The 71,679-nt window shown below is 36.9% G+C and overlaps 5 protein-coding genes across 5 annotated transcripts in view; 2 read left to right on the top strand and 3 right to left on the bottom strand.

Annotated features, from left to right (window-relative positions):
• LOC144650862 (mucosa-associated lymphoid tissue lymphoma translocation protein 1-like) overlaps positions 1-14,363 on the bottom strand; it is a 16,757-nt gene extending 2,394 nt beyond the window's left edge. Inside the window, exons 1-14 of the mRNA XM_078510625.1 lie at positions 14,035-14,363; positions 11,282-11,386; positions 10,497-10,592; positions 9,619-9,711; positions 9,364-9,393; positions 7,945-8,034; positions 5,436-5,563; positions 5,120-5,189; positions 4,692-4,884; positions 4,244-4,318; positions 3,409-3,530; positions 2,696-2,848; positions 2,169-2,326; positions 1,020-1,124 (exon numbers count right to left, since the gene is read on the bottom strand). Coding sequence (XP_078366751.1) covers positions 1,020-1,124; positions 2,169-2,326; positions 2,696-2,848; positions 3,409-3,530; positions 4,244-4,318; positions 4,692-4,884; positions 5,120-5,189; positions 5,436-5,563; positions 7,945-8,034; positions 9,364-9,393; positions 9,619-9,711; positions 10,497-10,592; positions 11,282-11,386; positions 14,035-14,359 — 1,743 coding nt within the window. The 5' untranslated portion in view covers positions 14,360-14,363. The remainder of the gene's footprint in view (positions 1-1,019; positions 1,125-2,168; positions 2,327-2,695; positions 2,849-3,408; positions 3,531-4,243; positions 4,319-4,691; positions 4,885-5,119; positions 5,190-5,435; positions 5,564-7,944; positions 8,035-9,363; positions 9,394-9,618; positions 9,712-10,496; positions 10,593-11,281; positions 11,387-14,034) is intronic.
• Positions 14,364-34,239: 19,876 nt separating this feature from the next.
• On the bottom strand, positions 34,240-47,857 carry LOC144650867 (DNA-binding protein SMUBP-2-like). The gene is made up of 11 exons (XM_078510631.1): positions 47,603-47,857; positions 46,533-46,728; positions 42,697-42,985; positions 41,733-41,804; positions 41,279-41,407; positions 40,129-40,397; positions 38,478-38,624; positions 37,640-37,943; positions 36,930-37,053; positions 35,611-36,342; positions 34,240-35,017 (listed from the first exon to the last, which is right to left on the bottom strand). The coding sequence occupies exons 1-11, from the start codon at positions 47,853-47,855 to the stop codon at positions 34,467-34,469; spliced, it is 3,066 nt and encodes a 1,021-aa protein (XP_078366757.1). The 5' UTR covers positions 47,856-47,857; the 3' UTR covers positions 34,240-34,466.
• A 2,298-nt stretch (positions 47,858-50,155) lies between these two features.
• Positions 50,156-58,835, top strand: LOC144650848 (serine/threonine-protein kinase PLK1-like). The gene is made up of 11 exons (XM_078510612.1): positions 50,156-50,565; positions 50,700-50,807; positions 50,920-51,060; positions 52,604-52,821; positions 53,336-53,431; positions 53,672-54,153; positions 54,784-54,876; positions 55,041-55,194; positions 55,659-55,791; positions 56,303-56,422; positions 57,492-58,835. The coding sequence occupies exons 1-11, from the start codon at positions 50,446-50,448 to the stop codon at positions 57,717-57,719; spliced, it is 1,893 nt and encodes a 630-aa protein (XP_078366738.1). The 5' UTR covers positions 50,156-50,445; the 3' UTR covers positions 57,720-58,835.
• Positions 58,836-66,214: 7,379 nt separating this feature from the next.
• On the bottom strand, positions 66,215-69,584 carry LOC144650843 (U1 small nuclear ribonucleoprotein C-like). Its single transcript, XM_078510604.1, has 4 exons — positions 69,540-69,584; positions 69,359-69,401; positions 67,509-67,617; positions 66,215-66,930 (listed from the first exon to the last, which is right to left on the bottom strand). Exons 1-4 carry the CDS (start codon positions 69,545-69,547, stop codon positions 66,653-66,655), a joined length of 438 nt encoding a protein of 145 aa, XP_078366730.1. The 5' UTR covers positions 69,548-69,584; the 3' UTR covers positions 66,215-66,652.
• A 60-nt stretch (positions 69,585-69,644) lies between these two features.
• The window catches only part of LOC144650841 (uncharacterized), an 11,265-nt gene continuing 9,230 nt past the window's right edge, over positions 69,645-71,679 (top strand). The window contains exon 1 of the mRNA XM_078510603.1: positions 69,645-69,746. Within this exon, the coding sequence (XP_078366729.1) occupies positions 69,674-69,746 (73 nt within the window). The 5' untranslated portion in view covers positions 69,645-69,673. The remainder of the gene's footprint in view (positions 69,747-71,679) is intronic.

Below are 71,679 nucleotides of genomic sequence, written 5' to 3'. Positions count from 1 at the left end.
GCCCAAGAGCACAACACAGTGACCCAGGCCAGGGCTACAACCTGAACCGCTTAATCCCAGGGGGGTACTCCGGGATCAAAGTGACGGGGATGATCGATGGAGGCAACTCAGGACCCAAAAATCCCTGGACCAAAAAACGCCCAAAAACCTAGTCAAATCCTTAATGCGGCGCGCGGCCTTAGTTTGATTTACCCCAAAAAATCCCCTATTTAAATCAGTCACCCAAAAACTCATTTTCCTACCCAAAAAATCCCGGAATCGAAAATTCCAATCCCTCGCACTCCCTCACTTGGATCCCGAGTACCCCCCTGGGCGCTTAATCCGGAGTCCAGCACGCTTACCATTAGGCTACTGTGCTTCCCATACTGTTAATAAAAGAGGTACAATCTATCGACACTTTACATTACCTACAGTTCTAGTTTGGAGAACTTGATTTATATCACGGTTATTTTGTTGCGTTGATCTTTCTTTTAATTTGTGACCTAAGGGACGGACCATTGTTTTCTTGGAAGGGGGTATGAAACATTTTCCTCTGCAAACTTTTGTTTCTTCCCCTTTTCAAAAATTTTTTTCGTAAAGCAAACTATATTTTGTTATACATTTCGCGTTTATAAACAATTTATTGTGTCTTTCTAGGCCCTGCAAACATTTTTCAATATTTTTCATACCTCCCCCCCCCCCCCACCCCCCTCCAAAAAAAGTAATGGTCCGTCCCTGAACGGATATCTGCCCGCCTTATGTGTGCTACTTTTTACTGAGTAACTGCCCTATTGAGAGGCCCTGTGGTTGTGTACTAGACCCTGGATTGAGCAGTCCTGGTTTGAGCCCTGGCTTGGTTCACTGTGTTTTGTTCTTGGGCAAGACACTTCACTCTCTTCGCCTAGGTGTAGAAATGGCTACTGGCGAATTTAATGCTGGGGGTAGACCCTACGATGGATTAGCATCCCATCCAAGCCCTAGATGGGTGTCCATTACAAAAAACTCACTGTATGAACAACAAACTGGAATGTGATACATACTAATAGTTTTTGCAGCTGGGATAATTGCACCACTTGTTTCAACATCGCCTTTCCATTAGCAGGAAGAACTTCACCGGAAAGAAGACGAACCTTGGCTTTGACAGGCTATGAAAAAATAATATTTTCAGTATCATAAGTCACAAAAATACTTGCAGTATATCTGGAGATAAAATAGACTGTCCACAGCCTCTCGATTTTTCAACGCAAAAACAAACGAAGCGAGCGCGAGGGGGGAGGGGGCGGGAAGCGAGCGAAGGAAAAATGAAATGCCTCTATTTTTCGCTCTCCGCCCCTCACCCCTGCTTCTTCCGTTTTGCGCTGGCGTCCAGTTCTTTCCCATCTCACCGCGCGCTCATCGTCGAAAAAACACGAAAAATGAGGGCTGTGGACAGTCTAGAGATAAAAAAAAAAACATTTGAATCTTAAGAGAAGTGCGCTCTTGGGAGAGGTTAATTTTGCAGTGTTTGTGTGTGGCTAGGTCCATGACTGAGCTGTTCATTGAGAAGATACAATCCCAATTTCTTGAACCTTCAGGAATATTGAAAATTATGTTGAGAAATTGGGAGGAAGGGGAAGGAAGGGGATACGAAAGGGGGAACGAGGGGAAGGAATAAGGGGAACGAAAATTGTTTAAAAAAAGATAATTTCAAGAAACCAAAGGGTTTGAGAAGTCAGGATTCTACTGTATGATCCAACTATGTTAGCTGAGAGGCCTGAATGGGTTAAAATGGGAACTGACATTTGGGCAAATTTTTACTGGGTAAATGGGATTTGGGTCACTGGGACTGTAACCTGTTGCAGGCTTTTGGTAGTTATGGGAGAGCGAATAGCGTGGGTGAGCGAGGAAAAAGTAACTACCGAGAGCCTGGAACGAGCTACTGGGACTGGGAATCACAAACAAGTAAACAGTGTAACTGCGACTGGTATTTGGAAAATTGGGAAAACAATAGGCTGGCAAATGGGATTTGAGCAAGATTTGGGTTGGGAAATGGGATATAATACCCCCCCCCCCCCACCCACCTCAACGGACTGTCCCCAAACTGTAGATATTTGTATTCCAACAAGACCACAGAGCAGCTATTTAAAAAAGACATGAAATGCCTTTAATAAACTCAGTTAAGCAACAACAAAATATGACCACTAACTTACATGAGGTACTTCCAAGTCCATGACAACTTGATGCAGTGGAATGGGATTAGCATTGAGAGCAGTGATCTTAATCTCCATTACATTAGAGAACACCGGCCTGCACTCAAATGAAATAATCACTCCATCTTTATTGATTGGCGGAATTTGATCTGGAAGATCTGTAAAAATTGTAAAGGAATGGGTCTTATATTAAAACATTAAAACTAAATATTACCATATTAATTTTTTTTTTTTTATTAATGTTTTTTTTTTTAATAAAAAAAAAAAAAATAATATTAAAACTGCAAAACAAATTGTTCAAAAAGGAAGAGGGGTTTGGGGTGAAGGATCAAATTAAAGAGCCTTTGCAATGAACTTTTGTTAAAGAAGCGCAGGCATTCTCTCCCACAATAACTTGCATTTTTCCTCACTTGCCATTTCTCTGACACTTCCCCAGCTAACCAAATGCCTCAGTGGAAGAGGTCTTTTATGCTTTTAGTATCTTTTCTTGTATATTTGTTTGTTTTTCAATACTTGGCCATACTCACAGTGAGCCTGGGTCCACAGTTGCATACGTTCCTCAGACTCGTCTGTGCGAGCAGTTGGATCGATAGGATCCGTCAAGCGACAATCCACAACTGAGTCACTTTCATGGCAGGGTCTTTGGTTAAGACTTCTACTTCTGTTAGCATTACTGACATCTGTGGAATAGAAACAGTACAGTAGAATCCCGATTTCTCGAACTCTAGGGGAAATGAAAATAGCTTTGAGAAATTGAGGAGGTTTAAGAAATCCCCAGGGGGGGTACTCCGGCTTGTAAATGACGGGGATGATCGAAGGATTTTTTTGGGTTTGAAATTTTCGATTCCAGAATTTTTTTGGGTTGGAAAATTTGGCAAGTATTTTTTTGGGTGACATAATTCAAATAGGGGATTTTTTTGGATATTAAAAACGAACTAAAGTGCCTTGGCGCGGCCTTGGCGTATTTATGGTATGATGAATAATCAAACTCGAGCGTTATTGCTCCTCCTGGCAATTTAGGGGTAATTTGACAAGGTATTTTTAGTCCAGGGATTAAATTTGGGTAATGTTGGAAGACTAAGGGATTTTTTTGGGTCCTCAGTTTTGCCATCATTCGATCATCCCCGTCATTTACAAGCTGGAGTACCCCCCTGGGGAGAAATCGCAGGTAAAATTACAGAAGTACTGTCCAAGGGAAACAAAAATTGGTTTGAGAAATCTAGAAATTGATGTCACGTACCCCGAGCGACATCCATGAGGATGAGCTCAATTCTTTCATTTCTTCTAAGATGTCTCAGCAGATGAAGGGCGTAAAGACCATTTGGTTGCTCTGGTTCTTCATATGCCTCCTGCTGAGAGCAACTACAACAAAGGTACAATGATCAGCTCTCCTAACTGCCTCACATAAAAAATCTCAAATTTATAGAGAGGCTGTTGTCTCATCCAGCTCAACTCAAGATTCTGTTCCCTGCAAAGTGTAGTTCAATAAATTATCCATAACTCCCCAAGGAAGGGATTTTTCCTAAGACCCTCCCCCCCCCCCACCCCTCTGGATATTCCAGACATAGACATCAGACATAATTTATTTGTTTATGTTGTCTCATCCAGCTCAACTCAAGATTCTGTTCCCCCACCCCTCTGGATATTCCAATTAAGCTTCAGACATTTCCTTAAAGTTATTGGCCTTACGAACCATCCCACCCACAGGAATTTACAATCTTTTCCGTGGGGGAGTACGGTCATTTTCTGCAACCACACAATACATGTATATGCAAAAACCCTGCCGTGCTTCAAGGATTAGGTAACATACAATCACACATGAATGCAAAATCCAAAGATAACCATGTCTTTTCACCCATTGAAAAAAGAAGGGGAAATTTCATCACTTTAATATTGTCACTGTGCATATGCACATGCTAATCAATGTCCGAAGTAACCATTTACAGCTCCATCTTCAACCATTTTAATTACCATTACCATTTTCAGTAACTATTTACAACTTTACACCAATTTACAGTAACTATTTTAAAACACTAACACAAATTAATTTTACAAAGGTGTCTCCCAATACTTACCAAGAGTATGCAAAAATGTTGTTTCCTTTTGGTCCTCTTTTACAATACTGCACTGTACCACTTTTGTTTGGCAACCTGTTTTCAGGGATAAGATTTTTTAAATTTATAAACTGAATACCAAGTATCTCAATGCTGCACTGTTTTCAAAAAAAGCAATAAAATACCCTGGGGGTGGGATGGAACTCCCATCTAACAGGGAGGAAAGATTTCCCTACCTCTCAGGGATCAAAATTTGTCCCGTTGGCTCCTGCATGGCATCATTAAGAAGCCAGCCTAGCTGCTAGGCTTCATGGTTTATTAAAATTTGTTTTCTGTTTGAATAAATTTGATTTCTTCGTTTGCCTCCCCTTTTGTTGTTCTTTATTGTAGAAGTTTATGGTTAATGAATGTGAGACAAAAAAGAAAAGAAAAATTTACATTTTAAACGATTTTATTATTTTCTTCTTACCTTATTCGACAGGAATCGATGATCAACAAATTCAGTGTGGTGTCACATGCTTGCATGGTTTCAAGAATCTCTTGAGCGCGCAGACTATCTTGCCTGTTATACTTTAAATTTGCATCAACAGGGAGGAGGAAATTTTCGCCACCATCCTCATATCCATGACCAGCATAGTACAGGACTCCATAAACACCCTTTCCTAATGACATAAATACCAAACAAATTAAAAGACATGCATTATTCGTATTCTTCGTACTGGACTGGAACTAGCTTGAAATGGAGGCTAATGCCCATATTGTACCAGGGCTCTGTTTAAACTAGCATCAGTTTTAATTTTTAGCTAAACCAGTCATTGAAACATCATTTGAATTTAATATCACTGATTATGAGCAAATATTAATAATTATTAAGGTTTGACTGTTATATTATCTCACCTAGCATCCTACAAAATGAAAGCACTGCAATTCGCATCTCACTGAGAGTTAAGTTTACCAATGCCACGACCTTAAAATAAATAAGACAGAAGTTAACTCTATGTTTAAATTAAGTACATAAAATTGTATACTTTGGAATTTAATCCTTAAGAGTTTCTAGTAAAACAATTATTAGACTACACGCCCTCATTTTCCAAGAGCTAAAGTCAACTAGGCTGCACCTCGTTGACTATTCCGTCATAGAAAATTTGGGTTTGTAGTCCAATTGTTAATTATGTATAATCAGAACTCATATTACAGTAATCTTAGTCCTGACCTTAAATCCAAGTGTGTAAAGTGCTTGGGCGACATCATAAGCGTCTTTTTCAGAATAGAACAGGCCCTTTAACTTGTCGCACTCATATTGTTGATTTCCAATAACAAGAGCAACTTTGTCTGATACAACTGTAAATTGAAAATCACAGTTATCAGCAAAATGTGAATGAGAACCCTGGTTATCAAACATTGTGATCTGTTCTTGAGCACTCATTGGTTGAATGTTATAATGGTTAATGAGAGTGAAGACTACGAAAATGGTGTAACCTGTATGTAACGTAATGTAAGGCAAATATTAGAACTTATTATTTAAGAAATTGCCCTGACTTTTCCATAAACATTAAGAACAGAAGTTATCCATCTGATTTTAGTTCAAAAAGCACAATCTTGTGAGACCAGCTATCTGTTATAATAATAATTTGTTTTGTATCTGATCTTAAAATCGGTTGGTAAAAAACGTATAAAACTGAATTTTTCGGTAACCTTCGTCAGAGTTAAAATTGGTTCAGTTTTTGCATAATAAGTTTTTATACACCGCCGGTCTCTAGGGATGTTCCCAATGTTAAATAAACTTGTGGGAATTGCACATGCTCATTCACACAGTTAATGTCCTGGATAGAATGTATAGTCCGGCGGCTTAGCTAGAAATTTTAGTTGAATTGTGCACTTTTTGATACAAGCATGAAACTTGGCACAATGAAAGTGGTCACCAACAGAAATGTTTTCAGATATAGTGCCAAGCCCGAAAACACAGTTTCCATGGAAACCTTAATTTATTAACCCTATTCAGACCGGGCTTTTTGGATCTTTTCAGACCTCCGTAACTTCCAGAATATTTAAGCAATCACAATGAAACTTAGGGAATATATAGTATGTCCAAACACCTATCTTTTGGTATACGTCACATGACGTGACAATTACATCATAATGTCAAAAAAGCCGCCATCTTGGATCCGCCATCTTGGATTTCGAATTTTTTTCCAAAACGTCATAAAACCGCCCAAAATTACTGCAAAGTACTTAAAATCAATAAAACTGTGCTTAAAAACCGTAAAAGGATGAAAATAATTGCATTAAAATTATTTTTTCATTAATAGAAACACGAAAATTACAAAATTGGGAAAACATGCCTGTCAAAATGCCGTTGCCATGGTGACGTCAAGTTCCTGACACAACAACTTACCCTACCAAATTATTTCCAGATAAATTTTAGATAAACTCGCAAAGTTTGGTAGCGTTTGGTTGAATCTTGAAAAAGTTATAAGCGTTTAAAGTCAGCGCGGGCACTTTCCGCCCCTCCCGGTCTGGATAGGGTTAAAATCAATGAAATTTCGTGAAATATTTGTTTGTCCTGGTTTATAGACAAATACTATTATTCCAGGTAGTGATACTAAGTCGCACGTACAAAATTTAGAATGAAATGCTGTAATTTAGACTGTTCACAGCCCTATATTTTCCTATTTTTCTTCTGTTAGCGAACGGTTCACCGATAGCGAGAGACCTGGACGCTAGCGCAAAACGAAAGACGCGAGGGAGCAGAGGGCGGGGATCGAAAAATCTTTTCCCATGCAAAAATTTCCTATTAAATTATTAATATCAAACAGATGGTAAAAAATAACAATTGTAAGCCTAATCAAAAGCATTCATATCTGTATTTATGAATAAAAATTAACAATAAAAGGTTTATAAAAGTACAAGAAGAAATACTTTGTGGGGAAGGGGCAGGGGGGCCTCTCGGCTGAAAATTTCATTGCTGTTTACTAGCTGAAAATAGGAAATTGGCGTTGGCACTATATCAAGAATTGATTAGTATGCGAATGCTTGTAATCCTGCAAAGTTTGGTGCTTGTATCAAAAATCGCACAATTTAGGAGCTAAGCCGCCGGACTAGTAGCGCTTCTAGGAATAGACGTTCACATTTCTTTCTAAAATTTTTACATAATCCGGATAAATGTCATGGTCTGTTGTTTCCGCGTGAAATCTTATTGCGCTTTAGTTTCGGCTTGTGCTCTGCGCCGCGCGACTTCCACAATCTTTTGCTCTCTCCCACATAGGCAAAATCACATGTTTTGCATTTGACTTTGTACACAATTCCCTTGATCTGATTTGTGGCGGGGCGGTCTTTTGGTTTCTTAAACATTATTTAACATTGAGAACATCTTTAGAGACCGCCGTTGTATAAAAACTTATTATGCAAAAACTGAACCAATTTTAACTCTGATGAAGGTAACAGAGAGTTACCGAAAATTCAGATTTATACGTTTTTTACCAACCGATTTTAAGATCAGATACAAACCAAATTTTTATTATGTCAAATACTGATCGCCCTAATAACATCAGCTATCTGTTGTTTCATGACACCATTGGAAGAGCAAGACACCAACTTGAACGCCATAAACACTCAGAAATTTGGGATTTTCTTGGAAATTTGCTACATATAAACATTGCTAACAATTATGTAGAACTGCAAATGAAATATATACAAAATAATATATCAAAAAACTTATTTACCTGGCCGTTCTGGAATTTCTGGAACAACATTGGGTTGTCTGTGAGCGGTAGGTTGTAATACAACATTTGGTGCTTCACCATGGTCTGATCCTATAAGCAGGAATGCAATTACTGTATTCATAACAATAAATGACTCAGATCTTGAAAAAGTGCTATGACCACATGCAATACCAAATAATTGTTAAACCAGGGCCATAACTAGCAAGAGGCAAGATGAGGCACTAGATTTTTACCCAAAATTAAAAACAAAATATGTTTTGTTGGGAAAATAATCCCCAATTGAACAAGATTGATTATTCTCAAGAAATACCTCATGAAAAATGTCTTTGAAAGAGCTTTAGAGCTTCTAGATTTCAAAATTTTCTGGAAGGCATGCCCCCTGAGCCCCCTAGCAAGATCTTGCCTCCTCTTTGGCAAAGGTCTGGTTATACAGCCCTGTAAATTGCATATTGGAGTAAATGTATTACTTGCATATGGTACATTGTACAAGCTGATTACACTTGTAATGGAGTTTAGAGTTGGGGTCATAATCAGAAGCAAAGAGTGCTAGCTACAAACTAGTGAAAACCAAACTGATGGAGTCGTAAGCAGGTTGTTTGGTTCCAATTATGATTTCAATCCAGTGAAAATTAATTTGTCCAAGTCACAAGCAGAAAGGAGTACTCAGAGAGCCCAAAAGCTAGCATTGTGATTGGTTTCAAAATTGTTCTTCTGCTTCTGTTTGAGACCCTGACAATCTGGTTTTCACTGGATCAAAACTGACAGAGTCGTAAGCAGAACTGAAAGAAAATGGAAATGTTTTTATTCATGACTCTGCTAAAGACTTTTCAATTTTCACTAGGTTGTAAACACTTGTCTGTATGACTCTAATTACAACTCCAACTAGGACTCCATTGCAAGTGAAAACCAGACATAAAGGACCCCAGTCAGCCACACCTTTTTTTGTTTACATATGAGAATTTTGGTATAATTATATTTTTCGCGGAGCGTATGGTTCTAAAGGAGAGAGATCACTGTGAAACTGCTAATCAGAAAGTAATAAAACAGACTTATTTCTATTTATAAAACAGACAGATTTCTCTTTGCCATACAGTTTTCATAATTTTGATGGCATTCAAAATCATATCAAGATCCTTTAAGCTCAACTGATAAATTTCACTGCAAACAAACAAAAAAATTTAAAGAATAACTACAATAAGCACCAATAATTTTAAAAGCATTTGTGGCAGATAAAGACCTCAGTAAAGCAAATGCACAAGGATGGACGAGGATTTCTTTTTGACATGCAAAATGTCTGAATTTAGATGGCAGAGAAAATGGCAGAGGCTGACTAGGATCCTTTAAGTCTTCATTTTTTTGTTCAACTTATTTAATCTGGTACTGCATGTACTGGTAATAGCTATTCAACTTTTTACTTACCATTTTGCTGGTCTGTTGCAGGATGTCGGACTGCATCAAACAACATAGAAAATGAAAAAAACAGCACTTGAAATCTTTATGTTAACAATTTATTCACAGTTAAACATTCGAGCAGCAGCACTTATTTAGTTAATACATGAATGAGTTGTCAGTGTTACGTGCATCGAAAGATGGAGGTCGAAAGATTGTCGCTATGCACGTTACACTGAAAGCGGGTGTAAACATAATGAAAAATTATATTTTGACATTACATACCTTGCGGTCTTGGTTCTAAAGCCAGCGGTGAGCCATAATCATAAAACATGGTGTGCTGAACATTTGCCAAGATTTCTTGGTAAGGACGGGACCCTTAAAAGAGGTTATTATTTAACTTGTTATTCCATTAATAAAATCATCATCATGCAATGTTTAAAAGTGATTCACAAAATAAAAGTCTAATACTTTTTACATTTTACATAACATGGTTGCCACAGATTAGTTTTCAGAGTTCCTTGACTTTCCGGTTGGCATCGGTTCAACATTGGACTGATGCTGTTCTAAATTGTGAACAGTAGCTTTCATGTGGGGGTGCAGACTTTTTCCTGCACGCAATTGTAATTATTTAATCACGAGGCTTGTTGCCTTTACACTACTAGTCTTGCGACATCTTATTCAGGATCCATTGGTCGAATATTTACGTAAGTAGCATGCTGTAAAATTACGGTAGCCCAGTCAAGTATAACAGGCTAGCATAGTATCCTAGTTTGCATGTGCTCATTACATTTCGCATCAGTTCGCAGTATAGCAACATTGATTTTATTAGCGTTTATCTTTACATTTGCATTTCCCTGACCAAATAAATACAATTATGTGTCAGATATGGTAGCAACTTCCTTCCTCCACTTGCAAAAAAAATGCCAAAATCACACTGACCTGAAAATTATGTTTCTTCCAACTTCATTAATTAGTGTTCAATCTCTGTGGTGTTATAATTTCAATTTCCCCTGACTTTTCTCCAAATTGTCAATTTTTCCTGACCCAAAACAAAATTCCCTGACCTTTAAAAATGTTTCCCCTGACCATTTTTTGACATGTGGCAGCCCTAACTAGCTTTTAACAAACTATAGTGTAGCACACAAATTGATCTAACTTACTTCCATCAGCTCCATCATAGTACATTTGTCCTGTAGGTGTCAGGTTGTTATTGTAGAGATACTCGTTTTCTTGAGGTGGACGTGTTTCTTTTAAATCTAAAAAGCACAAGGTTGCATTGTAAGCATGGACAAATCACATAATTCCCACCGAGACTGTGGGTTACTTAGTACTTTTAAGGACTTACTTTAATCCGACAACCTCAAGTACCTATTAATTGACTATCAACTAAATAAAAACTAATGCTTATTTATTTAGCGACTTCACACAATGTATTGAACCAGCTAGTTTAATTTTTGCATCATCAACTTCATTTACTTTTCAGTCTCCCTGCCACTTTTTCCTTGAAAGGTTTTTAAAATTTATTTCAAGATTGTATACTTTCTTTGTAATTTTTTTTTGTGGCAAATAAAATAAAATTAATTGCCGGTATCATTGCGGTTTTCAGTGAAATGAGAACTCTTAAATTCAATCCTCAACCAAAGGTTTACGCTTTTTGCTGCCGTCAATCATCTTTACAGACAGTCTCGGGAAACAGAAGTTCACTTCAATCGGGTCAAATGGTCAAGTCTTTCAGGTGTGATTGCTAGATTTTGATCCATTTTGTTTGTTTCTGTTTTTCATGGTCAGTAAGCTGTCGCCATAGTTATGACTGACGGCAGCAAAAAACGCAATAATAATTATTTATTGTTTGTTGGATTTTGAATTTCAGTGTTCGCGTTTCACTGAAAACTGCAATTATAAGTAAGCAAGAAAACACTGGCCAGCCAGCCCACAAGCAACAAACCTCCTGTAGAGTATGCTCCAAATAAGTTACCAACAGGAGGCTGTGGCATCTGATGGGGTCTGTGTGTTTGATGGATGTCTACTCTTGGTGGTTGTTGTGGTATATCTGTTATAAAGAGCAAAGAAATATCAACAGTTTTACACTGAACAAACCTTGAAGTTGACCTACAGACATTGACCTTGGCCTACAGACAATAAGTATCCCTGGATGTCGGATGTACTAGAACTGTGGGCAAACCTGGTGGGATCAAACTGATCATTTATTACAGTGCGGCTACTGTAACCGGGGTCACCCAGACAAAGTTAACCAATCACAAAGCAGAACTGAAACAAAAGATTTCCACATTTTTAGCTTCAGCCAATGAAATGTCGAGTACAGAACAAAGAAATTTCAACTTCTTCGTTCGCCACGAAAACAGATCGATACAAACTTTGGCCGTATGGCGGCGCTGAATTTTCAGTTAATTTCAATTTCATCCGTTTTGAACTTGAGTGGTTGTGACAGCAACATTTGGAAGGTAAATATTAGCGATGTTTATGTAAGAGAAGTTCAAAACTGTGTAAAAACGGGGAAAGAAACGACCGTATCGTCTGTGTCAATGGTGCGTGGCGGAGTTCGCTCGTGACAATTTCAAGTTTTCTCTACGGCATCATAACGCGACGGTCATAGGTTAGGCAAAGTGCGTGGCGTATTTGCAACCAGCGTGATAAATTTAGTTTTCTGCGATGTCCGAGCGTTGAGTTCCACCGAAAGCGTATCGGCCGTATACATCCGAAAGTTTCGGCAATTCAGCTAGCTTGAATAAACACGCAAAAACATAAGCTTCACGAGTGAACAAATTGAAATTTTATTTTTATTTACTCAAACGACAAAAAAATGTTGGCATCGCCACTTTCACTGGTACGTTATACAGCGCAGAATGTCTTCCTTCGCTAGCATCACGTGTATTTATTTTCCAAATGGTACAGCTACCAAAACTCCAGTTGATGCCGTAGAGAAAACTTGAAATTGTCACGAGCGAACTCCGCCACGCACCATTGACACAGACGATACGGTCGTTTCTTTCCCCGTTTTTACACAGTTTCGAACTTCTCTTACATAAACATGGCTAATATTTACCTTCCAAATGTTGCTGTCACAACCACTCAAGTTCAAAACGGATGCAATTGAAATTAATTGAAAATTCAGCGCCGTCATACAGCCAAAGTTTGTATCGATCTGTTTTCGTGGCGAACAAAGAAGTTGAAATTTCTTTGTTCTGTATTCGACATTTCATTGGCTGAAGCTAACTTTGTCTGGGTGACCCCGGTTACAGTAGCCGCACTGTAAGGTAGCTAAAAAAGATCAGCTTTCGAGGTGCACGTTCATAGCTCAGTTGGTTTGAAACCCATTGAAGCCCTGAATTTTAAAATTTAGGCTCTCATTTTTTTCTTTCAGCTTCCAAAAAGCTGCCCTCAAACCCTGGTGGGGGGGGGGACTCCCTTATAAGGGCTTAACAGGGATGTGCGGTCCGATAGGGTATGGTTTTTAGGCTTTTGTGTCTTGAACAGGGTATATATTTCACCCCTTTTTCTCGGGGGTATCTACCCATGGACCAATGTCAAACAGGATAGGCTTATATGTCAGCACAGGTGTAAATTTATACAAACTTAGCCACAAGCCTACTTTTCACAAATTGTTCCGTATTGCTGACTTAAGTTGTTTTCAGCATTGATACTTAGCTTAATTTACGATTTCAACAAAGTAAGCGAGGTTCTTGTTTACCGTATGTCTGAGATGGGGTATCAAAAATTGGCATTCTGTCTTAAACAGGGTAGGAAAATCAGAGGTTCGTGTCTTAAACAGGGTCAGGGTTTAGGAGGCCGGGCCGCACCTCCCTACCTGAGGTTATGTCGATTTCCCCCCCCCCCCCCCCGCCTCCTCGCAGGCCTCAAACACAAACCTTTACTCTCTTTTTCCACAAGCAGTTTGCTTTTGTTTATAAAAAAAACCCAGAACACTTCTTCTTAATTTTATAACACTTCCATGGCAACATCAAATTTGAGGCTCCCCCAGGGGTTTCAGGGAACATGGCCATTAACTTTTTGAGAACAAGGGAACAAAAGGAAAATAAACCTGGGAACACGGGAACAAGAGGCTATTTTTGGAACAGGGAACACCAAAAAATGAAAAAAATCCTTTTAAGGAACACAGGGGGAATTTTGCTGGGAACAAGGGGACATGCACCCCCTGGGAGGCCCTCAAATTTGGTCAGATTTTATTTTCACGCAAACTGTACGGCATCAGAGATCGTGTCTTTTAATAATAGCAAATCTTTCGTTCTTTAACTGTCTGCATGGAAGAACCATTCTGTGGCCTGGATGAAGTCAATCAATGAAAAATTGTTAAAGCTTAATGTATACCAGCAACAATAGGAAGGCAAGTCAAACAAACTTATCCAGTTTGCAAAAACGTCAAATTCCACAGCAGTATAAAACATTGTTTGTACTCGTCACGAAACCTTAAAAAAAACTATTTCACTTTTTGTTGAAATAGCTCAGCCTACGAATAATAGCAATACTTAACCACAAACGGGCAAACATTGGTAATCACCAACATAGCAACAAATCACTTTGATGAAGCAGCTATCGATCCCAAATCTGCGTGCCCTAACACATCACGGAGGTAACAAATAATTTATATGAGATCGAACTGAGTATACTATTAAACTGCCCGTCAATTTACCTTAAGATCTGCTCTACTACAGAATTTACCTGTAAATTCCACAGGCCTAAGTAGTTCAACTGCATCATCTCTTCTCATTCCCTTGAGAAGCTCGATCAAATCTGTCACTGTTTTTGCTTCTCCTTGATCGGCGCCCGACATCATCCATTCGCCCAACAACGCAACTGTCGGGTTTTTCTGATACTCTAAGTTCCTCACGCGTTCGTAGGTATAGCCCATTTTTCCAGCAAGATATCTAAAGTCTTTTAGAGGATGTCTTGGATTAAGTTTCATGCTAAGCTTTTCGAGTATGTCCATGCTTAAACTTGTCATAAGTGTTGGAACACGAACGAAATCTGTCTTGTTGGCCGCCATGTTGTCTTCTGTCACTTTTGGTTCCAGGGGAGGGTGGAGGGTATTCTTGTCGCACTCATTACGTCATCTTACCGGAAATTTTTAAAATGCTGCAAGAATGTTCCCTCAGCCGCTCAATCCAAAACAATGTTGGATTAAAAAGCTTGATCGTTTAGCCGGAGCCCCCCCGGGGGGGGGGGTACTCCCATAAATTTCGGATAGGGGTGTGCCGCCAAGGTTCTTAAACCCTGACCCGATAAAAAAAGCGAAAATTGATACCCTTTTAAAGGCCCAAAACCGAAAAATGACACCCTATTCAAGGGGAAGAGAAGCGTTCCATGACGACCCAAATAACGGCTAACCGCGCACGGCAAGACACAAATCTCTATAAAATCGCTTTACTAATAACTGAACAGAAAATTCAGTTTTAAAATACCTTTTTTGGTTTAGCTGGGCGTTTATTTTAGCTTATAGAATTTAGGTACCCTATCTAAGGATCACACCGGGAACTTATTGCCAAAAGGAGCAAAAATGATACCCTATTTAAGGACCGAGAACCTCAAAAACCATACCCTATCGGGCGCCACATACCTATATAGGCCACAGATGGGAGTACCCCCCCCCCCCGGGGCCGGAGCTTAAACGAGGCTCGAAACCAACCGATTATTCCTAAGCATAAGAAGTAGCTCGTAAACAATGAAAAGCAACACAAACGTGATTTTATGAGACAAGTTCGTCAGATTTTTGGTTCAAAAGGTTTGCCACAGAAGCAAGAATAATTATTCTGAAGTAAATTCACCCCTTCCATATTTTTTCGTTATATCGTGGTGTAAACATGGCCCTGCTAAATGCAGTGTTTCGGAGGATGGTCAACAATATTTATACCATAACTGAGAGAATTCTCGCGCGTTGATTGGTCTAAAGTTATGGTCGATGAGAGTGTAGACCAAAATGTGGTCGATTTGTTAATCATACCGGGAGGCTCGGTTCCGGGGTCTAAACTTTTCCATTTTTGACAGAAATGTAGCCTCTTTCACGTGCCTACAGTATAAACACTGCATACCATTTCTATAACCTATATAATACTTTGATGCATTAGCCTTAAGTTGCATCTAAGGTATTTTGAAGGAGAAGTTTTATCAATGACAATTTTCCCTACCCTTTTTCATACTTCAACTCGTGAAATCCCTACCCTTCATATACCACCAGCCTGAAAAAAGCCCCTGTCGGTCGGAGCATCCTCCCATAGTCCACTCACACCCCTCTGCGGACGATTGAATCAAAAAAAGCCGAATCCAATCAATTTTAAATAACTATATTTACCAGGAGACTGTATCTACAAATTGTGTACTAAGGTCAGACTTAACAAAGATTTAGCCAATCCTAAAAGTGGCTCTTCTCAGTTATTTATTTCTTGAGAGCGGTGGTAAATACTTTCGCACGTATCGAGTCCGCCTGCGTGTTTAGTGCTGGTTTTCTCTCGCGAATTAAGGCGGACTCGATACGTGCGAAAGTATTTACCTAATTAAATACCGCACGCACTAACACTGTGAACGCTATTGACCGCGAAACACTGCTTTTAAAATATTCTAATATACTCTATCACCTCTATTTGCATTTAAACTTAACTCGACCGTTATTTTTCTCATATCTACTTGAGTAGTATAGGAGTTGGGGGTACGAGATCATAAAAATTTTTATAATCTCTTACATCCCCAACTCCTATACTACTGCACAGCACTGGATCCAAAAAATAGAATCAAAAATAGAATCAAAAAATAGAATCAAACATGGAATCAAAAATGAAATCAAAAATAGAATCAAAAATGGATTCAAATATTGGAATCAAATATTAGAATCAAAAACTGAAATTCAAACCCTAGAAAACCAAGCCTGTAAAACCAAGCCTGAAAAACCAACCCTAACTCAACCCTAGGTTCAAAATAAAAAAAATCTCTTATAGTGTTTTTTAAAATCTTGGATTCAAGTGCGTTTAAAACAAACTGAATCCCTTGAATAATTATAACAAATCGAACGATGGCCTCTCAGCATTGGAAATCAAAACAATTGACCAATGGCAATCGTTCGATTTGCATTTCTTAAAATTGCATTAGTACTTATATCTTTATTAGTAGATAATGTTAAGATGACATGAACCATCGTCCCTTTAGAATTATTAGAAGAAACGAAAGCATATGGTCCGTTTTTTATTGAAACGATTTCAGCATCATATAATTGGGTATTTGAGTGTAATTTACATATGAAACCCGAGGTTATGATATTTGGGATATCATAAAATAAAAATCGTCCTTGAATCATATTATCATTTGGTTGGATCAGTGTGGTCTTTCGAGATATTATAGGGATGGTGTTAATAGCTTCAATTAATGAATAGTTAACTAATTGATTGCCATATCTCTCAAATATATTTTCGCCTAGTAAGGCTGATATCGGAACAAATTTTACATGTTTAAACCGATACTTCTTAATTCTTTTACTAAAATCGGCAACAAGTTTATCATATATTGATTTATTCCAATCAATTGTATCAATTTTATTAATAGCTATAACTAATGAATCAATGCCCATGGCTTTGGCTAAAAGAGCATGCTCGATGCTTTGGCCAAGAAGTCCGCTGTTGTACTCTTTCGATCTGATAGAAATTACTAGAATGGCGATATCTGCCAAACTTGTCCCCAAAATCATTTCTGAAACTAGTTCTTTATGCCCAGGAACATCTATGATTTCAAATTTTTTACCTTGGTACTCAAATTGAGCTTTATTCATGGAATAAGTCTTGCATCTCATCCTTTCATTATCATCAGTATCTAATAAATGAGACAGCTTGAACTCATCAGACTTTTTTTTTATCTTATCAATCACCTGCCCATCGATAGTTTTTGATCCAACCAACAAACGGCCCGCTAATGTGCTTTTTCCGTGATTTACGCTACCAATCAATACAAATTTCATAATTATATTACTATTATTACAAATACTTTATATATTTTTTTGTTTTATAGTGTGTTTATATATGTTGTAGATCCTTCATTGGTATCCAACTATTAAAATCATCATTATATCCCTTCCATTTGACAAGAGCCTGTTTCTTTTTGTAGTCTCTACGGATCACTTTATCAATTCTGAATACATCCTGTTTTGCTTTTAATAATTCAGGTTCATAAAAGCTTCCTTGTATGTCTTCATTATTGAGATCTTTCAATTTGTATGTAATGGGATTAGTATGTTGGATCTTAGTAATTACGAACATTTCTTCACTCCAATTCGGTGTATAACCCTTATCGAAAACAATTCGTTTATACTTAGATATTCGAACCTTGTCACCAACCTTAAATTTGGGTTTAGCTGATAATGGCTCCATATCACCGTATAGGTTAAAGTAAACAGTTCCTTCATTCTTTTTCTTTGAAGCTTCTATGGGTGTCATTTTGATAGAGCTATGTTTTGTATTATTATATTCTTTTACTATTTTTGGTAGCATTTCAAGATACTGTGTATTACCTTGAATAGTAAACTGTTTGTACATTTTATTTTTCAAAGTTCTATTAAATCTCTCAATAACAACAGCTTTACCTTCATTAAAAGTGGAATATATGTTAATATCATTTTGCTTTAGCCATTCCTTGAATGTTTTGTTATAAAATTCAGATCCCTTATCGACCCAGAGATATTCAGGTTTACGCTTGTCATTAATGATAATATTGTTGAAAGCGCTAGTTATTGATGCACCTTTCTTATCTTTCAATTGTATAGCCCAAGCGAATTTACTGAATACGTCAATTATAGTCAATAGATATTTATAACCTTTATTCCATTTTGAAAGTTTATCCATAAAAACTAAATCAGCAGACCATATGTCGTCAATTCCATTTGATATTACTCTTCTAGTTTTAAATTTTCGTCTGATTGGTTTATGTAACTCATCGGCTAATTGTTGAGACCAATCATTTTTACTCAACGCCGTTTTCCGTTTTTTGGCTTCCTTTTCTGTTTAACACCAAGTCCGATTGTCTTTTTTCCTTTAATTAAAGCTTGAACTGCTGTAGTGCCCCATGGACGATCTTTGAATGCTATTTTTGATATTTTCTTAAGCATAAGATCATCTGCCTTATGTTTATCAGCTAGTGATTTTGAATTACTGTAATCAATATCATGCTGTTGGCATATGCTATCAAGATTGTTTATTGGATCTCTATATTTAGGATCATTAGAAGCCAATCGTTCTTTTAATTTAGTACCAGGACCACAATAATTATACTTTTTGCCTGTAGGTGTTCTCATGTGTAGTTCTCCAAGTTTTGATAAGTGTTTTTGAATATCAAGACCCTTACCCTTTTTATAGTAATCAACATTGTCTTTTACACCTTTGAGAGCTTGCCCTGCTAAAAGTCTTGCCATTGAAGCAAAGCTAGGTGATGGAGTTACGAAATTTGATGCTACATAGGCTATTTTATCAACAGTAGAAGGGCCTTTATAACGTGCAAGAGCCCCACCTTTTATGAATTTACTCTTCTTTTTACCGCAAATATAACAATTTGATTTTTCCATAAGACGGCCATTCTTTGCTTTGACCTTTTTAGAATTCATTGACTCAGTATTCTTTTTACATGAAACACAGTATGACTTACACACACATATATATATATATATATATATATATATATATATATATATATACATTAGATATTTAATCACAGTATGTGTTTCGCCATTTTTTAGATTTCTTATCCCAAATAGTACCAGAGCATGAAGGATCTTGGTGTTCACTTGGAGATGTCCAGAATTTCTTTGAGAATAAACCATTCTTCTTATTAAAAGCCCCTTTAGCGATATTGCCCGACCAGTAACGTTTAAGCAAATCTTTATCGCCTCCGGTAGCACCCATGATAGCCGATGCTAAGTCTTGAGCCTGTTGAAACCCTGGAATCTTTTCGCCGACCTTTTTGTTAATCGTTTCACCAACTCCTCGCCCCTTTGTCTTTTTATTATCGCTTACAAAACGGGTTTTAGTGATCCCGCATTCGGCGCATGTGCATTTCATCATAGTTCGACCATTTTTGGTTTTAACAAATCGTGCACTTCCTGAAACGCATTCAGTCTGTTTCTTTTGTTTCACGCAATACGACTTCATATATAATATGTTTACATATTTTTAAAATAATTGTTTCTAAAACGTTCATTGTACATTGTGTCAGTCATTGATAATTGCATTAATATATCATGATACTTTCTATCATAAACCAATGCTTGATGCAAGAAATAAATACAATAATAGCCACAAAGTACTGATTTGATATTCTGATATTGTGTGTTATTATACAAAACTTGTTTTATCCCATCTTTCTCAGCTCTCATTTTAAATTCATTTGGGTATGGCATTCCGAAGCTATCAAAGTACCACAATATGTCTTTTTTAACACTAGGAACACAGGCAACCCAGTGGCTACCAACACCTTCATAGCTGTCTAAATTAATGATACATGGGCTATGTTTTTTAGGCATGTGTTCATCTCTGCTGTATATCCCTGTGATATTAATATTTAAATACTTACACCATCTCATTAGATCATTGTTACTTAGAGCTTTTTTGATAAATGTAGGTTTTTTTACTTTTTTTTTGGTTTCAAGATCTTTTTTTTGGAAGCACCAATCCACCTGTTCTAAGAAATTTATCATATTCACCCCAAGAACCGATGAATGGTGGCGGTCTGTAAGATAATGCATTTCTCTTATTTGGTAGTTTAATTTTGCCACCGTTTTTTTGATCTTTGTTTCCTAATGATTTGTGGTGAATAATAAGGGTATTCTATTTGCATTCCTGTCCCTCCTTGAGGGGGAGTGACTTGAATTCCTTTTCCAATCACCTTTCGCATTTTACTTATTTGTGTTTTAGATAAACTCAATGTAATGCCTTTACCCTCACTTTTTACTTTATTATGCCGTGTTATTTGTCTTTTTGTAAGGTATAACTCAGTATTACCCTTCTTTTTGATCTGATGCTTATCAATCAATAAACTCACTTCACTTGAATTTTTGATTGCTCTGGCTAGCTTTTTCATTTGGCCTTCTGTTAAAGGAATATATGTTGAAATATATTTTGTGCTCATAGTCTTGCTCTATATATAATAGTGTTAGATTAAATATTACATAAAAATAAGTTCATTCCCAATTTTGTCAATTACAATTTTTTCTTCATAAAGAACTACAGCGTATATCATATAATCGTCAGTAGCTTGTACATTCAATCTGTAATGAAACAATAACTGTTTTGGATCATCAGTAACCGATTCCTTATGATTTCTTAAATCGAAATAGATAACAGGAAATAATTCAGAATAATTTTGTAAATTTAACTGAGTTCCTGTATTGTAGTCGTTGGTTCTGAATGCATATTCTTGAATGTCATTATATAATCTTGGTTTAAAATCACAATCATACTCTAGTTCTGGAGTAAAATATGAATTCCCAAGTTGCAATCGACAGGTAGATAGTGTACATGCATTATCACCCGCATTTATTTTAAAAGTATCAAAAATAAAGGGATTTTCTAATTCATTATTTGACTTGTTTCTTTGCAGATATACAAAAACATGTTTTGCATTTTTAATAGCTGGTGTAATTTGATATATCCCAGAAATAGCAGTTGTTGGTGATGAATGTTTAATAAATTCTCTTAAATATGTCCATTTTGTTGCTGTTAAAAAACTACTATTCACTAATTTTTGTCCTGCTGATGTAAAGTTCAAACGTGGTAACCATAACTGAAAATCTAGAACCACATATCGTGTTTCAGCACCCCCAACTCTGTAAATAAATTCTCTATCATCATTTAGTGTTATGTTTAGTTCGATTTGCATAGGTGGTATCATTTTATCTCGTAGTTCTTGAAAAATGGAAAACCTATTCAACGGAATACACGCATATACGTCTTTTGATTGTGCGCACAATTCACCTCTTTTAATTGCTCCTACTTTTGGGGCTGTTGTCAAATTGCCCACTAATACAGCTCTATCGTCAAGATACCAATTAAAATTGGTAGCTACTGTACGGCTATAGTCATCAGAAAATTCAAGCAATGCTTTTATGAAACAGATTTTATGCAGGTCATTACCATCGTAAGGTTTTTTACCTCCTGAAGTTATCATAATGTGTTTTATAATACTGGAACTATCATTTATCGTTGACGTTAGCACAGGTTTTTCTAGAGCATTGGCATCGATAGCTGTACCATCAGCCTTTTTTTGAAGTTTGTATTTGACGATAAAGTATCCGTTATACCAATCGAACCAAGAAGAACGATCAGTCATATTGAATATATACCCTGTTTTTTCCTGATATAAGCCATTTGCCGGCTGAATAATGGGTGTTTGCAGATTGAATCTGAGATAATCAACTTTTTCAACATTTTCTATGCTTCTGAAACTCATTTATATTATTAGATTAGATAATTTACTTCAATTGTGCTAATCGTTTCAAAATAAGATCCCCAGCTTTTTCACTTCTATTTAACACGGTTTTTAAACTTTTCTTTTGTGCTTTGATTATTGGTGATTTATTGATATCTTTTATCATTTTTTTAGAATATTGTCCGATATTTGATAAATCATTAGTTATTAAACCTGATCCTTTATGGCGATATTGATATAAACCTTTTTTAGGGTTATAAAATTTTGTCCATTCATATACTCGATTCATTTTATATTATTAGTTTAGATTAATTAACCTCTTTGATAATAACATGAAACGCAGTATCGATTTCATTAAGATCAATGGGTCGGTTATAAGAATCTGTAATATATATTCTAATTGAATCAATGCTATTTTTATTAATTGGCGAAAATTTCAATCTTCTCGGTTCAAGAGTGAAAGGAAATGACCTACGAATTCCCTGTGCTATAATACTAAAACAAAATAAAACGTCTCTTGATTCATCTGTCAAGGATCTGTTAGTCAAATCGCAATGAATACATATCATATCAACGCTCCTTGTTAAATCAGGTATTTTGTCACTTATATTACTCCCCGAAGTTAAAATTTTCTTTTCAAAACCCAGAATCAAATTAAAGTCTGATACAGATAGATCTAATTCATATTTTGGCTGTATGGTTATTATTGTTCTAAATAATGATAAATCAAACGTAACTGAAAATGGATAATCATCACCATCTTTACCAGTTGTATTTTTTAAAATAGTATCAATGTCTGTATATGAATACATTCCATTAGGGAATTCAACATTTTTAAAATTTGTATCACTACCTGTTGTTTTTCGATATCTTAATTTATTGTTACCGAATGATGCTGTCACGTTATACCAGCTATACGTCATACTGATTATTTCATCCAACGCCATTTCATAATTTTTGTTTGGATCTAGGAATAAAGGCTGGTCAAGATAAATTGTAAAATCATGTGCTTTCTGATTATAATTATTGGCTTGTCTTTTCGCCCTGAATGAACTAAGTATCAAATGTTTTTCCATTATATATTTAATTTAGATAAAATAGTTGTTATAAATTTTTTCATATAGACGCTTTGTAATTCTTTTCACTCTTAACAGTTCATCCAATATTGTAATACCTTGGTTTTTTAATTCATAACTCGTATTTCCAGCGGATATGCTTCCACAAATTATATCCAATTTTTCAATAAGTTTTTCAGGGTCTCTGTAATAAATAGCCTTATAATTATGGGCTAGACCACTGCCTTCCCACTCATCTTCTTCTCTATCAGAATCAGGCGCTGTCTCCCTCCTAATACCCTCTATCTTATCAAATAATGATTTTTCTATAGCTGGTTTTTTCTTATATTCAGTTTTACGGGGGGTCTTTTTTAATTTTTTTGATTTTTCCTGTAAATCCGAAGCTGAGAAAGGAGCTTTTTTGTATTCCATTCTTTGCTTTTTTTGTCTAGTCAGTAACAGCTGATCTTCGATTCTATCAATTTTTTTTGTAAAATCTTCGGATAGTCCCGACAGCTCATCATATGACTTTCCTTCATATTTACCTGATTTGATAAAATTTTCACCACTTTTTGAGAGCTTCCCTAATAAAACGTTGACGCGACGTCTTTCTTCAGCTAGATATTTGCGTTCATTATCTAATTTCTTTTGATCAGCCTTTTTGAAAGAGCTAGGTGTCCATTCTTTTCTCTTTCGTGTTGTTGATGGCTCAAAATCAGACATTTCACCTTCATCTTCTGTTTCATCTTCATCAATTGGTGGTGGTGGTTCAAAATTGGGCATTTCATCTTCATCAATTGGTGGTGGTGGTTCAAAATTGGGCATTTCATCTTCATCAATTGGTGGTGGTGGTTCAAAATTGGGCATTTCATCTTCATCAATTGGTGGTGGTGGTTCGAAATTGGGCATTTCATCACCCCCATCTTCTGGTTCAATTGGATATTCTGGAAGAGGATCACCCTCTCTTACCCCTTTATTTTCCAACTTTTTAGTTGCTTCAATTTGTGTGTCGAGACGAGATGTTACTGGTTTAAACATTTTTATGAATTTGATTTGTCCTAATTCATCTTGCAATTTTGAAGACATTATTTGATTATTAATATTCTTGATTTGATTCTCAACTTCCTCTTTTTGGTCAGCAATTTTTTGCCAAGCTAATAGACTCATTTATATATATATTAGTGTAGATTATTATCGGTCTTCCAGAAGTCTTTCATCAGTCTTTCATTAGTCTTCCAGAAGTCTTTCATCAGTCTTTCATCAGTCTTTCATTAGTCTTTCAGGCGTCTTTCATTAGTCTTTCAGGCGTCTTTCATATTATATAACTGATATATATAATATGAAAATACCAAATTATGACACTGAAGACGATATAGTCTCGAACTTTAAACAAGTATACGATTTCATGCCAAATCAATGTTTTCGTATGCTACTTTGCGCTCCGAGTAATATGGGAAAGACTAATACTTTAATGCATATGATTTACAATTTATTATATTTCGATAAAATATATTTATATGCAAAAAATTTAGACCAGTCTAAATACCAGAATCTTATCAATGTGTTCCAACCAATAAGCGATGAAGCTGGTTATAACATTATTGAAGCTAGTAACGACCAAATAATTCCTGTTTCTAAACTAAATGATGATAATCAAAAGCTCGTGATATTTGACGATTATGTTTGTGATAAAAATCAAAAACCATTAATTGATTATTTTATACAAGGGAGACATAAAAACTGTAGCGTGATATATTTGTCTCAAAGCTATTTTAAAACGAAAAAAGACATAAGACTTAACTGTTCGCATTTCTGTATTTACGAATTCCCAAGTGCTAATGAGAGGGCACTGATATGCCGTGAAAACAGTATTCCAAAAGAGCTATACGAGCAAGCAACTAAAGACCCATTCAGCTTTTTATATATTGATAAACCACGTAAATTCATAACAAAAAATTTCGATGAGAAGATTTAATCTAACATATTAACAGAAAATGGGGTACATTAATGACGAAAATGATTTTATGCATACCAAATATTCTCAAAGTACAAAACCTGCAATTGGTTTTAAACAACTGGGAGCTGATTTCGATATGGATAACAAAAAGATATTCAGGTTAAATACACAAGCTGATGTAGCTATCGATGCTGATTACGATTCGTATGCTCTTGATTTGTCTTCAGGTGTCAACAAAGGATATCTTAAATTGAATTGTTTGACAAAAGATGATGCAGGGAACAATTTTGATGCTAATCAATCAGTGATACACAACACAGAACCGTATTATGATGGATTGTACCAAAAAACAAGTCTAGTATCGAAAGAATACGTTGATTTAATGGATACCAACCTTGAACAAAAAATAGATAGTAAAATACAAAATAAAGCTGATCTAGATACCCACGATGAACAAACGTTTAACAGCATAATAAATGTTCCGAATTTTGATCAAGGATACAGCAATATGTCAAACGTAATGAATAAAGAATATATTGACTCCAGAGACGCGCTTAAAGCTGATAAAACATATACCGACAATACTTTTCTAACGAAGAAAACAGGTGCTATTTTGGCTAATACCCTTCAGAGCAAGGCTTCCAAAATATATACCGACAGTACTTTTTTAACGAAGGCTGTTGGTAATGGCTTAGCTCAGAGCATACAAAATAGGCTCAATATTCACGGTAGTAACATGATGCAGGCAAATCTCCATATGAACGATAATCGCATAACAAATCTAAGCAAACCAATATATGGATCCGATGGTGTAAATAAATTGTATGTTGACAGTTCACATATTACCTCTATTGATAAAGGAAACGTTTTCAATAATATAATGATTGACAGTGATAATCAACTTAGTGAAGAGAATGATATCGAGCTTGGAGATTTAATTCATCATCCAAATCCTGTTCATCAAATCAATAAAAAGGTAATAGGTACAAAATTACTTCTCGATAGTTCGAAAAATTACTACTCAAGCAGATTAGGTATCAACATGTACCCTATACCAATTAATTATTATACAATGGCATTTGAACTCTATTTTCTAGTTGAAATAGATGAGAATAGTGTTGATATCAGTGTTGTGTCATTGATTGATACTGTTAATAAAGTAACTACACGAGTTTATAACGGTTATAGTCGAACAATAGCTCAAGTTCATAAGTATCAACAACATAACAACAACTATCTCTATGTCGATATCGTTTTAAAAATGAAGTCAGGACACTCGTATGTACCAAAACTGCAAACTTATATTATAATATATGGGATTAAGAATTATGAAAGTAATGTTGAACCCAGTATATACGATCAGCTATATTATGTTGAAAATGATAGAATAGCTTTCAATGCATCAATTGATATGAAAACACAGGCCATTCATGGTATTGCAGAAGGTACTACTGATGATCAAGCTGTTAATTATAAACAGTTGGTAAGTCAAATCAATATTCTCAAAACAACTCTTGAAAATCAGATTAAATTATTACAGTCCAAGAGTTTTTATAGTGAAATATTTGAGTACTATTTCGATCCAACGGATGCCTCTAAATTCATCATGTCAGATAGCAACGGAGCTGTATTGTCTGAATTAAATGATAATCTTGTCTTTAATCCCACAAAATTGTTAGCAGATTTTGATCCAAATATGGGGTTTATGAATGATTTTGAAATTAATTTAAATGAAAATATCACTGAATCCAATGACTGGACTATATATATGGCATTTAAATATGACTATAAGCCCAGTGATAATAAAAGGATTAAAATTGAATTTATCGATGGTGATAGCTTTAGTTTTCCGTGGGTTAAAGTGGAGCATAATAAGCTATTCCTCGATTATGATCTAGATTCATATACAGAGCAAATTAGAGATGGTTATATAGGTAAATATATGAATCTCTGGTATACAAAGATACAGGATCAATTTAGAATCGCTGTTTGCAATAATGTTATGAGTATTGATCAAACATTTTCTGGGTTTAATATCAATACATCTAGCATTAAAATTTCTTCAGATTACTTTGTACAAAGAATCGGTTTTAGTAAAAATACATACCCGATAAATGGGCCCATCTATCATAAAATTCAATTTTTAGATAAAACATACGATGTATTCTTTGAATAAATCGATTTTATCTAATTCACTTATATGAAAACAGTGAAATTGGTTAGCAATATTATTGATTCTATTGAGAGATTAATTCAAAACATTAGGAAGCTGTATTACACAATAAAGAACAAGCGCAATGCTAAAATGACAAAATGATAAAACAAAAAAATCATATATAACTAATATATATGACTAAACATCGAAAATGCATATTTACATGGAACCATATATCAAGCGAACTGACTGAAGAACAAATTATAGAATTGAAAGCTTATTATCAAACATATCATCGAAAATGTTGGGCTTATAAGCAGGCTGTTAAACGTTTCAAAAAATGGAAATTATTAGGGAATTCATTGTCTATTCTCTTTGCATCCGGCTCCCTTGCATCAAGTATTGCTACAGGAGGTATTAGTTTGGTTGCAATTAGTACAATAGCGCTTTTAATACAAGGCTGGATGCATCATCAAAATCTCGATTTAAAAATTCAAAATAGTACATATGCATATCAGAGCTACCAGCATTTACTCAACTCAATTAAAAACACGATGAGATGCGGTGATTACAATCCGTCTAGCGTCATAATTTCAATGAAGAACATTGACGATTATGTGACGGATACCGGTCCGATAATCGACAAGTACCTACGAAAATATGATAAGAAATTTATTGGATGATCCGATTTATTTCGCCAAATTTTAATTCTAAAATCTCATTCCAATACAATTGATAAAAGGCTAACGTTTTCTTGTTTGTGCTAATTTTGATAAATTCACAAGGTAGATTCATCATCAAAAAAAGCTGTTTAATTATGAATTTGGTTGATATGAGTCTTTTTCTACCTTTGTTTACAATAGGAATAGCGGATTCGATAATATTAAACACTTTATAAATCCGATTCCTTTGATCACTAGTCAATTGTACCCTATTTCCATAGCATATACTATTTAGCATATTTTTAATATGATACTTCCGTTGATATACCGATTTTCGGCGTATTTTATACATATTTGCATAAAAATCAATGAACTCATTGTAATAAATAGAACCATGAACCAAACCGCAATTAATACAAACATTTATACCATTTTGATTTGACATATCCTGCTTACTACAGCATAGCTCAGCATCCTTGTCACCTTCTATCAATAGTTGATCGCATAAAGGGCATATAGGTTTTTTTAAAATTTTTAATTCATCGTGGATTTCAGAATTACAAACCATTATATATATATAACACACATAACTTCACGGCACAGCTGTGTTTGGCAGTAAATTTTAGAATAAACTTTTTGAGTAAACTTTTTGAGTAAATTTTACTCAAAAAGTTTATATATAAAAAACTTTTTACTTGTTGAAATATGATTGGTCAATAGAAATCAAACCAGATTAAAATACCTGCTGACGCGTCAGCAGGTTTTTTCGGTCAATGGAAAAAAACATTTAGTCATTAATTATTTATAACTTATGGCTAAAACCGTAAACTGAATAATTATGTATTTAATGTTGATTCTTACGAGGTCTTCCACGTCGTCTTTTCTGGTCTTTAGGTATACACTCTAAACGTACATGATTTTTGTCTTCATTTGATATTTCAGATCTGCTGTTAAGGTCTGAAGATAGCATTTTAATAATACTAATATTAGCGTCAAGGATGCTCTGAATACAATACATTTTATTAATGAAGGCTATATCATTCGAGCTTTTATCAGCTTCTAGTAGGTGTTTGATATTTAATGTTATATAACACATTCTATATATATTAATAAAGAAAATAATTATCTGTTTATATCTACAAACGCACTATAACTGGTATAAGCAGATATTATGTAATGTATACTGTAAAAAATCCACAGTATATATTTTTCGCATATGCTGTTCATTGTTACCATTTGGTAACCAAAAATGAATTCTGTTTCTGGTTATCTTATATGCATTTTTTGTTATGAATATATTTAGTACTGTTCTTCATTTGCTTTTCACATCGTGGACATATATAGATTCTTTGTAGCCAGCTTTTTGCCTGTTCTTTATTAGCTTCTCTCTTTTCCTCAATTGATGTATATTTACTTGGGCGTTCGTTCAAAGACTTGATAATGTTTTCAGGCATATCATCTTTCTTAACATATTCGAATTTGTACGAATGTCCGTCCTTTCTTGAGATCCCCGTTTTGCAATAATTAAGATTTTCAGCTACCATTTTAACGATACCTGCATTAATACCGAGGTGTTGCTGTATTGAATACATACTGTTGTAATATGTTACTTCATTGGTATTTTGATTAATTACTTTAATAAATCTTTTATTCTTATGATTGTCTTTAACAAAACTGTAATCTCGATATTCAGCACTCTTCTTACAGTTCTCTTGCTGTGACATTAGTTGCAGATTGCATAACCGGTTGTCAGTCTTATCGTCATTAATATGGTCAATAACCATCCCATCTGGGATCATATTGTTGAAGCACTCCCAAACAAATCGATGCACCTGATATGATTTATAGCTACTACTACCATGTTTTCGTACACTAAACATCAAATAACCGCGATGAGCCCTGTTTCCCTTATGTGTGTCGCCCCTTTTAAAAATATGTATTATATTTCCATTAACATCGCTGGCATAAAGATCGTATATGGGATGGATATTGTATGATATTCCATTTATATCAGTCGTCATTAGCATGTAATTCTACTTACGTGCCATTCCTTTAAGTGTCAATCACAAAAATATTTTTTTAAAAAGGTACTTAAAGAAATATTTATTTTAATATAATAAATAAAAATGACACAAAAAAATATCTCATATATTAATATGAATGAATTAGATCTAGAAAAATTATCTAAAACTGAACTCATAAAACTAGTATTATCACTAAAAGCAAACCAACCAAGAGTTTACAAACCTAGGCCACCAATCCCAACTCCTCGTAAGAGTGTAAAACAGAGGGTGCAAGATTATGAGGAAAATATCATTCAGCCACCCCCTGAATTCAGGGATGATTACAAGCCTAAACCCATGCCAAGGACTATAAAAAAAGCCCCATTACCAAGGACTAAGATAGAGGAAGTTGCTAAAGCTATGAAAGGCTACACAAAGTCTTTTGAAATTGGTATAAAAAATAATAAAGACCCGTTATTACAGCTTCAAAACACAAGAAAAGCTGTAGAAAATCACATAATAAAAGAGCTATCAGCAATGAAAGGTGTTAAGTTCATTGAAACGCTCAAGGTGAAATTCACTAAAATGTCTGGGGATAGTGTAATATATAAAACCGCTTATTTCAACAGTAAAGCACAGACCATAATTAATAATCTGGAAATCGTTGAATCACTACAAGCATCTAAACAACAGATATTAAATTTCGTAGCTCAATGGATATCTGAAGGCTCAGGATGGACTATTGAATCAGTTGATGGTCATTATATAAATTTAGTTAAATATGAACCAATGAAAGGCGAATCTTATATTCAGCTACCACCAGAACTTAGAAACAGTGCTAAAGGATTAATAAACATGAAAAATGAAGATAATGAATGCTTTCGGTGGTGTCATATCAGATACATAAATCCTCAAGATAAATATCCTCAACGAATTAAAAAATCTGATAAGGCATACATCCAGAGATTAGATTACTCTAAAATTGAATTTCCAGTAACAATAAAACAGTACAATAAAATTGAGAAGCAAAATGAGATTAATATTAATGTTTTCGGTTATGAAAACAAACAACCATATCCCATCTATATATCAAAAGAAAAGTATGACAATCAGATGAATTTATTATTGATAACTGAAAATGAAAACAAGCATTATGTTCTAATAAAGGATTTCAATAAATTCATGTATAACCAAACAAAGCATAAAGAGAGGAAACACTTCTGTATGCACTGTTTGCAATGTTTCAGTTCTGAAAGAGTATTAAACGATCACAAAGATAATTGCATTCAAGTCAATGGGACACAAGCAGTTAAAATGCCTGATAAAGACAATAATATACTAAAATTCAACAACTTTCATAAGCAACAAGCCGTCCCATTTGTGATATATGCTGATTTCGAAGCTATAACCGAAAAGATTTCCGGTTGCAAGCCTAAAGATGATAAATCCTATACTCAAGCTTATCAAAGGCATACAGACTGTGGTTATGGTTATAAAGTAGTTTGTTTTTATGATGATAAATACACTAGGCCGTTACAAATTTACAGAGGTGAAAAAGCTGTTTACAAATTCATGGAAAAGATGCTTGAGGAGGTTAAATATTGTAAAAATACAATGAAAAAACACTTCAACAAACCATTAAAGATGACTAAAGATGATGAAGAAGAATTTCAACAAGCAAAAGTATGTCATATCTGTGATAAAGTGTATAATGATGATGATATACGAGTGAGAGATCATTGCCATATTACTGGTAAATACAGAGGGTCAGCACACCAAGACTGTAATCTTAAATTGAGAATAGAACCAGATAAAATAAAGATACCTGTAATTTTTCACAATCTCAGAGGTTATGACAGTCATTTTATAATGCAAGAGATTGGTGCTATTGTCAAAAATCATACATACAAAAATAAAAAAGGAGAGATTAAAGAGATGAATATCAATGCTATACCCAATACCATTGAAAAATATATGGCATTTATGCTCGGTAATCATTTAACATTTCTTGATAGTTTCCAGTTTATGAGTTCCAGTCTTGATAAATTAGTAAGTAATCTGCCGAGAGAAAAATTAATATATACTTCTAAAATGTTTAAGGGTGATAAGCTTAATCTTATGTCGAGAAAAGGAATATATCCGTATGACTATATGGATAGCTTTGATAAATTTAATGCAGAGCTACCAACTAAAGAAGAATTTTACAGTATATTAAATAATGAGCATATATCAGACAAAGACTATAAGCATGCAGAAAATGTGTGGAAAACGTTTAAGATCAAAAATATGGGTGAGTACCATGATTTATATTTAAAATCAGATGTCTTATTATTAGCAGATGTGTTTGAAAGCTTTGGAAAAACATGCCTAAAATACTATAAACTTGATCCATGTCATTACTTCACAAGCCCAGGTTTATCGTGGGATGCTATGCTTAAAATGACTGATATCAAATTAGAGCTAATGACTGACGTTGATATGTACCAATTCATCGAACTAGGAATGAGGGGAGGTATATCGTATATAGCTCATCGATATGGGATAGCTAATAACAAATATATGAAAAAATATGATGAAAATTCAGCCTCAAAGTATATCATGTATCTTGATGCTAATAATCTCTATGGTTGGGCTATGAGTCAATATTTACCAACAGGTGGATTTAGATGGTTAACACAAAAACAGATAGATGAAACAAACTTAGCTAAGTACAAAGAAGATTCTAATAAGGGTTTAATTTTAGAAGTTGATCTAGAGTATCCTAATGAACTACATAACCTTCATAATTCATACCCACTGGGGCCAGAAAAAGTAAAGGTGACTAAAAATATGCTATCGAATTATTGCAAAAACATTGCTAAAAAATACAATATATCATCAGGTTTAGTATATAAACTGATGCCTACATTAAACAATAAAGAAAAATATGTATTACATCACAGGAATCTTCAGTTGTATTTAGATCTAGGATTAAAGCTCACAAAAGTCTATCGAGTTTTAGAATTTAATCAATCCCCATGGTTGAAGCAATATATCGATTACAATACTGAAAAACGTAAAAATTCTAAAAATGCTTTTGAAAAAGACTTTTTTAAATTGATGAATAATTCAGTATACGGCAAAACCATGGAGAATTTGAGGAAGCGAGTCGACGTTAGGTTAGTGACTAATAAAAATAAATTATCAAAGTTAGCTTCAAAACCAACATATGTCAGTAGCAAAATATTTAATGAAAACTTAGTAGCTGTCCATAAAATCAAAGAAACATTAACCCTCAATCGACCTTCATATGTAGGAATGGTTATATTAGATTTAAGCAAAACACTAATGTATGATTTCCATTATAACTACATAAAAAAGAAGTATGGAAACAAAGCCAAACTACTATTTACAGATACAGACAGTTTAACTTATGAAATTCAGGCTGAAGATGTATATAAAGACTTTTTTAATGATAAAGAGAAATTCGATAACAGTGACTACCCTGAAAAATCACCATTCTTTGATAAAACAAACAAGAAAGTCATTGGTAAATTCAAAGATGAAGCTTCTTTTATTCCTATTTTAGAATTCATCGGTCTGCGATCAAAAATGTATTCTTATATTAAAGACAATCTACAAGTAGGAAAGACTGCCAAAGGAATCAAGAAATCCGTTATCAAAAAAGATATCACACATGAAAACTACAAAGAGACCTTATTCAATAAAACACAGATGCATCATACTATGAAAACCATCAGAAGTCAAGGCCATCAACTTGGAAGCTATGAGATTAATAAAATATCACTGAGCTGTTTTGATGATAAACGGTATATACTTGATGATGGCTTAACAAGTTATGCTTACGGGCATTATAATATAAAGCAATAATTTTCATTATGATTTCTAGTATAAGAGATTTTTAAACGCACCTTGATTTCAAAATTTTAAAAAGAGTATAAGAGATTTTTTTATTTTGATTAAAGGGTTTAGCAAGGGTTGGTTTTTAAGGCTTGGTTTTACAGGCTTGGTTTTCTAGGGTTTGAATTTCAGTTTTGGATCCAATATTTGATTCCAATATTTGAATCCATTTTTGATTCTATTTTTGATTTCATTTTTGATTCCATGTTTGATTCTATTTTTTGATTCTATTTTTGATTCTATTTTTTGGATCCAGTGCTGTGCAGTAGTATAGGAGTTGGGGATGTAAGAGATTATAAAAATTTTTATGATCTCGTACCCCCAACTCCTATACTACTTACTTGATAATGAACTCAAGATGAGTTCGAAACGTCGTGGCTTATTTTCGCTTATTTTTATACTTAATTGTATATCGAAATGTTCTCTCATTAGAATATCTTCCAAACAATGATTTTTTGAAGCGCTAAATTCCTCTGACAAGGCCCTGTCCCCGCTACTGAGTTATCAAGTCGTTCTTTGGGCTTGTTCGGGCGGAAGGGGCCTGGTAAGGAAACTGGAGGGACTGAAAGGTTATGAATGCTGGACTGAGTGTTTTTCAGACATGTCAGAGGGATAAATATAAGGCAAAATCCGATTCCCTGAGAAATTTTTACTTAAGGATTTTTCACTTAAGGTTTCGACCCCTCAGGAGAATTATAAACGAAAAGTTAACTAAAAAATAAAAGAGAATAAATCATGTTAATTCACTAGATAGGAAACTTTTATTTAAATGGAAAAGTGTATTAAATTCTGTTCTTCTTTTGTTTTCTTACATTTGAATTTTTGATGTAGCCTTTGAATGTTAGCTGGGCAGCCAACTGCTTTGTCCTTACCTCTGGAATTTAACGAAACAAAATCCCGACCGAAACCCGGATCTCTAAAGCATAGAGCCTGTGTACAATATTTAATGGCCTAAATCTTTTCAACTCTCTACTCCTTGTCTGTTCCTTTTCGTTTTGTTTTTCTTTGTTCAGACATTTCATCCAGCTTTTTATCGAGCTTTCGATGCAGCTGTCCTTTACGAGTTGCGTCCAAAGCCTTAGGTTTACCGCTCTTTGGTTTGCTGGCAAGTTGCCTGGCTCTCAATTTAGCCGCTTCACCGCAGCCGTGAATTTCGGGGATATGATGCGACAAGCAGTACGTTCTTTCGCAACATTTACACAACTGTCCCAAAGTTCTTATGCTCTGTTTGCACGCATCAAAAGCACACTGTGTGTCGAGCTTGGTGAACGAAGCCAGCAACTTGTCGAAATCTTCCTCTGGTTGCTTCGCGGCCGAGGGTTTGGCTTTGCCTTTGTTTTTCGGCGGTTTGGAGTTTAGTCGAGCGGGCGTTTCACAACTCTGTACCGTTTTACTGGTTTCCCCTATTTTTGATCTCATCATTTGCTCACATCGCAGCGAGTGAAGCTGAAGATTACAGCTTGGAACTCGCTTCTTGCACAAAGGACAAGTACTTACTAGTTCAGAATCGTCTTCGTCATCTATATGCACAAAAGAAAAAAAAAATTATATATTTTTTTTGCCTCGGCAGCATTAAAATAAACCGTGCCTACACCCCCTGCTGCGTTTAAAGGGCTTACGCGTGGGCACGTGTTTAATTAAAAACGAAACAGAACAACAACAAAGCTACGGAGAAGGTGGAAAAAATATCCAAGTAGTATAGGGAGAATACTCTGCTAAGCCAAATCACAACCTTAGTCCCAAAGACCCTGGGGCCGAGATTGCCAAATCGTACTTTTCCCAACACTATCATCAAGTGCAGCCCCAGTAAACAGGCTTTGCGCGCTCAAAATCCCTCTCAAGGGAAGTCCGACATTTGGCCCGAGTGATTTGGCCCGGTTTTGATTGAAATTTTCGCGAGGCGGAAGCAACCACGCTTAATACTGTAGCGCCTCGCTATGAGTATGTTATTTTCATGGTGAAATCTCAGGCGTCCCTTAAGCGGGAGATGAATTATCGTGTTTACTGAGAAGGTTTTGCGTGTTTTCAATTAACATGTCGAGACACCCTTCCTCACTCAGCCGGACTGACCTTTTTTGTAAGTGGAAAGGTATCACAGAGATGTTAAACAAACCTTTTGAGGCTGGTTTCGCTTTCCCAACCACAATATATCTATCTTTTCCCTCTCCTCTGCTTTCATGGCTGAGCGAAAGCTTTTCCGCAATGCTGTGAACATCAAATCTCTGTTGGGAGTTCAAAGAGTTCGGAAAAGAGAGCTCCACCTTTGACGAATCTTGAATAAAGTTCAATATTTCTTTTTCAAGAGTTTCACGGCTGTATCTGGCCGTTGTTGTGCTATTAGTAGTTAATGTTTCATACATCTCTTTCTTGTCAGGCTTTTCAGAAATACCTTCAGGGTTTTCTTCAGTAACAGCGGCAGAGTCAGTAGAACTAGAAGCATATGACGGATCTTGTTTCGAGACTTTCTTTGCAGTGCTAATTTCTTCATGACTATTTCTCGTTTTGTTCTCACTAGTTTTCAAGTCAGCTTTTCCTTTCGAAACCTGTTCTTTAGGATCGCATTTCTTTGCTTCTATACCCTTTTTCTTCTTGTTATCTCTCGTGGTTCTGGTTAATAAAACGTCCTTATGTTCGCAAGTGTAAGAATCAGTCGCAGTTGTGAGTGAATCCTGAAGATACTCGTGCGCAGACCTGACCTCGCCTTCACTGCTCATGTATTCCACCATAGATTTAAGGAAGTCATCATGGCTAACAGTCTCAGAATCAGCTACAACGGCAAGATGGCGGCGAGCTCGGGTGATAGCAACGTTAATACGTCTGTGTTCGGCAAGAAAACCAACTTCTCCTGAAAAAAGAAAGGTGTAGGAACATTATTTTTAACAATATTAACAGCAGTAATGTAAAGGAAGAAGCGTTTAGAAATCTAATGCAAAGAAACACGTAACTTGTAGTGAGCGCTAGCCTGTTCCAGGCTCTCGGTTTGTGGGGAAGAGCGAAAAAAGCGGGCGGGTGGGAAAAGACGAGCGGGGAAGAAGGCCGACTTTTCCGCGCCCGCCCGCTTTTCTCGCTCTTTCACACAAACCGAGAGCCTGGCACAGGCTAGATGAGCACGGAAAAGCACGCAACTTATGTGTCAAACTTGATTTAGGCCCCTCATGGTAATTTTATTTGAGATTTACTGAAAAATTAGAAAGGTATAGAAAGGGGTTGCTGAGATTAGGTAAGACTTTACAGACAAATCCTTCTTATTTTGGGATAAAATAATTTTTGGTGACATTTTCGTGTATATTCAGTGCTGCGGCAATTTTGTTGCCTGTTAATTTTTAGCTCACGTCAACACTTATGTCCTACACGGTCACATGATAGGATCCTGTATCGTTTATGGTGAAGAAGACGACAATAAAAAAAGGCAGTGGAAACATGTTACATTACCTTTTTTGTTTGAACGAACCAAGGATATTACAACAGCTTCCTTTTCTCTTCCCTGAAAACCATCCACGGATTTGATTTCCAGCGCTGGGTACGTTGACGATAAACGCAATCTTAGTAACTCCACCTACAAGGAAAAATTGGTATAGTATTTGTCAATCCAGAAAATTGCCCGGGAGACTAAGCTTTAGTCTTAGGCCCTGTTCACATTAACCCGGGTAAATTTGAAAACGGAGAAATAAAAAACGCCGTATAAAATGTTTTCCGTCCACATTAACCCAGGTATTATTGAAAACGATACGCTTCATCGCACGCAGAGTAACAACGCACGCACAGATCTATTGTTAAGCTAATTAACAAAAAAATACTAAAATCACGGTATCGCCCGTTTTCGCCGTCCGAACTACATCAACTACCCGGCGTTTTCAAATTTACCCACTTTGGAGAGCGTTTTTAAAAAGTACCGTTTTCGGTGACCGGGAACGCCGTTTCAGTGTGGACAGTTGGCCTATCCGGGTAAAAAAAGGGCGTTTTCAAATTTACTCGGGTCAGTGTGGACAGGGCCTTAGGCACTAAGACAGATAATAAAGATGATGATGATGTATCGGATTGTTAACATAACTAGCTATTATTGGTCCATGGTTTCCAAGGCAATTATCCACCAATCATAACTCACGTTGTCTACCTCCAACGTTCTGTTTCCGTTTAATCACCTGCAAGTTATAAGGAGCGATGACAGCGATGTCACCTGGCTGAAGTCCAGCGGTAATAAGTGCCACAACATGCGCAGCTACGATGTCAGCCTCGCCTTCATTTCCTTTAGACACTTCGTCTTCCACCTCCTTCTCTCTTACGTCACATCCGGCGGTGTCAATCAACATAAGCGGAAGTGACGTCTCATCTGTTTCCTGTACTCCGGGAAGATCTTTTAACAGATGAGATTTGACAGAGCTGTGTGCGTTTAGACGACCCTCGTAAAGTTTCTCTGATGACCATTTCATGATCGCCTCATTCATTCTGTGTCAAAAGAAAATTTTACACTGTAATGTTTCAAATATTGCAAACAATATCAAGACTTGTACCTAAGCATAAGAAGCAACCGCTTTGCAAAAAACTGGGCTGGAACACTGTCGTGTACTATGCTCGCTTCCTACCTTATTTTATAAAGGGTGTTTCTCTTGATTTCTTTGTGATTTAGTAGGAATGAGAGGGGATTTTGAGAAAAATACCAAGGACAAGACAGAACTGCTTCCCATCTGTTGTACAAGCAGTCTCCTTCGCAGCTGTTAATTGAGTCCACAGGGTTCCATGATGCAAGCAGTACAAGAAAATTCCAACTTTTCCTTTTTTCCGGGGGGAGGAGAGGGAGTACACTTAACAAAAGTTTTGATAGGATGGTACTCCCGAGGCGTTTAAACCCTGAGTCGGACATTAAGGCCAAATAAGGGAGGGGTTCCTTGCTTTTTTGCGCCAGTCAGACGAGTCAGGCAAATATGCTCTGGACTAAAACATGCTCCCGTGAACACCAAACTTGGTAGTAATTTTACCAACCTATATTGAGTTGTTAACATGCGTACAGCGCCATCTCCCAATAGATTTATAAGTCTCTCCATTAATGTGACTTCTAGACCTTGTTTAGCCGCCTCCTTTGATAAGATTGTAGGAGGTAACTGAAGATGATCACCAGCAAGAACACACCTGTGATAAATGGAAAACAGAAGATAGAGCTTAGTCTGAGTAAATTTAATTCTGTTCTGCATGTACACTCAATTCTTTCCCCGCTAAAAAGTCGAGTGAGATTCCACACTGACGACAAAGCTCTACGGAGATCCATGTAGTGTCTCTGATTGGTTGCTTGTGCGCGAAAAAACAATCAATCAGAGACAACACAAGGATCTTTGTAAAGCGTCGTCGCCAGCATAAAATTTTCGGGTCAAACCTTTGATGACGTCAAAACGTGGTGGTGGGGGGAGGGGGAGATAATTGAATAGTGAAAAGAGAACTCTTTGTGCTCATGATACTTTTGAATCGAGACAGGAAGCACCGGTTTTGGTAAATCCTCATGAAAAATCCAAAAGGTTATGATTCTTGACTTCAAATAATTTTTAGTACCCCATTTTACAGCTTGTCTTACTAGCATGTCGCAAATAGTATGTCGTGTTATTATATGGCTACAATAGTACGCGCGCTCTGATTGGCTGCTGAGCGGGCATTATTTTCTTGTAATGACCGGGCATTATGAAAAATTTTCTCGGCTCGGCGGATTTTATATGGTTTTTTGAGTTGTGAGTAAAAACTACTAGCGCAATTGCGAGAACGACAATAAATACCGACAAAATGTAACTATCTTTTCAACAACTGAAAGAAAAATATTAGCATACCGATACTTCTTTAGTATGAGCGACGAAGAGAGCCACAGAGAGCGAGAGCGAGTTTCACCTCGGTGTTATTTAGATATTTCAATTTAGAATAGCGCTAAAAGGCCATATAATAAATAACTTATTAACCTCGTCCGTTCGGTCATTACAGGCAATCTCAGACCTCGGCCTTGATGTATTGACCTCGCTATCGCTCGGTCAATACATCAAGGCCTCGGTCTGAGATTCCCCTGTAATGACCTCACTCTCGGTTAATAAGTAGTATATATTGTTAACCCAGGGGAACAGACCAAAAAGAAAGAAAAGAGAAATTTTTCTCCTTCGGGTGTTTCATGGTTACCGTAATAGGCATGGGTTAGCTACCTAACAAAAAAAGCGTTAGCGCAGCAAAAATTGGTTCATCACTGAAGATATTCATTCTCGTAATCTTTTCACAAATCGTTTCATCAGGATCGTGCTTGGAGAAATAATAATTATGGTGTAGGACTTTCAACAACGAAACTCCTCTCCCAGAAACGCCACTAGGAGAGGTCCGCTAGCTATTAGGATTGTATTTGACATTGCCTGTTGTATCGGCGACTTTAGAACGTACATTTTTTGCCCTCCGACGACTAAAAAAACTACCAAAAGCACAATGAAGCAGGATCGTCTGATCTGCCTAGTTATGTATGGTCACAAACTGATTATGAACACACCGGACGCTGTTAAGATTACAAAGAGTTAAACTACGCAAAAGACTTTTTGGGAAATATAAGTAAGGCCGGGGGCCCGCCCCCCCCATGTTTCAAAATGCCCTGCTGCCTCTGCCCGTGTTATACACATACCTTGGTGCCCGCAGTAATGGTATCCAGCAGCCAGCCTCAAGTGACTGTGCAGCCTCGTCGATAACAACTAAATCAAAGTGTTCAAGCTTCACAAGTTTAAGGGGGCCATCAGAGGATGCACTAGTATTGGTTGCCAAGACAACATCAGCTTTGGTGAGGATTTCTGTTATGGCTTTGTCTTCTCTCTGTTTTAATTCTCCTCGCAAAGATTTTATTTCTTGTTTAAGATGCTTCTTCTCTGATGGATTTCTTGATTTTCTTACTTTTACCTGATGTAATTCAGAGAGAAGACAAAACTTGTTCAAACAATTTTTTCAAAACGATTTTACATACCTGGGTGGAGAGAGGCGGAAAGTGAAGTATCTTCTCAAGAACACAACACAATGAGCCCAGCCAGGCTCGAGCTAATCCTAGTCCAATGCAACTGCACCTTCAGTAACACTTGAACTCTGAACTTTAGAACTCAAATAACGGTTGAGTTTTACACTATCATCAATCATCTTGGTGATGTCTCAGAAAACAAAAAAGTTTACTTCAACCAGTACAAAATGTCATGCATGCCCATGGGTTGAAATTGGAAGGTTTCAATCAAATGTTTCACTGATCACAGTGTAAACATAATTGCTAATTAGGTTTTTAACTTCAGAGCTCATGTGTTATCATAAGTTGAAGTACCGGGTAACCATTTGGTCACTGTATTTCATTCAGCAAAGTTTGGAAAAATTAGGTTTTGGCACCTTTTGGACAACTTTCTTATGGGTTTAACCAAAATCTAAGATGAGTTTTGTGGAGTTGCTAAACAATTACACAGTAAGTTACACTACATCTGTTTGTCTTGAAGATTTTTACATCCACAACTGAGGAAAAGCACAGTGAAATAGTCCATTTTACAGTTGCCTGCCAAGTGACCTGGCCTTTGAATGGTAGTGAGGCTGAGGGTGACCTTGCATTGATAAAAACCCCTCTGCTTTATCATGTAAATGCAACCTAGTTAGCATCAAAACAACATGATTTACACAACAAAAGCAGTGAGGTCTGTATCAAAACAAGGTCACCTCCAGCCTCACTTCCATTCAGAGGCCAGGTCACTAAGCAGACAACTGTAAAATGGTCTATTGGAGTTACATGTAGGCTAGAACAATGTTCTTACCAGTGTGTCATCAATATCCTTTCTCACATCTCGCACAATGGCTGTACCTTCAGAATTAGACAGCAAAGCATCCAGGGAATGCTCTTGAACAACACTGAGCAGACGAGCAGGGTGACCAAGCCTCACAACCTTATAAATTAAACAGAAATATTTATTGAAGGAGTAAAAATACTCAACAACGTTATTGTACTTTGTACTTCATATACCGTATTTAACAAAACAACTTTTTATCTACATTTTTCATTTTGACGCAAAGTATATAAAATAATTCTTTGCAATTTCTTTAATTGCAATTCACTGCCAGGATCAATTCTTCACTTTACATTTGATATTGTAACAATTTGTATATTTATAGAATATTTAATCATTATAATTTCATTATAAATATCACTTGCAAGTACTTGTGCTTACTTGACAAATAAAAGTAAAAATGTTTTAACTGCTTTAAACTTACCTTAACTTTGCCTTTTACCAACTTCTCGACCATGTTATCAACAGCAACATTTGAAGGTGCACAAGCTAGGACCTGCAACAAGATCACATCAAAGATTGCTCGACGGACCTATCAAGACCTATCAAGAGATTTAAATGTCTAACAGGTAAGACAGGTGTTCCTTTGATATTGAGTGCCACAATTTAAATGTGCCTACTCTACAGACTGATGTGTCTTCAGTACTCATCACGTTATGACAGATGATTCTAAACTAGTCCAATCTCTTCTACCTTATTGTTACTTATTTTTGCGGGCACTTAATTTCGCGAAAATGAAACGCCAATATTTCGCGGGACTTAAATTTCGTGATTTGGCCAAAAAAATAAGATTACGGGAACTTAATTTCGCGAAAAGTGTCAAAATACTGGTCTACATTAACAAACAGTAAGTCTCAAAATTGGTCCAACTGATTTTATTTTTCCACTGTGCACAACAATTTACAATGACATTGAACAAAACCATATAACAAACTGACAAAACTTTAAAAACAGTTTAACATGTTCCTTTGCAACAAAGTAGAGCTAGTTTGACGACTGTGCCAAGGTAATTACGTAGTAAACTGACGGCAACGTTGAATATTCAACTAATTATATAGAAGGGTATTAAATTTCGCGTCGTTATTTTTCGCGAGAACCTTTTTTGAAAATCGCGAAAATCGCGAAAATTAAGTCCCGCGAAAATAAGTAACAATAAGGTACATACATGGACATAGCTAAGAAAACACTTAACTGGCTCATCAATAAGCCCAGCTGGCTTTCTGGCCTTGGCTGCTCCAACAGTTTGCCTAAGTCTTTGTTTTCATGTAAAATTTCAGCCGGACTTAAGTTCTCTTTTAGTCGGTGAATTTACCCGCAGCCGGCCCTTAGCGACATCCATGTACATTGAGAGAAAAGGCTTGCATATGTAACATAAAAGCTCACCTCACCTTCATGTTGAGATTCTTCACAGCCTGAATAATGATCTCAACTACAGTCGTTGTTTTACCAGTTCCAGGCGGACCATGAACAATGGCTACTTCTCTCTGACATAATGCAAACTTTACAGCTTGCTGCTGTGAATTGTCAAGATCAGGATTGAAGAACACACATGGTGTCTCTCCTCCTTCAGTAAAAGGTCTTATTTGTAATGGAGGCCCAGGTGACAGATTGCCAAAGAGCACATCAATTAAATGAGTAGAAGGTCCCTCTCTGTGCTTAGTTAAGGCATCAAGTGCACTGAAAGCCGTAAAGCAGCAGATTAGTCTTTAGTATCATGATTAATAATTCTCAAACTCATTAATAATTTATCAAGTTAAAACAAAGAAAATTATAACTGGGGTGATCGGTCTTAGTTAGAATAGTTTTTTACGATTTAATTCTCTTTTGTCTCCACAGTTTTTGTTTTGATTGAGAAGATGTACCAAACACTAGAGACAGTGTTTCATCGGCTATCCAAACACCTCGAAGTTCGTCAAAAAATAATACTTTGCTGTGCATCGTATTTTCAACTCTCTTAACAGTGTTTGGATATCTATGGGCGGCCGTTACCACCAAAAATACAAGGATTTCAAATAGATCAGTAAACATATAAATGGTCTAGGGATCAGTTGCAGAGTGGTATAGCCAATAAAGAAATTGTTTAGCCAAGTTATGAACGGTGTAGGCGCCTGTGTCGAATTGGATCATGACATTGTGAAATAAACTAGCCTAAATGCGAGTAGCTTAGCTCTTGCTTGTAAAACAGTATAAGATAAAGAGAAATGGTCTAGGGAAACCAAAAATGAGCTAGCATTCAATGTTGCAACAGCACAGTCTATTTTTGAACGGTCTAGCGTGACATCAAATGACACAGCGTTGTGTGAAACAGCGTAGCATGACATCAAATGGTCTAGCGTAGCATGAAACGGTATAGCCTTGCGTTAAATGGTATAGCATATCACAAAATGGTTTGGTTTAGTTTCGAGCAGCTTAGCGATGCATTATTGGAACAGCTTTTCACCAAATAGTCTAGCGTCAATGAGTTGCATGGTTCAGCGTGACATCGAATGGTCTGGCGCCGAAACCACCAAAAATACAAACTGCAAGTTGAACAGCCAAACGTGAATTGGAACAGCGATCTGCGGGGGCATAACGTCAATGAATGTGAAAATTGGCGCCAAACCATCACAGTGAGACGCGAGCGTACCACTTAGTCAATGTGTGAACGTCACCATTCAGTGATATTTCGGTAAGTTTTTTTCTCTTGTTGCTCCACTGACATTATATTTTTTTCGTCATTGTTCATTATCAATGATACCCGAAACAATTTCTAGCACTGTTTGCCGGTCGCCAGCTTGTGATACAGTAGAACCGGCCCGACAACTCGAACTCTAAATAGAAGGGAATCGAAAAACAGTTCGAGTTTTCGGGGTTTCGAGTTATCGGGGTAGACTGAATATTTAATTTTCCATAATTGTTTTTTTGTTTACTGATTTTAAGCATTTTAGTGTACAGTACAGTGCAAATAAAATTTATTTCCTAAGAAACTCTCACACGATCAAACATTTTTATGTAAAGAGTGGAACATGACTGTCAAATACGAATATCTGTTCATTGTTCAATTAAAATTAAATCTGCTGCAGTGTTTGTTTTAGTGTTTAAATCTAAATACAAGACAAAAAGAGCTGGTAGAATATTTCAATGGGCATCAGTGGCGAGTTGCATAAACCAGAATTCGAGTAATCTGGGTAAATTTGACCAAGATAAACAAAAGTTCATAGTTCGAGTTAGCGGAGTTGTTCGAGTCAGATCCGAGTTCGAGTTATCACGGGTTCTAGTACTACTGTAGTTTATAATTTATTTCGATGGTGCACGAGTCAGACACTTTGACCAAAGCAATTTTTACACTTAATGTTCATTTGTAGAGCTCTTTTTCCATTGTAAACCGAGCTTATTTTCATGAATTTAAACTTTGATGGCTCTTTATTTCATTTTCAAGCCACCAAGTGGAGACAAAGATGCAAAGCTATTCCTATCCTGGCTACCCTTCTCTCAAATCCGCATCTAATGGTCACATCATATGCTTTGCGTGACAAATGACAAGATAACAGATATCAGGTTGCTCACCATGGTCTTCTCTGCCGCTGATTACTCAAAGACTTCTGAAATAAAGAGCCATCTGTTTGGCGACCGGCAAACATTGCTAGAAATTGTTTCGGGTATCATTGATAATGAACAATGACGAAAAAAATATAATGTCAGTGGAGCAACAAGAGGAAAAAAAATACCGAAATACCCGGGGAGGGTACTCCCATATGTGGCCTATATAGGTATGTGCCGCCCGATAGGGTATGGTTTTTGAGGTTCTCGGTCCTTAAATAGGGTATCATTTTTGCTCCTTTTGGCAATGTGTTCCTGGTGTGATCCTTAGATAGGGTACCTAAATTCTATTAGCTAAAAGAAACGCCCAGCTAAACGAAAAAAAGGTTTCTTTAAAAACTGAATTTTCTGTTCAGGTATTAGTAAAGCGATTTTATAAAGATTTGTGTCTTGCCGTGCGCGGTTAGCCGTTATTTGGGTCGTCACGGAACGCTTCTCCTCCCCTTGAATAGGGTGTCATTTTTCGGTTTTGGGCCTTAAAAAGGTTATCAATTTTCGCTTTCTTTATCCTTAAATAGGGTCAGGGTTTAAGAACCTTGGCGGCACACCCCTATCCAAAATTTCTGGGAGTACCCCCCCCCCCCCCCCGGCCGAAATATCACTGAATGGCGACGCTCGCGTCTCACTGTGATGGTTTGGCGTCAATTTTCACATTCATTGACGTCATGCCCCCCCGCAGATCGCTGTTCCAATTCATGTTTGGCTGTTCAACTTGCAGTTTGTATTTTTGGTGGTTTCGGCGCCAGACCATTCGATGTCACGCTGAACCATGCAACTCATTGACGCTAGACTATTTGGTGAAAAGCTGTTCCAATAATGCATCGCTAAGCTGCTCGAAACTAAACCAAACCATTTTGTGATATGCTATACCATTTAACGCAAGGCTATACCGTTTCATGCTACGCTAGACCATTTGATGTCATGCTACGCTGTTTCACACAACGCTGTGTCATTTGATGTCACGCTAGACCGTTCAAAAATAGACTGTGCTGTTGCAACATTGAATGCTAGCCCATTTTTGGTTTCCCTAGACCATTGCTCTTTATCTTATACTGTTTTACAAGCAAGAGCTAAGCTACTCGCATTTAGGCTAGTTTATTTCACAATGTCATGATCCAATTCGACACAGGCGCCTACACCGTTCATAACTTGGCTAAACAATTTCTTTATTGGCTATACCACTCTGCAACTGATCCCTAGACCATTTATATGTTTACTGATCTATTTGAAATCCTTGTATTTTTGGTGGTAACGGCCGCCCATAGATATCCTGATGAAACGCTATTGCTATGTGCCAGTTTATTGCGGTTTTCAGTGATATGCAAACTCTGAAATTCAATGCTCAACCAATGGTTTACGGTTTTTGCTGCAGTCAAACATATTAGCAAACCTCTCGGGAAACAGAAGTTCAATTCAACCAGGTTAAAAGGTAATGTCTGTCAGCTTTAATTGGTAGATTTCGATCCATTTTGTTTGTTTCTGTTTTTCATGGTTCGTTGACTATCACCATTATTATGATATTTGATGGCAGTAAAAAATGCAATTGTTAGTTGGATTTTGAATTTCAGAGTTTGCATATCACTGAAAACCGCAATAACAGTTATTATATATAACTTTATTCTAAATAACATTTTTCCTGGCACACCTTTTGATCCTCTTGTGGGTGATGTCATTTGCCAGTTTGACAAGTTTATATGGCCCATCGTCATCAAATGTAAGGCTGTCAGCTGTCTCATCAAATGCTACTGTTATAGCTGTCTGGGTCACACGGCTGACTATTCCAGAAGCAATGTCATTGGCTTTTTGCTCAGAATTTAACCAGCCAAGTCCAACTATATCTCCTGAATAAAATGACTTTGTGTTGAACAGCTTTTAATTTGTTTATAGTGTGCACAATATAAACTATTTTTTACGTTTTAACCTCCCATAAACCCGGCGCATCCAATCGAACAAATTAACCAAAAATCAATATTGAACCCAATCAAACACCAATCGTTCGATTAGGTTCGGTAATCGAACAAAATAGAACATCAATTTATTTTTTGTCTGTGAATTCGATTTCCAAACCAACTGAACCAATCGAACACAATCAAACTAAATCCACTTCGATTTTGTTTGGAATCCATCTTTTGATAAGTAAATCTACGGAGGACTAATAAGGGGGACGGTTCACCATACAAAATGTCTGCAATATAAACAAACATGAGTTCAGTTACTAATCGAACGTTCCATTGAGTATGATTGTTGACTGTTCGGTAATCGAAGGTTCGATTTTATTCGATTGTCGACTGTTCAGTAATCAAAAATTTGATTTTGTTTGATTGAACAAATTTTATTGTGAGTTTGATTATGTCTGATTACAGAACCCTATGGAACGATTGGTGTTCAATTGTGTTCGATTGGATATGCTTGGCATAAAACAAACATCTTTGGAACATAAGGAAGGTGTCTACTTACGGGGCATTGAATCTGGTGAGATCTATTTTATACTCCACTTTGGGGCTAGAGAAGAGGTACCTTAATAAACCTCATGTCTTTGTCTTGGAAAAATTGAATATCCTCTCCCTCCCCCCCCCCCCCCCCACACACATGCACACACACACACACAAACTGGCACCCCCACCCCGAAGGATGAAAAGGAGCATGGGGCCATAACACATTGCTCAGACGTAATACAAAGCGATAAAATTTTCTGAATTGGAAGAAGATATTTACCTGGTGTAAGAGAATGCGAAGGAAGTTTCCCATCTGTACCGGGCTTGTTGATTTCAAAAGTCAATAGTGATCGTCCATACAGCCCAGTTCTGCGGCCTCGAACACGAAGCTTCAGCAAGCAAACACCTCTTCTCTGAAGCTCTTTTGGACTTACATTTTCCTGCAGAGATTTTGTTTCCTCGATTTCAGCTTTTCTTTCTAAATTTAGAAGAGAAATCGTTTTCACCACAAACTGAGAAACGTCGGCCGCCATGCTGACTCATTTCAGTGTAACGTAAATGAAGTGTTATTTCAATTAGCTCCCAGGTCCTTCCCGCCGTCTCCGGGCAGTACCCTTTATCTCAAACTTCAACTGATGAAGGAAAGCAGTGCAGTTTGTTTTTTGACAGCGAGCAGTAAGTATTTAACTTCGTCTATTCGATTCTACGTCTTCTATTTATTAAAAAGAAGTAAAGACTCTTGCTTGTTAAAAATCAGTGGAAAAAAAAAAACTACGGTATTTGTCAGAATATGTGGCTATAAGCCACACATTTCACACGCACAGCTGTCAGGCAGTATGACCAGTATCAATCAGTACAAGAAGTGTCTGTACTGTGTAAAATATCTTTGGACGAATAGTCATAGAGAAAATATTTTGCAGCTTTCTAGGTCAGTTGTTATGATACATAACTTTGGTTGAAAGGTTATACACCTGGCTTCAGGGGAGTTGGAGGGGGGGGGGGGTACATGTGCAAAGAAAAATAACAGACAACAACAAAGACAAATGACTAGCTAGACTGTTTACAGTCCCCTATTTTAGCGTGAAGTCATAGAGATTGATCGTTGAGTCCGACGGGCCGCCATCTTGGTTCATGAATGTGGGCAAAAACTGGGGAGAAGTGTGGGCGTTAATACCCACCAGGTTTTTGCACTCTTGACCCAGCTTCTGCTCCAAAACAACATGGCGGCTTCTCGGACTCGACGATCGATCTTTACAACTTCACAGAAAAATAGGGGACTGTGAACATGCAGTCTAAATGACAATAACAACATTTATTTTATATAAGCTTATTACTGTTGTCTACAAGAAAATTATCTGGGTTCCAGACAGCTGGTCGCAGCTACAAATAATCTTGTTCTGAAGCTAAGGTGACCATCAAGGCTAGTTAAAATGTCAAAAGAATTTTTTCAAGTGATTGACTTATTAAAGAATTATTTATGTTGCATTTTCATATGGTTACCTTATTATTTTTTTTTAAAAAGGCTAAAAAGAGATAAAAGTTATAAAGTTCTAAAACAAAACGTTTGACTCGAGGTCATCATCGTGTAGAACATTACATTCCTTGTTTTGTGTTGTATGTATTCCCGGGGGACAGTTTGGGGATAAAACAGTGCACCTGTTTTCATTGGTTTTCCGCATCACGGCCTTCCATTTCTGGTTTTTTCCGTGCGCGTCCATGTGTTTTTGATTTGCGGGTGCGGCGCTCTGGTTGGGTCTTCTCCTCTCTTTCCCCTGTGTACGTTTTGTTTCGCCGATTCTTTTCCGGGTCTTGGGGATTTTGCGGCTTATTTTCGCGATTTGGCAAATACGTAATTAGCATAATACATAGAAATTGTTTAGAATTAATTTTCGCGGGTCTTTAATTTCGCGATTTTTTCGCGAAAATCGCGAAAATAAGTCCCGCAAAAATAAGTAACAATAAGGTAGTGAATATCTACTAGGAAGCGGTTGAAGGGGTAAAAATTGGAAACTCGGATTTGGGTCCGGTAAATTTTCACAGGGAAAATGTCCAATTTAGGCCACTGGTACTGGGAATAACAAGAAATGGGACTGTGACTGAGATTTGGGAAAATTTGGGAAAACCAAAGACGGAAATGGGATTTGGGCAAAATTCCCCCCCACCCCTCCACCTTCTAGACATAGCTGGTCTTGCAAACACAAAAACCTGTGAGCATGCACTTTGAGGTTTTAAAATGAGCAGGAAAAAATAAACACTGAAGATCATTGCCTTTAATTGAACCTGAAGATTATTTTGTAAAAAAATTATTAAACTCAAATTATTTGCACAACTAGACAGCTATTGCTTATAATTGGATTTTAAAACCACCACACTAGGGGGCAATTCAAATATTAAAATATATCCCCAAATCAAAAAAATAGAAGTGTGTATGAGAATGTAAAAATCACAGAGTTTTTGCATGAGAAAAAGGAGAATGGATTTTGTTTATGCAAGAGATATCAAACATTTTTTTAATTAATTGAAATGTTCTTTCATAGTTTGCAGCTGTTGATGGTGTGAATTTTAAACAAAAAAGAATTTTTTTTTATCTCAAATATTAAACACCAGTCAGAACAAGGCAAGATGGAGATAGTTATGCATTTCTTTTCTTAAATCTCCACAGGAGACAACGCTTAATGCCTTAAATATCGAGGTTTTTGTTTAAAATATTCAATTTAAATACAATTTAAATTCCCGTTGCTCTGTGACGCATCACTTAGCACAATAGTCATGCAAATTTCTTTGTTGCGTGACCGAGCAATTTCATTGGTTGAAAAATCGCATCTTCTGGGCCATCTAAGAATCTGATTGGCTAATGATTCAAACGCCGTTTGTTTGAATGCTTCCTAAACTGCCGAGCTTCTTCGAATCGCTCATTCCTTCCACGAGTACAGTCAGCTTGCGCTGTGAACATTTTAATCGAGACGTTTGCTCAGAATTTTTGCCATATTCACAATTTTTATCAAGGTGGAAAGCTGAACACGGACTTCTTCGTATCACAGCACTTTGCTTTGCGTGTAAAGCTGAATCGCAAAGATAGAAAATAGCGACTTCCGACGACCTTGAACGTTGAGCCGATTGAAGATGCATAAAGCCGCTGCAAGAGATAAATACAGTTCTGCAAAAATTCCCAGAGATTTGGATCAATATATTGTGGATCCGACGACCAAAAAGCGTTATTTACGCGGCCGTTTTCTCGGAAAGGTACACAATCTGCCCCAACGGTCATTGAAGAAAAATGCTCGGCCATCACGAGCAAAGGAACCTTTGATCGCAAGTTTATTCTAGACTTCTAGTATTTAAGTTTGTGTCCTTAAAGTAATGTTCTTGCTTTATAGGGAGGGTTTGCAAAATGCTACGAACTCACAGATATGGAGACGAAGGAAATCTTGGCTGGCAAGATCATCTCAAAGACCATGCTAACGAAGCCACATCAAAAAGAAAAGGTGAGGCAAGAAACGCCGAAACTCGATCTTACGCATTGTAGAGCTTTCTGCATTTGACTTCCACACGTTTAGATATTTCACTGATTTTAAAATTATTATCCGATCTGTGTAGATGTCGATGGAGATTGCTATTCACCGTTCAGTTGGCTACAAAAGAGGCCTCGAGGAAAATCACAGGCATATCGTTGGATTTCGTGGATTCTTTGAGGACGCGGACTACATTTACATCCTGTTGGAGTTATGTAGAAGAAGGGTACGCCTTATGCTTAAATCGTCAGTAGAAGGAGCTTTAGGAAATGTCTCTCTTTTATCATCATGCGTAATTTTTAAGACTGTTAAATTCCCTGGATTGCTTGTTCGATTACGTCTGTTGATTTGTAAGTTATTTAAATCGGATTTTTAAAACAAACGATCGTGACTACGTTTCGTTGAAATGCAGGACGCAGGAGAAAACACTGTTTCTTGCCTCCATTTCGCAAAGACAATGGTGAGAAAAGGGGTGTTTCAGCCGTAAATACTGATTTTAGTTTTCACAAAGGGTCGATAAGTGGGAAAAAGCGTATTTTTTTAATATTCATAAACTTCCAAACATCCACGTAGCCTGACGGTTATTTTGCTTTGTTCTGAGTCCTTTTCCGTTTTCTTTTTACACAATTACCTTAAAATATTCCTTGCTGTTTGTTTTCCTTGCATTAAACTATTTTTAATAACTTTCTTGCTGGGAAAGTTAAATTACCCGATCATAAGGCTTGTTTTAGATGAAGTTTTATAGGAACTAACTCTGTTTCTAAACCACCTGTTGCTACTTCACACAGAGCTAAAATATAAATATTGCATGAACAATGCACAATAAAGAAAATCGCATCCTAATGGTACAAGACAAAAAAAACTTAGGCTGGAAATTGTTCCTTAATATTGGAAAAGTACACAGTTTAATGTGCAATTTTTGTTTTAAAATTAAAATTTTCTCCAGTCAAAAGCATGGTCTTTGATCTTTAAAGGTCTAATTTATGCAGAGAAAGGTTTTGTTGATAGTACAGGGGAAAATTTGCATGTTCACCTGGTGTAAACAACAAGGCTGGAAACAAAACATTAATTTAGTTTTATTTGACAATGAATTAAAATATAACTTGGGATAAATTTCATTCTTTAAAAAGAAAATCATATTTTATTACTGTGAATCTGGCATGAATAGTTTTGATTCTTACCTAGGCTTGGTATCATAATAAAACTTAAAGTTTTGCTTTATTCTCTTTGTTATTTTTTATAGCTTTCCAAGAAAAATTAAGATAAAAAAAACCACATGGTCTCATAAAATATAAAGAGGTTGTCTAAGGCGACGTGAATGTGCTGTGTTTTTTTTATATGTAACTTTCAATTATACCATTTTAGTTATGTATAGTATGTTTCTTTACAAAAGGGTTTATGAATATTTTGTTTAATTTATTATTTTATAACAAAGTATTTACTGAACATTGTATTTTTTCGACTTTGCCTGTCATAAGCCTATGTGGCTATCATGTGGACAAAAGACTGAGATACCAGCTGATAATCTGCCCTTAGGCTAACATTATTTTGAAGAAAAAATTATATTAAAAGAGTAATTAATTTCCTAGCTTTTTGGTTGGTCATTTGGTTTATTGGGTGCTTACCTCATACACATAGCACTTGGTGCTTTTAATAAAAAAAATTGTCTTAAGGGGGGCATTCAATGATTGGAAAGAGGAATTAATTTAAATATTTCCTGTGGTCAATGTGACTGTTTTCTAATATCCTTTTTTTTTTTCATGTTTTAGTCCATGATGGAACTTCATAAACGTCGAAAAGCCCTGACAGAACCTGAAGTGCGTTTTTTCATGAAGCAGATTGTTGAAGGCTGTAAATTTCTCCATGACAGCAAGATCATTCATCGTGATCTCAAACTTGGAAACTTGTTTCTAAATGACGACATGGATGTCAAGATTGGGGATTTTGGTCTCGCAACTAAGGTGGAAATTGATGGGGAAAGAAAAAAGTAAGAAAACTGAATATATCTATTTACCCGGTAATTAGATTACCCTATGTGGTAGATGTTGGTAGAATCTGGATCATGGTTTCTAAAGTGTTTTCAATCATTTTTTTTTTTGTCTCGAGAACCCTTTGTTGCATGTACTGTAGCTCCAAGAGTAAACCTGGTTTCTAAAGCACCATGTATTGGTAGCTTGTAAATTTTCTTAAAATCTATAACAAAATTAATAGCAGGCATTTATTTTTACATACACATGGAAAGAAAAGAGGCAAGCAAAGGGAAAAGCAAGGCTATTCAAAAGGGATGGGACATCTTATGATGATCCTTTTGCCCTTAGTTTCATTGTGCAAGCAAAGGTACTTCAAAGCTCAATGATGGACCAGGAAAACTGTGTTATTTCATTGAAAGACACAAAATGCCAAAAATAGTTATTCCTGCATGTATCTTTCACCATTTAAATTTAGAGTCTGGCACTAATATTAATCAGTAATTTAAAATTATAATATTTATCTTTCTCTAGAACTCTGTGTGGCACTCCAAACTACATTGCCCCTGAAGTACTCAACAAGAAAGGACACAGTTTTGAGGTTGATGTCTGGTCATTGGGATGTATCCTGTAAGTGAATTATTAATCATTTCTTTTTCATAAGCCACAGCATGGCATATTAAATATGTAATTCCATTCTAATGTCGTAAGAGTTAAAAACTAGAGCAAAGTAATTAGCCCATTAATTATTTTATATTTTTAACACTAAAATGGTTTACACAATCATGTAATCAACATATTTATTTATTTATTTTTTTTTATCATGTAATCAACATGGTATATTAAATATTTTATTTGTTATCCCCACAGGTACACTCTGCTTGTCGGCAAACCACCTTTCGAAACTTCAAGCCTGAAAGACACATACCAGCGCATAAAACGAAATGAATACTACATTCCATCAAAAGTCTCACACACAGCACAACTTTTAATCATCAAGTTACTAAGACCAGATCCTGCTACAAGACCAAATCTACGAGAGGTTCTTGAGGACGATTTCTTCAAGGGATTCACACCTAGTCGTATGCCAGTCAGTAGCTTAACTATGGTGCCCAGATTTGCAGCAGGGTCATCAGCATCAAATCTTCTTGCTGCTTCTAGAAGGCCACTCAATGAGCTGAACTCACAAGACACCCGCCCCGTTACCACTGCAGGAAGAAGAGACAAGGCTCCGTTTTTGGAGAAAGCTAACAATAGGAGGTCACTTGGTATTAGAGTTTGTGGTGCGGAAAGTAAGCTGATCATGCCTGGTGAAGCCGTTGCAGCGGAGCTGAAGGACGAAGGGCAAGAAGGTACATTGAAGGAGTTCAAAAAAAAATGATATTTGTCATGATATATACATGTGCATGTTGCAGGTGCAATGACCTATAAAGTGAATTAGATTATTTGAAATCAAGTCAGCTGCTGTGATCCCTTTTTGTTGTGTTCCTGGGCATTGACACTTACTCATCTCTTATAAATGGTTCCTCTTCTCTAGCAAGAAGCTTTACCACCGTTTGCATTGATATGCGACTCCGAAATGAACATCTGCAGAAACGTTTAGAAGATTCCTTCGGGTGTGATTTTCGCCGGGGTCATGTCCGGTGATCATTTTATGGCAACAGAGGACAAACATTGTGAAATTTAACTTTATTACACGGCAAAGCCCAACAGGCTTTTCTGGCCTTCCAAGGCAGGTCTAAAAGATTACCTAAGTCTTTGTTTTCATGTGAAATTTCAACCAGATTATAGTTCTCTTTCAGCCGGTGAAATTAGGTGGCAGCGGGTCCTTAGCTACAACTCTGAATCCCTACGATTGCTCTGAACAGTCTTACTAATTTTAAACAATTTAGTTCACATTCTTTTACAGTTACCGGTACTTTAAAAGTTGCATGTGTAATAATAAAAGTTTATACATTGCAGTTGTGTTATTTCTGTTACAGAGATTCCTAAAGATTGCTACCTAGCCCAGCTCCATAGTCAACTCACAGATTGTCTGGTCACCAAACCATGTTACAGAGACTGCATCAATGAAGGTGAATTTTATTAATATTATTAAGTCATTTTCCATTTATTATCTTTGGACCTCAAATCAAAAGCGCTTCATATCTGGTAGTATGGGCAGTGTGGCTTCCCTAATCAGTGACTTAATTATTTTTTTCATTGAGCGAGATTCATTTGATAATTGTTTTTTTAACAGATGACGCAGAAGACCCAGCATATGCTCCAGTGTACTGGGTTGGTAAATGGGTGGATTATTCTGACAAGTACGGCTTTGGTTATCAACTAAGTGACAACAGTGTTGGCGTTCTTTTTAATGACGCAACGAGACTGATTCTTTACCAAGATGGAGAGTAAGTAACAAGCTAGCATACATATAATATAGCTGTACCGTACTGGCGTAAAATTCTGGTTATAAGCCCTGGGCTTATTACAACTGTCCAGCACCCAAAATTTGTGCTTTTAAGGCTGTGCAATAAGTGTTGAACATAAAATGAAAGAAAGCGAGCCTCCAAGTTTATTTTTTCCTTAGTGGCCATTTGGCCACTGACTGCTCAAGTTTGGTCGCCAGTGAAAAATATTAGTAGCTAAACTAAGCTCAAACTTGTAATCCTTCTTCTCTAATTTTAGTCGCCCTGCCGACTAAAATGGTCTTAACTTAAAGGGTTGGAAAGGCCTGTTGGCCATGTGCTACCTTGCTGTACCTGTATATTGAAATCAACAGTTAATTTAAAAGTAATTGACTACTGGGTATAAATTTATTGCCCCATAGTTAAAATAATATTAACATATTCACTTGTGATTGTTTTTTCTGTAGAAATCTGCAATACATTGATGAAGCAGGAAATGAACAGTATCACACCTTGAAGGGCTTTCCTGAGCACCTTCTTAACAAGAAAGTTAGACTTCTGAACTACTTTCTTAACTACATGGATCAACACTTGTTGAAGGTATTTTTATTGTATACATTCTGTAACTGTGAATTTCTCACCTGAGAAAATTAGGCAGAACTTGTAGACCTGGCCTGACCAATCAATGAAAATCAATTATCGGAAATCAATCGATGATGGTTAGTTAATTGATATTGATTGGTATCGGTCAATCGATAGTTACAAAAGAAGGTTTTTGAATTGCGTTGGGATATCATCTATGTCTCGCGGTGAAAAAAGTGGGCGGGGCACTATCGTAAAAACAAGGGCCTATTCCACAGTCTCAGCCATTTCTGTAGTAAACAGTAGACAAACCTCTCCTTAGGGACACCTAACAGTAAAATACGGTTACAGACCAGTTTGCCTGGTCCAAAAGATTCCAAAACTCATATAAACTCCACTTCTGTGATATGGACAGCCTTCCCTGTCCCTTTGGTGTCTGTATTAAAGAGTTTCGGTATTTACTTGTTTGTTTGTTTATTTATTTATTTATTTATGTATATTTATTTATTTATTTTGATGCTATTTATAGGCTGGAGCAGGCACTAAGGGTGCCGCCAAAGAAGATGAAACAGGCAGGTTGCCCTTCTTGAAGCAGTGGTTTCGCACAAAAGAAGCTATTATACTGCATCTTACTAATGGCACTTTACAGGTTGGTAACTATTGTTGTTGCAGTTACCAGCGGATTCAGGTTGAGCATTTAATTGCCTTAGTTGTCGCGTTCATTGTCACGGTTGAATTGATTGCGTTGCGAGGCAAAATGACAGACGTTGCACACAGGAATGACGACGTTCTGTCTGGGAAAAAGCACGTTGTGGTTTTCCCACACAGAACGTTGGCATTCCCGCCTAGCAACGTCTGTCATTTTGCCTCGCAACGCAATCAATTCAACCGTGATAATGAACCCGACAACTGAAGCCGTTAAACACTCAGCCTGAATCCGCTGTAAATGATTCTGAGGAGTAGGGGTAGGGCCCTGGTGAGAGAACTCACCTCCCACCAATTTGGCGCACTTGCTCAATGGTTAGCGTGTTTGACTCCAAGTTGAACAGGGGCGCTGCGTTGTGTTCTTGGGCAAGACACTTTACTCTCACAGTGCCACTCTCCACCCAGGTGGATAAATGCGTTAATGGGTACTGGCAAATTTACTACTGGGGGGTAACCCTGTGATGAACTAGCTTGAGTAGCAATACTCCCTCTCGCTTAATGCTTCAGAAACCGGGATAAGCACTAGCTGTATAAGACACTTGGCTCGGACACAGACTTTTACAAAAACCAACACTTCTAAATTCCAATTCAATCTTAGATGCACATACAGGTCTTTAGAAGCTCCTGAGCTTTTCTGTGTAGCGTGGGTAAATCAGATTACAATTTACACCCGCTTTCAGTGTTACATGCATAGCGGCTTTCTGTTGACATCCATCTTTCGACGTGCTTAACAAACAACACGGATCGAAATCCGCCAATTAAAGCCCACTAGCATGACCTTCTGACCTTGTGGGCTCATTTACATGAAACCAACAACGGTATGCATCAGGTTTGATTGGCTCATTTCAAACAGCACGTCGAAAGACGCTGTAGAAAGATGGATGTGGAAAGATGTGCACGTAACACTGAAAGCGGGTGTAACGTTTTCAACCTCCGCTGATCGCAGGTTACCTCTGCTAAAACTACGCAATTTCGACATTTTTCTGACACTGATAGTATTATGTTTTTTGCAGATCAACTTTTTTAAAGACCACATCAAGATAATCCTTGATCCTCTCATGAATGCTGTGACCTACATCGACGAGTGCAAGCGAGTCAGAACGTTCCCTCTTAAGAACATTGAAAAATATGGATGCAGTAAAAGTGTTGCCGGCCGGCTTCATTACGCTCGTAAAACGATCGAACAACAATTTTTTCAGCAGGGAAAGGCTGAATCTGAACGAAAGGGCAAGAAAGAATAACCCCTAGGCAGAATAAGCAACTATATTTATTAATCAAACTTGTTAAATCCTTTCTTCATTTATCTGTCTTCAATTCCTGACAGAGATTGCAGTCTGCCTATTTTAATCAATTAACCCTATGGGTTAAATTTTACCTTTGATTGAATTGTGGATTTTTTCCATTGTTAAACTATTTATTTGCGGGGTGATAGTAGTTTCATCATTGATTCTGAATTCTAGTTTTTCCCCGCTGGGTAATGTTGCAGTACTGCTAAATGCACAGATTCTCGCGTTTTTGCATGTTTCGAGTTGATTGGATTGTTACTATATTCTGAAGATTCCAATTTGTAATTCTGTTTTCTCACACGACTAAATATTTTTTGAATGCTATAAATCGACCGATGGATGTTGAATAAATCCCACGATCGTGTCTTTATATATATGTAAGAGATTTTCCGGTTATAAGACCCCTCCCCACGCTGGTTGGCCAAACAAGCAACAAAAAAAGATATGTCCCAGTTAGAGCGATTTTCAATTGAGTGTCTAAACACGTTTGCTAAAGGTTTTGCAATACTACGCTTAGTGATTGGCTAAAACAAAATGGCGCCACGTTCTCAACCATTCAGAAGTATTAAAAACAAACCCAATCGTGACTTATTTGCACACGTTTTCGCGCGCTTTTCGCCGGCTACATGTTCTTGCTTCAAATTTTGATTGGTTCACTGGATTGTCCGCGTCCTTTGTGATTGGCTAGAATGATTACCTTGATTTTGGTTTACGACGCTTTATCGAAAATCGCTCATAAGCGCCGGCTCTAACATGAACCATAACCAGGACAAAACTCCTTACGAAGTTGTAAATACCCAAGTGTTTAATCCTTATGACTAGTATTGTACACTATTGAAACAATGAATGCTATGACTCTGGGGCTTAGTGTAAATATTGGCGATAGTTTTTTTATTTCAAAGATTATTCAATGTCTAAAAATAATCAAATTTAAAGCGATTTGTTCTAGCAACTATGAAAATGTGAAATTATAGGTTCACAGTAGTGAAAAAGAATGTTTGAATAGATACACTTTATCTCTGTTATTGTAAATAGCTATTTTATCTTAAATTAAAGAATTGTCTATGTATAGTTAGTCTTCTCTTCTTACACCGTGATCGGCCCTTTTTAACCCACCGCCCCCACATAAAACTAACCATAACTGACCACAACTTTAAGAAAATATTCTTTTATCAACTAAATGCTGATTGCCTCAAAACATGGATTGTGATGCCGGCTTCCGTTAACTGTCTGGTCGGCCAGGAAGTTTTTTTTAAACTTCGTTTCAGTTGGGACAATTCAGCATCTCCCAGCAGGCAAAAATTTTTAGGAGCCCACCTTCAGTGAGAGCTGAATCAGTAGTTTGGACTAGCCTGCGAACAGGCTCCCAAGTGGAACAGGGCGTGAATCCCGGGGGGTACTTAAACAAGTTTTATGGGGGGAGGCTCTGACCCCTTACCTATTTTGACAGAAATTGTACCCCTTTCGTATACTTTTTACTTAAAAACAAGCGACAGCCGGAAATGCGTCTGGGTTCGCAGGCTAAGGCTTATTAGACCACGACGTTTTCTTGTCATTTACATGTAGCGCTTAATGAATTAAAATAATACCGCCATAAATTTGGTCTGTTCGAATCATTTTTTTATTAAAAGCCCTTTAAAAAACCTAAATGACGGATTTTCACACCCTTTCGTGTACCTTAACTTGTGAAATCCCTGCCCTTATATATACCAAAAGCCTTAAAAAGGTACCCCTTTCGGGCGTATGTAAAATCGGGAAAAAAATCGGCGAGCGAAGCGGGCCTCCTTGAAGGGCAAGCGTAGCGTACTGAGCGTGGCCTAAGGGAAGAAAGAACGTCCTGCTCCTCGCAGGCTAAATTTGGAAATTTCGACAAGATCTTTAGCGTGCATGCATGTAAATTTCCACACAGCACAGCTTACGTCTTTAAAGAGAGATTTTAGTTTTATCCGAACAAGTGAATTGAATTAATTTTCCACTAGCCATTGTTGAAAGAAGTTTTTATCTGAAACGGACTAAAACTAATTTTTCACGAAATTTGTACAGCGAGACATTGCGCGCGTGCAATCGAGCAAAAATGACCTAAGCAGCGCTGTTTATGACGAAACGATTGAAGACGGTTTCCATGGAATTGTTGAGAAAACTGAATCATTTGCTTCAGCTATCGGTGCGGTCAGCATTGAGATTTGAGCAAGAGAGATGTGATATAGTTCCACAGTCAAACCGAAGAGAAAATTTCCAAACCAGAACCGGCAAAACTGCGAAACAGAACACAGATAAAATTTTATAGAGAGAGTCGTTGTTATGCCAGAAATTGCAGTGAAAACGCGATGGCGTCCTGGCTTAGCCGAGAGATTGAAGGTGACAAGAATCACCTTTCAGTGCAACAAAAATCTAAACTACTTCTCCGCTAAGCACCCGTTTGAGCAGCGACATTAGAGCAAGTTCCTGGTCATTAGACGAAGCTGATGAAAAACAGCACATTCTGAGGGATTCCGTAAAAAAGCTTCAAAATATTTTTATTTTGAAGCTTTTCTACGGAATCTCTCTTACTGAATACGCTGCAAAACGAGCAGCCATCACGGATTCCAATCGTGGCCAAACAAACTTACTGTCAAGGGCAAACTCTCCAAGAATGTGCATAGCTGCAACCAGAAAAAGACTTTTTCTGAGGAAGATACAAAGGTATTGCCTTTTTTTATTTTATTTGAGCAAAGATCGTAACGAGCCTATTTTATCTGGTCTGGATAAAAGCAGACAAACTACTATTTTTTAGAAAATGTACAACAACTTTTAGTTTGTAACAAGGCATGTTTCGATCGTTCAACGATCATCGTCAGTTGCAGCTGCGGTTGAATTTTACAAGCAATGGCGTAACATTTCAAACGTGACACATTTTAAAGTTAACGTACAGCATTTAAATGCGCGAGACATGGAGCAATGCGCGCGAGTCTAAATACACGGCAAAGGAATTAACCAGTACAAATAACAAAGTAAATTACAATTATTACTCAAAATGATTAAAATAAATTAAATTAAATTACAAGATTCTAATGTATAAGAAAATAACATAATATTAAAACGAAAGAGTTAAGTCAGCATGTTAGAGCTGCTTATTTAATGTTGAGTTTTCCCAGCGGATGTGGACAGCCTCTTTTAAAATTAGTTGGGTGCGGAATCCACAAAAGAATTTTATCTGTGATTAATAATAATAATAATAATAATAATAATAATAATAATAATAATAATAATAATAATAATAATATCTTTTATTTAGACACGATAAATTTACAGCATAGCTGATGTGGTCGTGTTTAAGTTACCTAAGAAATAATCATAACAAAAATAACGCTAAGACAAATACGAATACTAACTAAACTTATTTACAATATACAAGATATTTACAATATTTACATGCACTAGCCTATTTACAATTTTCTATTTACAATATCAAGATTTTTGATGGCCTTTAGTTCCTTATTGAAGGAAGCTAAGCTTTCTTTAGCCCTCCAGGCATTAGGCAAATTATTCCACCTTTTTGCGCCAATGTATGAAACTGCATGATTTCAGTTTAAGGTTAGTTTTTGGCTTGGGCAAGACTAAGCAGTTCTGACGTCTCAGGTCATATATACTATGCTGCTTCCGAAAAAGAAATTGGATACCCAATGGAGCAGTTCCTTCAAATACTGTGTATACTAGAGTTAGAATTTTAGTGTTAGGGACTGACCATTATTTTTTTGGAGGGGGGGTGGGGGATGAAAAATATTGAAAAAAATTGTTTGCAGGGCCTAAAAAGACAAAATAAATTGTTTGCAAACACGATACGTATAACAAAAAATAGTTAGAATTTCGAAAAAAATGTTTGCAGAGGTGCATAAACTAAAAAAAAAAGTTTGCAGAGGAAAATTTTTCATCCCCCCCCTCCAAGAAAATAATGGTCCGTCCCTTATAGTTAGTTTCTAGCGTTCGCCATTTTACCCTTTGAAGGTAGGCATGAATAGATTGTGCTAGTAAATTCAGGAAAAGTTGCTTCACAATATACCCAAAAGTTGCTCTAAAGTTGCTCAAATATCAAAAAGTTGCCACCAAAATGTAGAAAAGTTGCTTGCTCTAGAGTCGTTTTGTTTTAGATAAATACTCAAAACGTTGTTTGTTAGTTGCCATTTAAACATTTTCATGAAATATTCTTACAATCATTAAAAGAGGCCAAAAAGCCATTGTTATATAAGAAATATTAATACTTTGTTGTAATCAATATACTCTTTAAACTCAACATAACTTCAATACTAGATACGTATTTTCTAGTTAAAGTTCCTAACTAGTCAACCTTGCAAAGTTTACTTGGATGGGCATCATAATGTTTACTACGTATAACCAAAGTTTTAATAAAATCCTTCGAAATAAAACGACCTTTTATGGTTTGGATCGGTTTTATATCAACTTGTTGCTCAAAAGTTGCCAAGGAAGGCAGAAGTTGCCTTAGGTTGCTGGTACTACAAAAAGTTGCTCAAAACGCAAAAAGTTGCTCAAAAGTTGCCGAGCACAATCTATTTATACCTATTTGAAGGACATCCACAGAGGGTGTATACCAGTCTAATTTATGAATTATTTTTGCAGCACGGACATGAATCTTCTTAAGTTCTTTAAAGAGAGTACTGCCGCAAGAACCCCATACAGTTATGCCGTATGTAACAGATGGTAAGATGACTTTTTAGTGTCATTAAACATGCGAGCAAAGTTTTAAACTGTTTTGGGTGTTCAGTTTTGAACTTTTGCGATGAGTACATTTGGCTTTTTTCAATATGCCACTTTTAATCATCAAGGGATAAGCATTTCTTCGAGATAAGCGTGATGTGTCTACGCCTCATTATTTTTTTCGGATTCTATTCTTACTACTTTTTTCTAAGCAACTTATTTTTAGTTGTTTTCGGGAATTTGCACCGCAGCCACATTTTCCGTTTTCACTGCGCTGTAAATGATGTCACAAATCAGTTATAACCTTCCTTCTTAGTAATTCTTAAGATAGGTTATGGCCTTTTCTTTTTCCAGTGCCACAACAATTTTAAATGCTAAACCGTCACTTAGTTAAAATAAACGGTTTATAATAGTTCGTTTCACCGGAAACATGCCACAAGCCGAAAGGTTTAATAACAATTAAGTCTTTACATGGGACGCAACTTTTTCATGAACACTAGACGCAAATTACTCGCCGTCAAGCAATCCTTTTAACGAGCCATGACACGATATTTCAAGTCATTTTTCTTCTCACTTTCAAATTGAAGGAAACCTCGAAATAATAGTTTTCTTATGTAGGAAAACACCAACTGAAGAATAAAGAGCACAAAATAAACAAGGTTGGTTTTGATTGAGAAAGATAATAGGGGGGATTACAGTGAGAACACACGAAAACCGTGAACACTTTAATTATACTTTGAAAAGGAAGTAGAGGAAATGGGAAGATTATTCACGAAGAATATGCTGCAGATTCTGGTACTTCATCTGTGTCGATTAGTTTATATTCTCTGCAGTTTGAGCTATCATTCGATAGCTTTATGCAGAACTATACATATGCAAAATAGAGTTAAGTGTTCACGGTTTTCTGGTTCACACTGTAAGAGGGATTACGAATGAAAATGTTTTAACCCTTTGCCAATTTTTTCAAAATGTGTTGTCCAAGACGTAGCTACATAAGTACCAGTGAAGTCGGAACGTAATTTTTAGTGTTTAATGCAGAAAAAATAACAAATCTTTAAGTTTCCGAGTTATTGCTCTTGTGCTGGCCCTCCAGAGAAGAGGCCCTGTCAGGGTAAATTCCGACAAGCGACATGGCCCAAAAAGTAGCGACAGCATACTAATAAAATCGCGACAAACGACAACCTTTATGGAAAAACTTAAATTCCGACAAGGACAAGCAATTTTCCTTCAATTTAATTACCGACAGCGACATGAAGAGCGATAAAACAACGACACGGCAGATTTTAAAATTTAGACAAGCGACACGGGAACCCCCCTGGCAGGGCCTCAGAGAAGGCTGATAACCCTCTCCCGCAAAAATGCCGTCAGTAACCAGAAGCAGAGTGAATTCACTATTTCAAAGTGGAGCTGTGGCAGTAGCTCATAGGAGAGAATTGATGACGCACAGGAGCCAAAGCCAACAAGACGCCTCGGGGCCGATCAAGCCACTGATACACTCTAAGAAAAAAAGGAAGAGGCTGGTTGGAAGCTCATAGGAGGAAGTGCGGAGGGTGTTTAATCAAGTCTCTTCGAGATATCGACGTTTTTGCATGAAGTATGAGTCGAAGGTTTATCCTGTGCATTGTTCTTCGAACTTATCTTTACAGTTTCTTTGTAGTTTAGTTTAACAATTTCCTATCTTCGCGGAGGAAATGCAGCCATATAATTTTGTCAAAAATGGCTCGTCCGCGCCGGGTATTTATACACATATTCCTTAACATTACACAAATAAACAGTGCAAATTTCACCGAGATCTGACAATTCTATACTTTAAAATTGCCAGGACCTTTCGAGGCAGTCGATTACGGCAGCGAAATTAGCAAATGAAACAGCAAAATATGCGTTCGACGCTTTGTTTTTGCGACGCCATATTTGAATTGTTATAGGTAGACCGCTGTTCAATGTGTTCAAGGCCGTATCGTTACGATTGATCCACGAAAAGGCACGAAAAAAAAATACGGATATTTCTGACTACTGTCGGAGAAAACATTGCGCATATAATTGCGGCGTAAACAAATCGTTACACTCAAGCTGCGTTTTGTCTAGGCTCTGCGAGGGTCGGATATCAAGACCCAGGATTAAACAAAAGCCATATATACAGTGAATGCTTTCGAATTATATTTGAAGATGAAATACGAAAGAATTTTGCTGTCTTTGACTGAAATTCCACTCGAACCACAGGCAGCCCAGGCTCTCTCGATAATTATTTGTTAATTATTTGCAACGGTCGTTGTCGGTTCGACTCAAGCGATCGAAAAAATGATCCATGAATGGACGAATTTGAGATCTTTCGTTCCTAAATTACAATAAACTGTAAGCCATATAAATAAAGATCACTTACCTATTGTTGTTTGTCTGTTTTTGTGTGATTTTGAGGGGTTTTGGGACGTTTATTCCTCACTTGCCGCTGACGCCCCCTATTACTAATAATAATGGTATTAGTAGGGGGCGTCAGCGGCAAGTGATGAATAAACGTCCCAAAACCCCTCAAAATCACACAAAAACAGACAAACAACAATAGGTAAGTGATCTTTATTTATATAGCTTACAGTTTATTGTAATTTAGGAACGAAAGATCTCAAATTCGTTCATTCATGGATCATATTTTTCGATCGCTTGAGTCGAACCGACAACGACCGTTGCAAATAATTTACAAATAATTACCGAGAGAGCCTGGGCCGCCTGTGCTCGAACTGCGTAGATACGATCGCATGTTGTAAAGCCGATTCATGCAACATTGCTATCAACGCGAGGTCTCGTCCCTAACGACCTAGGCTGATGACGAAATAGAATGGCGCTTGCATGTAGCGACCAAATTTGGCCTAATTTTTAACCGCTCCTAAGCTAAAAGAAGCCCCCATCTCTTGCATTTGTTTTAACTTCAATAATATCTTTGAAAAGAGCGAGTTTTTTTGGTATGGTTTATTTTTGACGTTTGTAATTTTTAAACGATGTAAGTGCTAGTGATGATTTATTCGTGTTTTAGTTACGCAATCCATTGTTTGTGCGACGCTTTTTATAGATCGCCTTTAAGACACACGTGCGTTGAGATAAGAAAGCTGACATGTCACTTTTAAAATTGTTATATAACGTTTGTAAATGTGACAAGTCACGTTTTTTCCACGAGATCGTAAGTGATCACCCACAGCGGAAAGTAATCCCTTGAGAAATTAAAACAGTCCCTTGAGAAATTAAAAAAGTCCCTTGAGAGTTTACAAATATGTGGTTCCAAATTTTGTCCACATAACCCCTATTCTACCATTTTAGCTTGTAAACAAGCCAAAACGTCGAAAAAATTAAGGCTCAACTTTTCAAGTTGTTTCCGAGCGTCTTTAAAAAAATCGACATTTATAGCCGCAGATTGATTTCTATCTGCAAACTAGGGTAATATCTTCATTTTGATGCTCATAGAGAATGTTTGTCACGGGTTAAGTTGTCTAGCTACCACTAATTTCAGAACAGTTTAGGAGGAGGAGGAGGAGAATAGACCATTTCAACCAGAATATTCTTTGTTGTCCCTCCAAAATTTTGCAAAACCATTGTTTTCAGTTTCTCTTGGGACAGCAAAAGAAATTTAAAACAATGCTTCTGCAAAATTTTAGAGGGACAACAAAGAATATTATGGTATTTTGAAAATGGCCTTCAATGTAGTTGCTGGTTTACATATGGGTAACTTATAAAACAGGCTTCTGAAGCCTATAGTCAAACGACTACCAACAAACAACTGAAAGACCTTTATTACCAGAATTACAGCAGATTGCGTTGATACATGCTGGTTTTAATAGCACATGTACATATGCACTTCTTTCACTACCGTCCTCTAGCGCTAAGACAATTACAACAAATAATTTATTGTTATATCAATATTTTACAAATGATAGGTAAAAAGTATGTGTTGAAACAATAAAGTTAAAAAAAAATCTGACAGTACTGGTTCTTCTGGAAAATATTATGGATATCTGACTGCTTTTTTGGCAAAAGAGGTTCTGTTTGTTGGCCTAGCATGCATACTGACATGGTTGTAAATATTTTCCACTATACTTTTACATCAAATATTTTCTCTATCTGGACTGTCAAGATATCTTTATCAACAAATGGTTTTTGGCACAATATGGGTCACAAATTAAATAAATTTTCTTCCCTAAGTGACTACTTCATCAAGATTTTCCAGCAATCGGACGTGGCTGATTTCCTCCGGGAGGGGGACCTGGCATCCTTCCTGGTGGTCCCCCAGGGGGTGGCATACCAGGAGGTAAACGCATTCCCCCTGGTGGTGGCATTGCTCCAGGAGGTGGCATGTGAAAAGGTAAAGCCCCAGGGGGTGGTATAGCTCCTGGAGGTGGTGGCATCATTCCAACGGGTGGGGGTGGCATCATTCCAGGGGGTGGTATGTGGGGAACAGCTGCTGGTGTGGAGCCGGCTTGATATGCAGCAGCTGTAGTAAAAGAAAGAACACAAGATGGAAAAGTCAAGATCTCAGGTGGTTATTTTTCCACCTTCTGCCTATCTTTTACATTCCTGTAAAGGTTTGTTCTATCCAAATATTTCATATTAAACAAATTTATTTACTATATTTGAACCTTTTTAAATAGAGAATTTTTAAACATATTTCTAATTTGTAAATTATATTTTATGATTGAAATGTAAATAGTCTTTATTGCGAATTTTATTCACTTTTTCCTCTTTTTTTTTTGTCAATAGTTTTACAGTCAACTTTTTCTAAAACGGACACTGTGGGACCGACTCCAACTGTCTGTTTTAGAGAGGTGTCTGTCTTATAGGGAGTTAAGTTAGAGTAGAATGACTAAAAACGATAAGAACAGGACCAACACCAGGTGACCATCTTAAAGAGGTGTCTGTTAAGAGAGAGTTGACTGTTTCTCTTTTTGATTTCAGTATGAAGGAAGAGCCCCCAAGGGGGAGCTATACAAAAAAGTATTTGTGTATGTATATGGGTACTCTTTTCATTAAACACTATCTACAAAAAACAGAAAATTAAAACAAGCCACATACTTGTTTGATCAATTAAACTTTGTGCCTGCTCCTCCATCCACTTTGTGTAGTAAAACCGCACATTTTCTTTGTGCTTTCGGCCGCCATTATGTGTCTTGCGGACAGATGGCTGGGAAGACAAGAAATAATCAGTTAAACTGAGGATTTTAACGTTTAGTTTGACATACACACTGTATATGGTAATTACTATTAAATTCTTTTCTTTATCAACCTGGCTGTGCTTGTTTGATTATGGACATTCATTTAGCAGTAACAAGCAATCCATGGAACTAAACATAACTCTGTATAGCTTTGTCGGCAGTTTTTTGGTTGAATCACAGACATTTCTCACTTTTGGGATGAATAAAGCACACGAGAAGGGAGGTCTGTTCACTTACACCAGGCTAAATAGTTGGTGGTTAGATTGATTAGTACATCAGTGTTGATTAGTTTGTACTGCCAGGTGATGGATGACTCTGGTCAAGAGGTGTATTACTTATATGTGTATTACTTATATTTTATACAAGTATAAAATTAGAAATGAAGTCACTTTTCTTCAAACAATTACCGAGTATTCAAACTTACTATTCTAATACCCAAAGGACACTACTGTCGCTTGCATCTGCGTGTGAACACTGGCCACCGAAACATGATCTAATTGGGTATCAATCTTTGCATGATTCGTTATCAAATGTTGAAATTTTAGGAGACCGTAACAGCAACTTTTGCGCTCAAATTGCTCACCATAAACACTGAGTACAGGCGAAACTTTACACCAGAAGTGATTCAAGTGAACCTGCAAATGTATATCGACACAGATCAGGATCAATTTGTCTGAAGAATACAGTATCCAACGTTGCCACCATTACGAAACCAGAATTCGGCACAAAAGTTGCTGTTACAGACTGCCAAACTTCAATGTTTGATGAAGGATCATACCATGTTTGATACCCAATTAAATCATGTTTCGGTGGTGAGTGTTCACGCTTAGATGCAAGCGATGGTATCCTGTAACCAGTCGTTTCGCCTATGATTGGTTTCGCTAACGACCAGTTCACTAATGTCTTAGGTTGATTCACCTACGTCTTAAGTCATTTCACTAACGGGCTGTAGTCACCCTTTAAAGCACGACGGAGAATATTTCTCGTTCTTTAAGCGTGAGCAAAGGGTGGCTACAGCTTATTTGCGAAACGAATTTAGACATAGGCAAATCGACCTAAGACATTAGCGAACTGGTCGTTTGCGGATCCACTCGCAGGTGAAACAACCGCAATTCATCCTTTTGGTCAACAGCAAGAACCAAGATCACTGCCCAGACCTGATTCTTTTGGCATGCATTGACGAGTCATTTGTGATTGGCAGTCGATCAGATCTAAGTAAAAGTCCATAGATAATGAACTTTCAAATTGGAACTGGCCAGAGATCTTGATCTCTTGGTGCTGACCAATGCACTGAACACTTTCTTGGTACTTTTAAGTAGTCTGAAGCAAAATATATTAGCAATCTTTCTTGATAAACAGTTGGAACAACTGAGAGTCCACAGCGAAAGAAAGTTACTTTCATTTATCGATCATTCTTTCCTTTTTTACTACATGTTCTTACGGAGGTAATGAACGCCTAACACTCTTCATAACACGCTTTAAAAAATTTCATCGCTCATTATTTTTGATCAAAGCCTTATTTGTTGGTTTAAAATCACATATAAAGCTTATAGAAAAGCTCCAGTGGCTAATCACCAATATAGACACTAGAGGTAAGACTTGAGACTTCTGAAGAGAAGAATATCTTATAGCTCAATCATAGATTGATGTTGTTTTCGTTGCTAACTAAATTAAAAGCTGTATAAACAATTTACATGACATCAAACTCACCGAGTCGTGTGTGAGGTAAGTGTCACAGTAATCGCAATAGTACCTAAAATAAAAGGAGAATTAAAGCGCATAAACATCACATAAGTTAAGCCAATGCATAATTTAACAGATCTGTACCAAAAATGCGCTTAAAAAGGGCAAAACTCCTTACTTTTAAGGGAAAGAAATCGACAATACTTACTTCGGCATTTTGTCACAACGATTCCGCCACGTTTGCGCAGTGAAAGCTTGCGCATCAATTTCATAAAGAATGCAGTGGATGTTTAAAATGCGGGCTCACGTAGAGTTGCGTCACACGTGCGTGAAGAAATCAACATGGCGATGCTTGCGGAGCCGAAGACGAAGCAAAAATGGAGCGATGATCCGCGTAATACAACTTGGACTAATGGTAAGGAACTGTTTTATACACTCAAAGATCGTTTCTTGCTGGTACGCGGCTTAAAATCTGTCTCATTAGATGAGCATTCTTTCAGTAAAGCTGGCTTCTTTGTATGCGTTAACTTTCTGGCATGGCCAGTACAATTTGTGTGTGATCATAATGTTTTTAATAGTGATAGAAACTATTTTTTAATAGCAGTTGGAGGAAATGCATATTTTTTTATGATGCCACGTAAAGAAGTTTTTAGATGGGGTTGCTTCAATTCAAAACAGTGGCGATTTTATTATTAATTATGTCTTGGTTACTGTATGTGAATCGAAGTGTTCAAACGTAGTAATTGTTGTGAAATAGAAGTCCTAGTCCCAGTCTCTATTTAGAGCACGTGTTCGCCGGTCTGTGTATTGCCTCGATTTCATGTAATAAATTAGAGTTGTAGTTTGTACAGCCATGTTGAATGTGTTCATTCACATTTCATTAAATACTAAAGCATAACATGGTGTCAGAAAGCGGAGAATAATGAATCAACTCCCACCACCGAAGCCGCTATCATTCGAGGGAAATGTTGCAGAGAATTGGAGACGTTGGATTCAGCAATTCAGGCTTTTTCTCAACGCGACGGGCTTCGACAAGAAACCAGCGAAAGTACAGTGTTCGACCTTGTTAACAGTTGCCGGAGAGGAGGCGCTGGAAATCTTTAATACATTCGGTCTCAGCGATGAAGACAAGGATAAGATAAATGTCGTGATCAAGAAATTCGAAGAATATTGTACGCCAAAGAAGAATGTAGCATACGAGCGACATGTGTTTAACACGAGGGCACAAGGAGCGACCGAAGGAATCGATGCTTACGTCACGGAACTGCGCAAGCTTGCAAGAAACTGTGAGTTTGGAGAATTGCATGATTCTATAATTCGTGATCGTATTGTGTGTGGTATCAGAAGTAACGAGGTCAGGAAACGTCTTCTGCGAGAAAAAGATTTAAATTTGGATCGAGCAGTTGAAATGTGTAAGTCATCTGAGATTACTGAAAATCAGGCGAAAAATATGGTTGTAGATCAGGATGACCGAGAGGTGCACTATGTGAAAGACGATTCCAAAAAACCACCTGGAAAATCGAGACGAGGAAATGGAAAGCACAACCAAACAAAGAAACCGTTCAACTGTAGAAGATGTGGAAAAGTACACCAGCCTATGAAATGCCCAGCCTATGGTCAGGTTTGCCACAAATGTAAACAAAGGAATCATTACTCGAAAATGTGCCAGTCCAAGCCAAGGGACAGTTCTAAACAAGTAAGTGAGTTCACATGTGATGATTCAGATACAGATGAGTTGTTTATTGGGGTCTTGGGAACTAAACCACTGACTCAGAAAGATTGGATGCAAAGTGTAGTGATCAATAAACTCCAGGTCAATATGAAGTTAGACACTGGTGCTCAATGCAATGTTTTGTCGTATGCGTTGTATTGTAAACTGACACGTGAGAAAATGAAGAAGTCGAAAACCCGACTCGTGTCTTATACAGGCCACAAGATGCCAGTGATGGGTAAAGCTACACTCAATGTGAAACTTAGAGGAAAGTCCCACCCTGTTGAATTTCAAATAATTGAGCATCCAGCCACTCCAGTAATTGGTCTTCAAACCTGTCATGATTTAAATTTGGTCAAGAGAGTCAGCTCAGTTGATACCCAGGGGGAGGAAAACCTGTCCAGTGACAATAATCAAGATGTCAATGAAATCCTCAAGAAGTATGAAGATGTGTTCGATGGTATTGGATGTTTGAAGGGTACGTATCAAATTAAGATTGATCCTAATGTAAGTCCAGTGGTACATCCACCTCGCAAAATACCTTTCACTCAGAGAGAGAAAGTCAAGGAAGAACTTGACCGCATGGAAAAACTTGGTGTTATTCGTAAAGCTGAGGAACCAACTGAATGGGTTAGTT

The sequence above is a fragment of the Oculina patagonica genome, chromosome 4 (assembly GCF_052425735.1).
Source record: "Oculina patagonica isolate OP01 chromosome 4, crgOcupat, whole genome shotgun sequence".
Lineage (NCBI taxonomy): Eukaryota > Metazoa > Cnidaria > Anthozoa > Scleractinia > Oculinidae > Oculina > Oculina patagonica.
Note: the sequence above shows the minus strand (reverse complement) of the source record. Positions and strands in the feature narration are given on the sequence as shown.

Bases quoted from the DNA above. Each gene is read 5' to 3' on its own strand.
- LOC144650867 (XM_078510631.1), bottom strand. From the start codon at position 47,855: ATGGCGGCCGACGTTTCTCAGTTTGTGGTGAAAACGATTTCTCTTCTA. The intron at 37,054-37,639 runs GTGATTAAACGG...TTTTCCTTGTAG, and splicing joins TCGCTCCTTATAACTTGCAG to GTGGAGTTACTAAGATTGCG. The intron at 35,018-35,610 runs GTTTGTTTAACA...TTGTGCATATAG, and splicing joins AGCGAAACCAGCCTCAAAAG to ATGACGAAGACGATTCTGAA.
- LOC144650848 (XM_078510612.1), top strand. From the start codon at position 50,446: ATGCATAAAGCCGCTGCAAGAGATAAATACAGTTCTGCAAAAATTCCC. The intron at 55,195-55,658 runs GTAAGTAACAAG...TTTTTTCTGTAG, and splicing joins ATTCTTTACCAAGATGGAGA to AAATCTGCAATACATTGATG. The intron at 55,792-56,302 runs GTATTTTTATTG...TGCTATTTATAG, and splicing joins TGGATCAACACTTGTTGAAG to GCTGGAGCAGGCACTAAGGG.
- LOC144650843 (XM_078510604.1), bottom strand. The intron at 67,618-69,358 runs GTGAGTTTGATG...TTGTCTTCCCAG, and splicing joins CTTACCTCACACACGACTCG to CCATCTGTCCGCAAGACACA. The intron at 66,931-67,508 runs GTATGTGGCTTG...CTTTTACTACAG, and splicing joins AAGTTTAATTGATCAAACAA to CTGCTGCATATCAAGCCGGC.